We start from the raw sequence: 60,368 nt of genomic DNA on the forward strand, positions 1-60,368 counted from the left end.
ACCTGTGTACTATACTCCACTGTACACTATACTGTGTGTATCTGGTCCCATTTCTGTTTGCAGAGGTCCGTCTTGGTTCTTGGTTTTACATCTGATCCGGCCACAGTTTCATCGGCCTTTGGTGGCTCTGCTCACAATTCAATTCAATTGTTTGCACTTGATATCACCTGTTGTTAGAGGTCCGTATTGACTGTGCCCATATTTTATATTAATTGCAACTGATACCTCCTCTGTTTCCAGAGGTTGATATTTGCTCTGCAAGCAATTTTTATGGTAGCACTTGATTCTACCTTTTCTTTAACTAACGACTCATTTACAATTATATTGTTTAAATTGACTTTTTGTTTACTTCCCATCTCATTAAAATAATTTCTTAAAGCATAACAAGGAATGAATGTCAAAAAGAAAATCGTCAAATGTCTATGCGAGACTATAAAAGTTAAAGTTTTTCTCTCTCTAAAAATATCACCGTTCACGGTAGCTCAGTCGGTAAAGCGCTCACTCCGTGATCGGGAGGTCGTGAGTTCGAATCTCGGCCGCGACTGACCTAAGTCGATAAAAAATGGGTAGCAACTGTTCCTTCTCCATGCGCTCGGCACTTTGAAGTGAAATTGCGGGTCCTTCGGATGAGACCTTAAAAACCGAGGTCCCGTGTCACGGTAGGCGTTGGCACGATAAAGATCCCTCACTGCTTAATGGCCTGAGTGCCGAGTAAAGGTCAAAATTTGAAGCCCTTCACCGGTGTATGGTGACGTCTCTATATGAGTGAAAAATTCTCGAATGGGACATACAACAACATACAATCAATCAATCAATCTAAAAAAAAAAAACATTACTTTAATATCAAAAAAATATTTTCTTTTCGGTTCCAGGTGTAAGACAAAAAAAAAAAAAAAAAAAAAAAAAAAAAAAAAAAAAAAAAAAAAAAAAAAAAAAAACAATGATATCTTAAATAGTTGCTTTCCAGTATCTTTTGTACATGCTTAAAAAAGTAACATTGGTTTTTCTTTATATAAATGTCACCATATTAAAGTGAAATACAACAGGGAGTGGGAGTTATTTACCAGAGAATATCAGCCATTTTTCTGTTTATTTACAAAGATGGTTGTTTGTTTGTTTTTTAACGTCCCTCTCCAGAATTTTTCACTCATATCGAGACACCGCCACTTGCCGGTCAGGGCTACAAATTTTGACCTATACTCGGCACTTAGGGCCATTGAGAAGTGAGGGATCTTTACTGTGCCAGCACCTACTACACCTAATTGAAATTATATAGTAAATCAGCGGCGTTGTACCATTTTTGCACACAATTATCATAAGAGGGGTTCATATAGAGTATATAGAAACTCTATATAAGAAAAAATATAACCCAACTTGGGTTTTTTAACATTTGATATGCTCCCAGTAAATTTAAATTCTTTTGAGGACTAGGCAAACAATATTTTAATTCTTTTAAGCTTTCAGCAAACAATTTACACTGCTGGTAACTAAGAACATGTAAACCCATCATATTACATGCTCTTTTTTTATTATTATTTTAAAAAAAAACCCAGATATCTCAATACTTCCTTTAAAACATAGAATTGAATAAGAACCAATCATTGAATTTTGGCAAAAAATTAACTATACGGACCATTTTGGGGGATTTGTTTCTATCTTACAGATATATTTAATCCAATATTTTTCAAATTAAAAATTGGTATGATCATCTGAATTCAGAAAATTCTCCTTCCTTTTACTAAATGTTGGCTCTCAATTGGCTCTGAAAAAGTAACTTGTTTCAGAATGCAGCGTGTTGTTTTTCCCGAGGATAGTTGTGGCAATATCAGTGGATATTGTAAAACGTCAAAGGAATGTCATTCTATTTGTTTGTTTATTGTTTAACGTCCCACTTGAGAATTTTTAACTCATATTGAGACGAGAATGTCATTTTGTAAATAGAATACATTTGAACTTTTGTGAGGGGTACATAAGAATCAGTTCTGCATTAGTTTAACATAATTAAAAAGCACGTTACTATATACCCAACACCTTCTTTAGAAGGGTATATTCATTTGATATTTTATAACGAAATGCTCTGGTACAAATGCACTTCTTAATTCAAAAAATAGTTCCTGGTACAACTGAACTTTTGTATCCAATTTGATATTTTTAACACATACCCATGTATGTTGTTTATTTTGCCTTCCAGCTCCTATTTCCTGCACCTGGGGACAAATTAATTTAACATTTAATTATTTCTTTCTTAAGCGTGCAATGCTAAAAGTTTTTTTTTTTTTTTTTTTTTTTTTTTTTTTTTTTTTTTTTTTTGTAAGATGATTAATGTCATTTGACAATTTAAAAGTAAAATTTATCTTTTGTGTTTTATTTTCGCTAAATAAAATTCTTACTGATATTTTTTCATTTTCATCAGAATCAACACTAACATCGATCTTATTATTATGATTATCATTATATATATTTTATTACGAAACTTAAAAAAAATTGCATGTTCACATTTAAACTTCCGTAGATTGCTGAAATTAAAGAAAATTTCCTGGTTAATTTTAATCTTGCAATGCCTTGTTGACATCATTATTATATCATGTGGTCAATGCTTGTTCTTCTCTTTGGTGTTCTTATGTCTTCTAAAGCATATGGCAAGCAAATACCTTCATATTTATTGTAAATCACGCTTTATATTTTCTCGAGATGGATTAAGTTTTGTAAGAAACAAAAACTATGTATTTTCTCTCCTTGATTTAAGAAATTAAATTAAAATGATTTATAAACTGCTATGAGAAAATAATATTTGTCCTTTTACTAAGCTTGAAAAGGCAGATTTCTATGTCTTTTCGTCTTCTTAATTGTTGACTTTCAAAAGATGTGAGGATTTCCAGGAAGCGAGAGCTGGAGTAGAAGAAGTAACAGATAAAAATATATTATGATTTATTTCCCACTTTTTTTTCAACATCACCTGCAAATTACTGTTGTAAACATCACTTAAAACCATAGTTTAGGCCTCTTTTTAAAAAAAAAATATATCAATTTTTGAATATAAGATCAATGATACAATAATGTTTCTCTGGAATGTAGTAAATTTGTACTATTGTATTTACTCTATGAAAGTAATTTAATATCTTCTGAAATAAGCCTTGTAGAACTTTATCCTATTTTTGTCTTTGGTAATTAACAGTCCAATGTTATCAATTATAATGAACATTCCCATTAATAAAATAGTTCTTTCATATTTAGTTTTATTCAATCAATTCCAAAGAAATTAACAAGCAACATTTATTTTTTAATTCACCGAAAATTCATATAAAATTTTCCTTTAAAAGAGGTATTTTGCAAAGAACAAACCATTTTATTTTTACTGAATACCGCAGGACATTTAGTGGACATCGTTTTACCAAAGAATTTTAATACTGCATATTAGATATTCAAAAAATAAAGATAAAGCAGTTGATGGAAAGAAAACAAATTTGTCTTATAATGGACACCAGTGCAGTATATCTCAAAATTAACAGAGCACCGCTAAATGGTGGGTATATCTGAATGACATTCGAAGCATAAGCAACGTTATCATTTACTACAGGGCGGATGGTCTGAAGTGGGGTACGTCTCATGCATGCTACATATATTTGTTATTCAGGTACATTGTAGGTTAAGAGAGAATATATATTATAAGAGATACTGAAAACAAATATTCTTTGGACGAAACTACAACGGGTGATGTCATTTGCATTAGATTGCAGTGCTCTATTTGGAACAATTACTGGAACTATAATTCAATTAGATTTGATGACTTTGCTAAGATTTATTCTCGGAGAGGCTTATCAAAGAGTCTCTATGTTATTATATTTTAGCCAGTCTGTTCAAGAAAATGTTATGTTAAAACATTTTGTTTTATTTTATTATACTCCTAATTTTCATGTTTTACATAATACTTATTACAAATATAAACATATAATAAGAAAAAAATATTTTTTTTTGCAAAATGTGCAACATTACAGATACGCACAATATCTACACAGACCGGTTCTTGGGCTTTTCTCTCTATGTATCAAACTCCACAAGTAGACAAAATGGACATTTATGTTTTCATGACAAAAACTACACCAGGGAAACCATACCTGCCATAGTTAATATAGCCTGCCCTGTACGTGGACAATATGTTATTTACTACAATGAAAGACAACAGAGTGTTATTTATCCTGTATTCTGAATACGCTTTCAGTGAACTGTGTGAAGTCGAGGTGTATGGTGATGTATAATCTACACATTTGTTCAATTTCATGAGAAATATTTTTCATTTTGTTAAGAATTAATTAAAAAGTTACAAGTGTATCTCTGTATGTTTTTTGAAGAATCGGAATATATTGTGTGTCGATGTGTATGTTTTATACCTTCGTGTGTTTTTTTTTTATCTCTCAAAGGATCTAATGACCATACTAAATATGGTTCAAATTGTTCTAACTCCCGTCCTACAAACTTTAAACAATACTACCATATAGAGTCCGGAAATTGTTTTCAGTGTAATTTGGGCTTCAAAGGAAAGCGTTGTGAACAAGGTAATATTTATCATTAAATCTTTGTTAAACCCATTTAAATCACAATTTCATTTCTCAAGGAAAATTGAGCAATGATTTTTACAGTGTTTTTTTTTTACTATCTCGAATTCCTTATATGGAAGAGGACATTGAAAGAGGAAAAAATAAATAAATAAATAATCAGTTATATTAAGGTAAAGAAAATCTGATTTGATTTGATATTTGTGTGTCCCTAAGCAAAATTATACAAAACTTTCTTACATAATATTGTTGAATGACATGAGTCATGTTTTTACCATTGGTGTACTTATATTTTCAATGAATATTTTAAACTATTTTCGTTTTTTTTTCATAGCGATATGAAACAGACCAACTGGATCATTATTAGTATGCTAACCCCTGTATTCTGATAATTTAAATTGTGATTTAAGAACTCTGCATTTAAGAAAAATATATTAAGCTGTTATTTATCAAAGAAATGATTTGAGAGAAATAAATATATATTTTTTTTTTAATTGAAGCAATGTTAATGATATTAAAATATCACTTTTATACAATTTTATTCTCTTTTATACGTATTTATTCTATTTTATAAATTCTTTCGTATTTTGTTAAATCACTTTTTCCGGTTGATCAAATATTTGTGGTTTAAGAAAAAAACGTGCTTTTGAGGGGAATGAATTTCGTCGGCGAAGACAGCTTGAGAAATTTTATGTACCGGTAACTTTACACTTCATAGTGGACTTGAAAACGTTGTCCTCCTCATTCCTGGAAAACAAAGGAAGCCCCATCGAAAACTTATGATTCCAAAGTTTTATGTCTTGCATTTTACTCCTTATATATTGTCATCTTATTTAGTTTCCTTCTGTCTTGTTTGATAACAAAATATTTTAGAATGTGGCGACGGATCTTTCGGGGATGGTTGTAGCAATGTTTGTGGACATTGTAAATTACTAAATGAATGTCACCAAGTAGCTGGAGTGGGTTCGAATGGATGTGCGGTAGGATACAAAGAACAGTACTGCAATAAAAGTAATAAAATAAGTGTACAAAAAATCATCGAGCCGTTATTTTTAATTTCAGTTAAGAACGTAAAAAATAAATGAAGCTTTTTTTTTCTGATTGTTTTATCTGTAATTGTCAACATGCTATATTTTCTTTGAATTCTATCATACTTTTAGCCTGCCCAGATGGACATTATAGAGAAAACTGCATAGGCAAGTGTAGTGATGCATGTAAAGAATGTAATAGTAGGAGTGGCATCTGCGAGGATGGATGCTATCCAGGATGGAAAGGAGATTTCTGCTTTGAGGGTAGCAAGCATATTTTAAATATCAACTTTTCTTACAGGCAGTCTTGTATCTTTTTTTCCCATCCAAAATCAGTCATGTATTTATCCAGTAAATACTGAAATACAGTCTGTGTTATGCTAGAAACAAATCTTGCAAAAAAGATCAATATTCCATATCTTCACATTTATTTCTTATTGAAATCCAGAATGCATTGATGGGTTAAAATGAATTTTAAATAATGAAATACGTGTATATGTTTTTTTTTTTTTTTTTTTTTTTTTTTTTTTTTTTTTTTTTTTTTTTTTTTTTTGTAAACCCTATGTTATGTAAATCTATTATTGCTGTGTTGAAAATGGTTCAACTAAAAAGAATTTCAGAACATGATTAAAATATACACTAAATATATATTTGGTGTATAATAAAATAATATTTTTATTATTATAATAATAAATTATATTTTTATGTATACATGTAAATAAAATGATTATTAGAATAATTATTCTAATAATAATTACAAATAAAATAATTATTAGAATAATATTAACGTTGCTTCCAAAGTGTATTTTTACCCTGGAGTGATCATCTATTTTTTTTTAGAATGTAATAATGGGTTTTACGGCGATAACTGCTCCATGCGTTGTGGAAATTGTTTAAACTTAGAACAATGTCATCCATTGAACGGAACATGCACAGATGAGTGCAATGATGGATATTAAGGGATATTTTGCAATGAAAGTAAGATTCTAAGATTTGTTTCTATTGTAAGACAGCATTCAATAATAATATTTAATATATTTACCAGAAATACACATTAGAAAAAAAAATAGTATAAAGAATGATAATCAATTACAGGCTGTAAACACGGTACATTTGAACGAAACTGCATGTGGAATTGTAACAGCACGTGTTACGGGTGTAACAAGGCTAATGGTGTATGTGAAACTGGATGTCTTCCAGGATGGAAGGGTGGTTATTGTCATGAAGGTACATAATAAGTTTGAGATTGCGAGGTAATCAATTTTTATATTTATAGACCTGACTATGTTTAGCGACCTTATTTTTCTGATTTGTTATTTTATTGAATAATGTGTCAATTTCAAATTAAGTTTACACACCTATGATGCGTTTTATATCTCCTTGGCAAGACATTTCATAACAAACTTTACTGTATCTTTCTTTTTCAAAACTATAGAGTGTGATGAAAATAGGTACGGGGAAGGTTGTAATGAGCTATGCGGACATTGTCGAAATAAGGAGCAGTGTCATGTCATAAATGGTTCCTGTGCTAATGGATGTGAATCTGGGTATCTTGGGCATAAATGTGACAGAGGTAAACATTTCAGTGAAATAAAAGCAATCATAAGGGAAAAATGTTATTCTGAAGATTTGAAAATTTGCAGGCATGTCTTAAGGACCCTATCTACACTGCATCCTAATTTCGGGGTACTTTTGGATAGTAAAACTGACCTACCATTTCAGACAAAATAGAATAAATTCTAATCTGTACTATATGATGTGATTTGAAATAAATTTAAGCATTCTAACATTATATTAGTGATAGATAGAGTAAATGAAAACTTCATTTGCATGTATTTTCTCCATTCGAGTAAGCAAAACGATTTTTCTTTATCATTACTTCATTGTCTTTGAAAATTTTCCCTGGATAAAAAAGGCACGCTTCCTGTATTGAAAATGAATTAGTTAATTTTCAAATATCCTTCTTTACACTATATAATTTTTCTAAAGTCCAAAAAAAAAAAAACAACAACAAAAACAAACAAGCAAACATACAAAAAAAAAAAAAAAAAAAAAAAAATGATCAGTGTATAGAAGGCCATTAATTTGTAATTGTCTATGAAACTTATTTGCAGTCTGAATTTGGTTTATATGGTCCTTATCTTGCAGTGTGTGAATTTGGTTTATATGGTCCTGATTGTAAACGTGAATGCAGTTTGTATTGTAAAACATCACGTAACTGTAATCATGTACAATTTTCTAACACATACAATTGTTTCTCTCAAGGGAGTCGACTGTGGTTTTATTGTGAGCAAACTACTATAGAATTTTTTTTTTTTTTTTCATATATCATACTTAATTTTCATTTACGTCATTAGGGACCGTCTAAAATTCAGGTACATTAACATATACTAGTGAATTCTAGGGGGGGGGGGGGGGGCTAGTTTTTCGCATTTGAAAGCAGATTAAAGAATACTACAGGAGACGTTTTGCATATATAATGACTGATAAGAAATTGTACTTAATTTATGTAAGATACCTAAGATTCTATCGACTATTTTTCAGAGCGGGCATCTTAAAATGTAAATCACAAAATTTCTTGCATTCATGGAGTGCTAGAAATATGATATATACAGGGGGTACTTTTATATATAAAAAAAATGTCAAGAATTAATTTTAAGATGTTCAAATTCTTTTGCTTAAAATATTAACAGAATATATGCATTTTGTATTTATTCACATATAACATTTTTATGAGCACTCTTAATGAACTGTATTTTATTATAGCGTCAAAAACAGTCTTTAATAGCGCCCATCTACCTTTCGGTAGAAAAAAAATCGTTAAAGAATCATTCCTATCTATATTCAATAAGAAAGAGTTTTTTTATTTTTTTTTTTTTTAATTTTTAATCTATGATTTTTTTTTTCATTTTGTTTTTCATTTGATAAACTCAGTGAAAAGAAAAATTAATGCTTGAAAAGTTACCATAAGCTTGATTTTACATAGCTGAGCAAAATATTGAACAAGGAAAATCCCGATCGCCTCTTTAAATTATTTGTTTGCTTTACAATCCAAGAAATAGATGCTGACAATGGCTATCAGTCAAAATTTCATGGAGTTCTCGGAGTCCTTTGCTTCTTTATTTTCTTCAGCGGAATGTATCTTCTCTACAAAATCAGAAAGAGGTAAGTATTGCCTTCTAAAGTTTTGATTTGCCAAAGAAATATTATTATGTATTTTTTTTCTGATTTAAATTTTTAAATTACATAACCTTTACCAGGATTAAGTATCATGGAAAACAGGAAAAGAAGAATCAATTTATGAACGACTCCATCTTTCCACAAAAGGAAGCTATCTCTCAAGTTGCAGAAGATGTCTATGAAAATCCTGAATATCAAGATGTGTACGAATTTGAAGTTGCTCAAAACTATGATAAGATACAATAAAAGTGAAAAACTGTTTTAGATTCATTTTCAGTGTAAAATATTAAAAAAAAAAAAAAACACCTTTTTTCTATAATATTAAATGAATATAATTTAACAAAAAGATGTAAACACTTGTTTGGTAGATTTTAAAAAAAATATGTAAGAAGTAACTCGTTATTTTTACCTCTCTTCCATTCTGTTATTGTAATAAAAAAGAAACTGAAACTAAAAGTCATCTCAAGGTGGAAGATAACCAGTGTCAATTTTCAAGCATAAATTTAAAGTACAGACTTCGTATTTTCTTTTCTTTAAAGAGTTTCCTTTGGGAGTCCAGATATTCAAACACAGTCTTTGTGAAATATAAATATTCCCACATTTTGAAGACAATTGACGTATTTGAGTAGTTCAGCAAATAATTATTATATGAGACCATCCCTCGGTCCAAAAAGTTAAAAAGGAATTGTAATCTTCTGAAACATTTCTCCTTTCATGCAATTTAACATTTTGGATCAGAGGTTGGAGTCAATGCAACGATTGAAAGCAGCTTAAAATTTTGGCCATTTATGAAAGAAGTCTTCAGGATTTGAAAATAATTACGAAATACATGACTTCATTTTACATGTAGATGGACAATTGGGAGGATCAAATCTATTTTAAAAGATATGCAATCACTAAGGATCTAAGTAAAAACTATGATATATTTAACACGAACTGAGCAGTTTTGATTTTTCAGAATCTCACAGGGTTAAAAATGGGTGCTAAGTGAACAGTGGCCCTTTCGTGTTGTCAATTTTTGATTTATTTTTCTTGAAATTTAAAAGAATTGGAAAAACTGTCACGTGGTCAAGCTGGCTATCTCAAAAATCACACAAATTCAACTAAGTTTTAACAAATTTATTTACAAAAAAATAATAATAATAATAATCATAATAATAACAAAAAAGATTTCAAACAAACAACCACACTATGATCCACACACTCTTCCACACTATGATCCACACACTCTTCCACACTATGATCCACACACTCTCCCACACTATGATCCACACACTCTTCCACACTATTAAACAAAAAAAGTAATAATAATAGCAATTGATAACCAATAATCAGACAATTAACCTATTAATCAATTAACCCCGGGTATAGATTTCACTCAAAGTATCACCAAACATATCCCACTGGAGTGGTCATCTCCATATCAATGATTATCATTGTCATCATCACCATCATCAGCATCATCGTATGAACGAAACCATGTCAGGTTTGCCAATACGTCAGTGTTCCTATATCGAGCTACACAATGTTACGTGGATTGACTTATCTGTATCTGTCCACCATCACTGAATCTTGACCCACACACAGCATCCTTCCTGGCTTAGTCCTGGAACCTTTCGCTGTGTCTCGACGATCCCCTCAGCTTAGTGCATGTATCCAGCATATGTCATACCAGTGTCCTTGACGCTACAATGACGAATATTTTTTAAGTCACATGTTTCACTAAAGAATGTTTGGCAACACTACTATGTTTGGCGATTCATTCTCATAAATAAGTAAATCAATACGTATAAAGTATAATGGTTACCAGTTAACATAAGTCAAAACAAATTATTGCCAACATTGCGCACCTTACTTTCGACTTCCGGTCATTCACTTCCGCCAGACATTTAAACCAAAATTTAAATGGACAAAAAATTTCACATAATGTAACAACTCTGAATACAAGAAAAATTGCGTACAATAACACCTTTAAACTCTATCGATATAATACAAAAGCCATTCGAACACTCTCGCTAACCGTCACACCTGACTGAACAACAGGTTAAATGGTGAGAGCTGGCCAAGTTCAGAAATAAGAACGAATACGTATTCAATAATAAATTTACCTAAAAAAAAACATATACATAACGAACATTAATAATATTATAAGTAAGTACTTACCACGGACCTGTCTTCATGCCAAAGTCAAGATACTGATTGTATGGCAGCTATTTGCATGTGTACTAGCTGCTTCAATTGTAGAAACATATCTGGAGCTACGCTTCTCTGCCGAGAATGACCAGGCCTCAATTGTTCTGGTCGGCCAAGCTATTTTGCAAGGGCTTATGGGTAGATAGGGCATAGGGACAAAACACGGGAAATACAAATAACATCTACAAGTATAATAGTGATTGTTACAAATACGTCCTTGAATATATCTAACAATCTTCACTTCTCCCACCCTGAAATCCTTCTTCTTTCATCATGTTAAACTGAAATTCACAATACATTTGATCTTCGAAACAGTGACAACAAAATACTACTTGATACCTTTATTTAGAATTGAGGTAAATATATAAATATATCAATTACATGCACATAATATAGAGAATTGTAATATTACGATCACACATATATGTATAGGCAACACCCAGTTAACCAGTAGGAAAAATCTTACATTTTTTTAGCTAAATATATAACTTATATGTCAGAAAAGCCACTAATATTATGCTCTTATTTTCATTGAAAAAAAGGTCAACGAGTATTAGACCACAAAAAAAAAAAAAAAAAAAAAAAGAAAAAAAAAAAAAGGAAAAAAAGAAAAGAAAAAGAAAACAGCGCTCATCTATGAAGTTATTTTGACTGTGACGTATACACATTTAAAATATTCCTTTCTGAAAAGGGGTTATTCGTTTAACTTTGTTTAAAAAAAACCCCATAAAAACATCAGCAAGAATACAACTCTTCTCTCAAGGAAAAAGATATCACATATTCGAGTGGCATTTTACAATATTTTTTATTTATTTTTACTCTTTATTCATAACCTGATATACATTTTATCAATTCATGTCAACAACACGATTCTAGCAGCAGGATCAAAGTACAATGAGTTACAAGCTCTTGAGATCGACAAAAAAATTGCGTTTCAAAGTATGCACCGTAGTGTGCATACCTTTGCATCCTTGTTGGCAGAAACGACAGAGAAAATACTGATCTGGATTACTGTCTTCGTTATAAGAAAAGAAAAATCATGAAAATAATCCAGCATACTTATTTGTAAGCTTTAATTCCTTATGGATCACATGTTATATTCACTTTATATGTTTTTTTTTAAACTCCCATTTCATATGTTTGTGCTGATGGACTCTCATTCCATTTCGATTTCACTCGGCAAATATTTGATCATTGTAAGACCATGGGTCAAATATTTAACCCCCATGACGAATACTTCGCTATTTATTGCCTTTTATAGATTAAAATGTCGATTTTGTTTACATTGTGGCTTGCATCATTTCATTTTTATTTCTAGGTCTTGAAAATAATATTTACATAAAGAGAGAGATCGCTGTCGCTAAAATTCAAGTCATATAGCTTACTAAGATGTTATATTCTAAGGGCATGTTAGAATATCTTACATTACTATAATTATATTGTTTTAATATACCCGCTTACGTATTGAATATTTTTTTTTTCATTTTTTGTTTATTTGTTTTTTTGTTTGTTTGTTTGTCTTTTTTTTTTTTTACTTTTCGAGGTAAAAAACACATACATGTATTTTCAATAATATAAAAGTACAATGTAAGCTACTAAGGGGCCAACTCTCCAAAACACTGTCTGAATACTTCGACAATCACAGTGAAGAGGTTGCTTCAGAAGTTTTAGTAGTGTAAAACTGGAGATTAACAATTTGTTTGCACACTACGGCATGAGACGTTAGAGGAGAATCAAAACAAAATGTGAAATCCTTTATCATCTAAAATACCAATTATTTTATTTTTGCCTTTTACTTAATTATACATGTATAAGAAATGCATGATTAAAATGTAAATGAAACTCTTAGATTTTTTTTTTAAATAATTACTTTTTTTTCATTTTATTTTTTGACTCCTGTTAGGTTTCTACATTTTTAACAATTTTACGATAAAAAATATTATTAATCGTGTTTCGTTTGTTTGTATGTTGTTTAACGTCCCTCTCGAGAATTTTTCACTCATATGGAGACGCCACCACTGGCCGGTGCAGAGCTGCAAATTTTGTCCTATACTCGGCACTTACGGCCATTGAGCAGTGAGGGATCTTTTTCGAGCCAGCACCTACTGCGACACGGGACCTCGGTTTATACGGTCTCATCCGACGGACCGGTCTCCACGTCCCACGGCAGGATTCGAACCCGCGACGTAAGGATCAACTGCTTACGCCACGACTCTAGAGCAGACGCTCTAACCACTGCGCCACGCGGGCGACAATCGTGTTTCGTAAACACGGGTAGTAAAGTATAGTGTGGAAAGTTATCAAGTTCATCCTTTAAATCATTTGATCTTTATTATGCATTGTAAAGAACTCTTTATCTCCTTAAAAAACTGATCTCATTTTCTCTATAAAATTGATTTATTGATTATATGTTGTTTTACGTCCCATTCGATGATGTTTCACTCTTATGAAGACGTAACAATATATGTAAAAGTAAATGGCTTTTACTCTGCACTCAGGGTGAATGAGCAGTGGTGGATGTTTAACCGGCCAACGCCTGCCGTGACAAGGGCCTCAAACTCAAAGTAAAGGAGAAAGGCGATCTTAGTACGTTCTTAATGTGTATTATGTTTAATTTTTTTGTAACACTGTAACGTTATACATGTAGGAAAAACAATATAGATATCCATAATAGATAGGTTTGCGCAGTACTCAGTTATAAATTTAATATCGCATATTTCAGCTGTGTGTCACGGATTTGTATTAAAAATAGAATAATTAAGATGAATGAACGTATTGACACGGGTGCGAAGGAATACAAATGTTTTTGTTTTTGTTTTTGTTTTTTTTTTTTTGTTTTTGTTTTTTTTATTTGTTTGTTTTTTTTTTGGTTTTTGTTTTTTTTTTTGTTTTGTTTTTTTTTTTTTAAGAAAAAAAAAATAAAAAAGTAAAAAGAAAAATGCATCGTTTAAAAGAAAAGTGCTGGGAAGCAGTTTCAACTGGTTCCGAAGTACTCCTTATTTTGAGGAAAATGTGTTATGGAGTTAAAAATTCCCACCAAGCTTAAATTCTGTTATGAATAAAAAATATATTAAGCAGACCAAAATCAGTTCCAAGCATTTTATACAATATACATGTTATAAACAATTAATACTCTATATTACAGCTCCAAGAATCAAGTCTATGTCCTTGTACTATATTAATCAGATTAATTAGGAATACGCTTATCGCCTATACATTCTCGTGCCGCTATGGTAAACTGATAATCTGTTTAATAATTGTTTTTCAATAAATTATTTTCTTGAGGTTTACTGAAAAGATTTAAAAATTGGCAATGGTTATAAATTTATTCAAGCATTTTCATTTTATAATTATTAAACTAATGGATTTAACCCTCTGGATGAGTTGTACTGCGTCAAGTCAAAGATATCTAACGTTATTCCTGACACAAGATGTGCTTCTAATTACTCGGCAGGATTCTTTTCAAATATTGTGATTTAATATGCTTTTTCAAATAATAAAATGATAAATCAATATAATAATAAAAAAAAAACAAAAGCTAGTTGTTATTTTTCATAAGCCTGTGGATAAATAAGTTTCTGTCTTTCGAAAAATTATAAATAACTTTACACTGAAACTTCCCATCACAAATGTTCGTTATCTTCACCATTTTCATTAGGTAATTTTAATGTCTACATCTTCATAGAACACCTTGACACCTGATTAATTCAAAGTCCATACAATAAATAGGAAATAATTTGTATACCTTGAGTCTACTATCTCTCCCAGCTTGAGTCCTGCATTCCATGTCCGTTCAACGAGCGTACATAATTTTGCAAACCATAACATTTCTTTTTTCATTCATTAAGGAATTTTGATTGATTCATTGCATCTATTCTACGTCTCACTCGAGAATTTCTCTCTAGCTCATAGGTGAAGGGCCACAAGCTTTGACCTATGTGTGGCGCTTATGACTAAATGTCAATGCGCCAATATCGACTGTTTTACGGGGCGTCTAATCATATGTCGTTCACTTTTGATTACAGAATAATAAATTTCTTTGTTTAATTTATGAGATTTTGTGTAGCACCAGGAAAGTGTCAGAAACAGAATCTTCTGATTAAAAAAAAAAGACCCCCCCCCTAAAAAAAACCCGGCAACCTTGCAATTTTATAAAGATATATAAAGGATACGCGGATTATTGAATTCTTTTTTTTTTACATGGTGTTTCGTATCATAGTGGTTTAAGTTTTGAAGTCATAGTTGAACGGTTAGATCGTCAAAGCTTAGCGATTGAGAGATTGAAATTATTGCTGATCTCACTTTCAACAACATAAGTGGAGAACCTTTGGCAGGTTAAGTCTGTACTTTGATTGAATCAAAAGAAAATACAGTATGTAACTGTTGAAAATTCAATATATATTCCCCCATTATTTGTAATTTATAATGAATACGTATAAAGTGTTTCAGGTTCACCTTCTTAACAAACTCCGGGAAATGTCCTTGTAAGTAAATGAACTTTATGAAAATAAATATACACAGTATGTATCAAAATCATAATTGGATCCACTTACCCTTTGAACTGAGTATTAAATTCGGATATTTAATAGTATTTAAGTAAGGACATAATCTTCTTCTGTCTAAGTTTTTCTTCCTTGTTTACACTATACTACAGCCAGGGGTTAAGACAGCCATGTATGTATTGTATGTCCTTGTATGTGTTCTGATGTATTCTCAGGCATACGGTAAGAATAATATCATTTTTGTATTTATTTTTTTTTTATTTTTATTTGTTTATTGATTTTGTAAAAAGGTTTTCATGGAGGTGTGTTGAATGGAGATATGCTGATTTCTTACACTATCTCGTATCTTATTCTATTAAAGATGAGGCCTTTTTCTCATTGTAACATATATTTTGTATGCTATTATATATTTTCTATGACAAAACAGCTTACACGAGAAACAAAGGCCCGGTGCCACAGCGCTCATATAAATAACTATAACTTTGCTATTTTCCCTCATCAAATTGTTTCTATACATTTCACCGTAAAATATAATGTACCTGAGAATACTTCCATATAAATATCAGTAATAATAGCTTTCCTGTTCTTGAGAAGAATATCTCTAAAGTCATTTCCTGTATATATTCAGTTGTAAAAGCGATCTCCAAAGGTAATCCAGCCCTCATTCAGGCGTCTTATCTCTCTCTCTTTTTTTTCTTTCCTTTTTTTTCCCCTTTTTTTAGCATATTTGATTATACACTGCCTCAGAATGCTTCCATATATATTTAAAAATCTTGAAAATAATTAACAATGATCGATCTAAAAAAAAAGCATCCCCATGTTGATCCGTCACATCCGCCGCTATTCCTAAATTGATAGGTAGACCGAACATTCCTTAAACTAATTCAGTATGAAAACAAAGGCCTAACAGTAGGCATGAAATACGTCAGCCAATTTACATGGCATGTTTTTCTTTATCATCGAATTTATGGCATCGGCATATATTTGCCCGAGGCTATAGCTATATTTATAATTTCATCACCTTGCGACAAAGTGTATTGATACACGGCAATTACTGCAGCGATCATAGGTACACATTGTCTTGGCGGTCAATATGTATGTATATAATAAAGCCTAAAAGACCTCTGTATGATTTAAGCAGCAAGTATTTTCACAAAACTATCAGAATATTCTCAAACAACTATAACTGTGGGGCAGGTGAAATTAGGCACTTTATGCCGCCAGTGTCAATTTTCACATGGAACATTTTACAGCATTCGACAATATGTGTCGATTTGAGGCCATATTTGAGTGATATGTGCATATTGTCGCAGAGGATAATATTTACAAAACGACAAAATATACCGTAACAAGTATGGTACATGTGCATGTATTATTTCAAATGATCAAAATTTATGTATGTATTATGAAATGTGTGGAGATAACGAACATTATTCGAGCTCAAAAGTTCATTAAACATTACAAAATAAGAGCAGAGCAAAAACGGACCTCTAAGACATCAGAGTCGGGATCTGGTGCCATGGAGGAGTAAGCATCCCCTGCCAACCGGTCACACCCGCCGTATGCTCCTTGTCATGATCGGGAAATAACGAGAAAATCCGTCGACAATTCAGTGTGTAAATAATGGCCTAACAATTAGTGTGAAAAAAGTCAATCAGCATTTGACTTAATGATAAATTGTATTTGATGAAAGGGTCATTGTATCGACCATAGAACTTACTAAATGATGACTTTAAACGAGACTGCTGATATATTTTTTTTCCCATCAACTTGTTTGTCAATAAATGATCCAAATTTAAAGCAATAATATTTCCATTTCTATTTGTTTTCACTGGGATAACTCTTTGAAAGTTAGTTGAGTTGATTTCTTGATCATTCTACCGGAATGTAAATTTCGCCGAGCGATAGGTCAGGAGCTAAGAAGGCCTTCTATGGCATGTAATTCTTGTGCGGCTGTCTACGTGTTTGACGTCAGTGGGCGGGGTCTATTGAAATTGACATGTGAGGCCTGGTGTAATTTAAATCTATTAGTCTACACTTTTAAAATCTAAATTTACAATTTTATTTCACAATGAAATGAAAATATAAGGAATCACTGTCTAGTTAGTAGAGTATGCCAGGGACATCAACGATAGTTGGAAACGTGGGATAATTTATACATAACGGGCTTCGCCCGTTATGCAAATTATCCCACTTTTCCAACTATCGTTGATGCCCTGGCATACTCTACTAACTAAACAGTGATTCCTTAAATATAAACACTTTAATGGTGGTGAGCATTATCTTACCCAGTGTAGTTTTGACACTATGTAACTGGTCAACTAATACATATAAATGCCATTAACGATAAGGAGTTGTGTTATAAAAGTGGTTGTGATAAGAACATACGTGGATTAAAGCGTCGTCATGTAAAAATTTTAGAAACGAAACCCACTTAAATCAGCTGGGGGATATAGAAATATGTTAAAGAAAAGATTGCACAAAAAAGTTTCTGAAAGAGATTTTTTACAATTCACAGATCGTTTAAAACGATTTTCTTTCGGTGTATCCTGCGCTGAAATATGTGTGCTATCATATAGTGTCTTAAAATTATATGAGATTCTTCAATATTGAACAAGCATTCTGAGAGCATTGCATTAGCAATACTAGTCCCCTACCGGCAAGTGTAATCTGGTTCCCGTTAAGAATTGAAAATGCCATAATTCCGTCAAAAAATAATGAAGCGGGACGAAATGCAAACTTGATCTATAACTAATCAAGGTAAAGCCACATACCAAAAATCAGCTCAATATCTACAAGCGTTTAGAAGAAAATTGCGGAAAACCCGTAAAAATTGAAAAGGCCGTAATTCCGTCAAAAATCAATGACGCGGAACGAAATGCAAACTTGATCTGTAACTCATCAAGATACACTCACATACCAAAAACCAGCTCAATATCTGCAAGCGTTTAGGAAAAAAGTGCGGAAAACCAAGTGGGACAGACTGACAGACAGACGGACAGAGGGACAACAAGACAGATAGACAGACAGACGGACGGACAGACTCAGAGGAAACTTATAGTCCCCTCCGGTTTCACCGATAGGGGACTAATAAAATTAGGTGCAGATACCGTAGAATCAAACAGTCACACTCAAGATTTTATTTAAATAGAGAATAGGGTCAAATGTTCGAAAACTCTAGAGATAAGAGACTTGAAACTTGAGCTCTCATCAACAAGAACAGAATAAGAATCATACAATTTAAAAAAAAAAGATCGAATTGGAACTTTCTCTTTCGTTTCTAATGAAATAACTTCCTCGTCATGTTTTAGCTTTTTTTTTTGTTCAGAACAACTAGATGATTTGAACTGTTTCCTCATTTTAATACACGCGTTTATGCTCAGCTAAAAGAACGGGGAAGAAATATACACAACCATTTAATTATAATTACTGTCATTTCTTTATTTTCGTATATTGCGACTTAAAAATCATATAAGTAAGATCTTTCCACCAAATTTGAATACAATAGTAATCATGCACAATATTTCAGTCAAACATTTCAAACGGGAGAAAGCTTAATATGCATTATTTAAAAATCCTTTTTCTGCATTTTATTTACTACATGCTTTTCATTTAGTCATTTTTTTATATATCTATAAATCCTTTTTTCAGAAAACTTAGCATACCTCAAACCCACATGGCAAAGCTCAACTCATGACTCTGCATATAGCGGTTCATCAAGAGCTGTTGATGGTCGGAAATCAGATCTTTCTTATTTTGGAAAACAATGCAGCGTATCAAGTAATGAACAATATACTGCCACGTGGTGGGTGAACCTAGAAGAAATCCGTGGCATAAACTTCATAGTCATTTTTTACAGAACTGACAATGCATATTGGGGTACGTCAATCTCCTTTGCAGAGTAGTTGTTGCTTCCTCACTCAGGTACCTCTGCAAGAATCTTGTGTCACGATTTTTGACATGAAGTTAAAAAACAAATATTTCACAAATTATTTCAAATTAAACTATAATTTCTAGATCTGCTTAGTATATCGCAACCTTAAAGGGAAAAAAAAAACATAATGAGTTAAAACAAACGCCCCATTTTCCTCTCTGTACTAACAACATTGAGATATTCATTTGAAACAAAAAATGGTTAGATATCTATAAAATTATGTTTTAAGGAATCACATTTGAGATTGCTGAGCATACTAGGGTATTAACGAAAGTTTACGACGGTACCGTATGTGGAAAATCAAATTTTCCCATTTAAACTGTCGTTAAGTATTTATGACAAATCAAACAAACTCTACATTGATTCCTATTATATTGACATTTATACATTTATGTAAAAATATGAATATACATGTATATATATTTTTAAAATTGGTCTGATAAAGAAAAATGCAGAAATCATTCATTTTTATTCACCTAGCCCCGTCCACTTATCATGACGTCAGACACAATGAAATCTACATGTATTAAAACGCTGACATAGATATAAAGCCCTTTGATTTCAATTGGCGATATTGACATTTAATATATATCAAAAACAAATCTACATACTAAACTTTAAATAAATTTTCAATGAGAAAAAATATACATTGCTAAAAGTATTTGCTTCATAGTCAACAAACTATTGTTTAAATTGAAAAAAAAAGCTCCCTGAAAGGTCTTGAAATTCAATTCTGGGAAAATTTCAGATAACTTTCAATTAATTGAATGACATAGCATTTCATGATAATATACATGTATATATATTTTAACGGAATATGAAAAAAAAAAAATCAAATGGAAAACTAAAGATAAAGGTGTTGGCGTACAAGTATGTACAACATGCATTATTAGACAATTTTATAATTTTATCAATTTTCTAGTTTTTAGGTGACTAAAACCATCAATGTTCAATGAAAAAAAAAAAAATGAAAATTTCAGATTCCGGAAATGGTTACACAACAAGATTTCTTGGATTTTATGTGTATATTTCAAATACAACAAACAGATTGGATGGCACTTTGTGTTTTCACGATACAAGCTACACCAGGTCCACGATACCCGCCGTTGCCAACATAAGCTGTCCTGTATATGGACAATACGTCATCTACTATAACGAAAGGCTTCAGGGTGTCAGCTATCCATCTGGATATTCGCAATATGCATTCACCGAGCTTTGCGAGGTGGAGGTTTTTGGTAAGTGCCAAATAAAAATCATATATATATATATTTTTTTCTAAAAATAAAAGTTGATTTGCATTACTATTTTCGATATAAAAAAGAAAAGTTGACCATTTTATAATACATTTTTTATGGGAATTACACATATATTAAGTGTAAGAGAACGCAAAAAATCTTTTAATATACTTCAAGATCTGCTTTAACATTGAAAAAACATCTTGAAGATTGCATGTACATTATATTACACCTGAGTGATTGTTGGGTGATATAGCACTCATAAAATAAACATTTTGATAGAAAAAATGAACCATCACCATTTGTTGCTGAAAAAGATAAGTGTTAATATATATATTATTTAAAGGTTGCTCTGATCCTACACGTTATGGTTCAGATTGTTCACATCAATGTTCTTCAAACTGCCTACAATATTGTCAGATAGACTCAGGAAAATGTCCACAATGTGCGCCTGGGTACAAGGGTAATTGGTGCGAGCAAGGTACGTTTTTTACATTACTTAAAAAACTCATTACATTTTTATTATATTGTAGATGTGGAGTTCCTTAAGATCCGTTTACCATTAAATGTATGATGGACATCAAATGATCTTTAAACCAAGCAAGCAAATTATGTTAATTATGTTCCCCAAACGAAGTTTGGGAACATATTGTTTTTACTCTGTTTCTTATTATTATTATTATTAAGGTCTTCCGTTTTCACGGAAGACCTTATAGTGATTCTACTGTTTCTTATTATTATTATTATTATTATTATTATTTTGACCAAATTTTGTGCAGGCGTTTTCTCGAAAACTATTCAGTGGTTTTTCGTGAAACTTTCAGGAAAAATTAGTCATTGTATGAACTTGTTTCATCACAAGGAAAATTTGGAAAATTCCATTTTGGTTCCAAGTTACGGGCAATTTCCTGATTTTAAAATGAAATTTTGTCCTCGAATGTTCTCAAGAATGACTAAAGATATGAACTGGAGACTTATTGGAGAGCATAGAACGTGACTTCTAAATTTGTGGAATCACATTTTCGTTCGTCGTCGGCACTTCCGGTCGTTTACGGAAGTGATCAAAGAAATCATAAAATTTCAACTTTCTTTTTTTAAATCAATACTTACATCACATTATTGCATCTCTTTTGTAGTTTCGAAATATGTTGGTCCCACCGGAAACAAAAACGACAACTTCCGGTTATAAGAGAAAAACTACATAATTTTAGTATTTTTCTTTCCCATTAACATCCTTTGTAGATAAAGTTTTTGAAATGAATTTTAAATATGTTATTCAAACTGCAGATATCTAGAGTAACATCAAATATCTTTGTAAAATTCACTTCCGGTCGCGTGTTTTCCTGTCCTCAAAATGAGAAGTTGTCTGAGCAAGATCTCGGAAACGGTGAGAGATTAAGACACCAAACTTATATGAGCAACAGACCTTAAGATGTAGGCAAAACCATTTGGGTTCCGAGCGTCAGCCGTCACTTCCGGTCGTCACAGGAAGTGATCAAAGAAATCGAAAATTTCAACTTTTCTTTTTTTAATTAAAAATTGCATCACTTTATTGCATCTTTTTCGCAGATTCGAAAGATCTTGGTCTCACCGGAAACAAAAGCGACAACTTCCGGTTATAAGAGAAAAACTACATAATTTGAGTATTTTACTTTTCCATCAATATTTTTTTCTAGAAAAAGTATCTGAAATGAATTTTAAATATGTTATTCAGACTGCAAATGTCTAGAGTAATCGTAAATATCTTTCAAAAATTCACTTCCGGTCGCATGTTTTCCTGTCCTCAAAATGTGAAGTTGTCTGAGCGAGATCTCAAAACTAGGTAAAAGATTAAAACACCAAACTTTTATAAGTAATAGACCTTGAGGAGTAGGCAAAACCATTTGGGTTAAACGCGTCAGTCGTCACTTCCGCTTGTCACAGTAAGTGATCAAAGAAATCTAAAAAAAAATTAACTTTTCTTTTTTAAATTAATCCTTGCATCACTTTATTGCATCTCTTTCGCTGTTTAGAAATATGTTAGATTCCACCGGAAACAAAAACGTCAACTTCCGGTTTTAGGAGATAAACTACTTTACTTTGATATTTAACTTTCTCATAAATATTGCTCATCGATAAAGTACTTGAAATGACTTTATGTATGTTGTATATATTGCAAATGTCTAAAGAAAAGTCAAAGATTTTTATAAAATTCACTTCCGGTCTCTTGTTTACCTGTCCTCAAAATTAGAATTTGATCTCACAATATTGCTCGGCAACAGTAAACGACTGAAGTCTAAAACTTTCAAGACTGATGGTCAGTCATCAGTTATATGAATCGTGAGAAAATCTTGTATAGCCGTTACTTCTGGTACTTCCGGTCGTGACCGGAAGTGATGTAAAAAATGAATGGTTAACGTTAGCAAGTTGGATTTTCACGCTGACGACAAGGGTTAAATTTACAGAGTGTCTGAATTTCTTTTATCTCTTTTTCAGCTTGAATTTTCGTTTTTATTTTCAGAATCGGACGGAAGACCTCTCATTGCTCGCAATGAGTTTCTAGTTAAGGTCTTCCGTTCCAGACGGAAGACCTTATAGTGATTGTACTGTTTATTATTATTATTATTATTATTATTATTATTATTTTTTTCCCCTTTTTTTGTCGGCAGGATTTCTCAGAGATGACTGGATGGATTTTCCTGAAATTTTCAGGGTTGATAGAGAATGAAAATACCCCGAGGCGTTTTTTTCATTTTGTCAAAATTCACTTCCGGTCGTCAGATATGTCCGATTTCCGTTTTTTTCAAAAATATTTTTTCCGAGTGAGATCTCAGAAACGGTAAGAGATTAAGACACCAAACTTATACGAGTAATAGATCATGAGGAGTAGGCGAGCCCATTTGGGTTAAGCGTGTCAGCCGTCACTTCCGGTCGTCACAGGAAGTGATCAAAGAAATCGAAAATTTCAACTTTTCTTTTTTGAATTTTTTTTTGCATCACATTATTGCATCTTATGTGTAGTTTCGAAATATGTCAGTCCCACCGGAAACAAAAACGACAACTTCCGGTTAGAAGAGGAAAACTACATAATTTGAGTAATTTACTTTCCCTTAAATATCTTTTGTAGATAAAGTATTTGAAAAGAATTTTAGATATGTTATTCAGACTGCAGATGTCTAGAGTAACGTCAAAAATCTTAGTAAAATTCACTTCCGGTCGCGTGTTTTTCCTGTCCTCAAAATGAAAAGTTATCTGAGCGAGATCTCGGAAACGGCATGAGATTAAGACACCAAACTTAAATAAGTAATAGACCTTGAAGAGTAGGCAAAACACATAGGGTTAGACGCGTCAGTCGTCACTTCCGGTCGTCACAGGAAGTGATCAAAAAATCGAAAATTTCAACTTTTCTTTATAAAATTAAAACTTGCATCACTTTGTTGCATCTCTTTCGTGTTTTGAAATATGTTAGATTCCACCGGAAACAAAAACTGCAAACTTCCGGTTTAAAGAGATAAACTACGTTATTTCGATGTTTAGCTTTCTCATAAATATCACTTAAAGATAAGTATTTGAAATGTTTTTTTTATACATATGCTGTAGATACTACAAATGTCATGAGAAAATTCAGAAATTTTTATTCAATTCACTTCCGGTCGTGTGTTTTCCTGTCCCAAAATTAGAATGTGTTCTCACAATTGCTCGGTAAGAGTAAAAGACTGAAGTCTAAAACTTTCAGGACTTATAGTCAGTCATCAGTTCATTTGCATCGTGTAAAAATCGTCTGTCGTCATTACTTCCGGTCGTGACAGGAAATGAAGAAAAAAGTAATTTTTTAAGTTATTTTGTTTCTACATCAGTTTTAGGCTTATACCGACGTTGGAAAAGACATGTTTATGCAAACAGGAAGTAGTATAACGGAAGACCTTCTCATTACTAGTAATGAGTTTCTAGTTATTATTATTATTCTTTTTTTCTACTTTCTTCTCCGGTACTTTTTTGTCCGGGAGTGTTCTCATAGAACCACTCATCCGATTGACATGAAACCTTTTTAGGGTTAATAGGCATGTTGTGTAGGTGTTCGGAACGAAGGTCATTTTGCGTGCACATGCATGCACGTGCGCGCGCGTGCAATGAGTGAAATGACTGATATACTTGATGAAGCCGTAACTTTTATATTTCTTGATGAATTGCTTTGAAACTCAAAATATAAAGATATATTAGTAGTCTAGACAAGATAATACGGTCAAATTAGCGTGAACTCACGCGCATGCACGTGCGCTCTTCTCTGATTGGCTGATACAAAAATTTCAATAATTTCCTTGTTTTTTGACAAAATACTTTGAAATTTAGAATGTAAGTATATATTGTAAGGTGCTACAACATGTTATATAGAAAATTTCTTGAAAACACGCGCATGCAGGTGTGCTGCAATCTGATTGGTTGAAACTTTAAATGTCTATAACTCCTTTGGTTTTCAACAAAACAGGATGAAATTTACGACATGGATAGGCACATAGGGCTCCTACATTATGATACTATCAAAATTGAATGCAAGGCCATGCATGCGCGTATGCTGAATTCTGATTGGCTAATACTTAAAGGGTTACATCTCTCTTATTTTTCAATGAGATTCTTTAATATTTAACACAAATGTATGTATTGTGAGACACTATAAGAAAATTGATGTGAAAAATGTAGAAAACATGTGCAAGCACAGGCGCTGAAATTTGATTGGCTAATACCCATATGGCTACATAGGAGTAGTTTTCCAATGAAATACCCTTAAAAATAAAGTGTCCATCTATATTACAAAAGTATTGTCTAATTTATTGAAGCTTGTAGGGAATTGGGCATCATAAGGGATTGAGGAGCTGTTTGGGGAACATCTGTAACGGTTCCCGTTACAATTAGCACTAGTTTAGAGTCATTTTAAGATATTCTGATGAATGCGCAATAGGATCACATACTCTTTCCTTTGGAGTATTTTTGAATATACATTAACTAATATTTCGTATCTAATTTCAAATAAAACTTGTTAAGGTTCTGTTTCTTTTTAATTTATGTGTCTGTTTATTCAATTGGTCACAGAATGTGATGATGGATTCTTTGGAAAGCAATGTAGTTTTTCTTGTGGACATTGCAAACAATCGAATGAATGTCATCCAATCAATGGAACTTGTATGCATGGATGTTCCGGGGGATATAAAGGACAGTTCTGCAATAAAAGTATATAAGAATTAACAACACATATTGCTACAAGAAATTGTCATCTAAATTCACATCATATCTTAAAAAAATTGGTGCATCTATAAAATAGCCAGCGTTAAAACATATCATATTCATCTTTAAGCTTGTGCAGACGGATATTATGGAGAAGATTGTGTTCACATGTGTAATTATACATGTAAAGGATGTAATAAAACAAACGGTGTTTGTGAAAATGGATGCCATGCGGGTTGGAAAGGGGAATACTGTCATAAAAGTAAGATCTTGGAATCTATTCACATTTTCTTTCTGTGGTCGTTTTGCATTAGTTTTTTATGTAATCATAGTTTGAATGATGTATAATAAGGCATTTTCTCTGACAAGGTAAACTAAAATGCTTAATTCCATTTTATGAATTTCAATCAATAATTACTAAAAAGAAAGATTAGATAGATTTGCACAAAATTCTACTTTTTCTTTTCTTTTTCCTATTCTCAAACAAAATGCACTCCAGTGGATAAACACGACTAATCCATTGTACAATCTCAGGGAAAGATACTTAATAAATAGATATGAAGGCAAAAACTAGCTTTTTGGTAATGTTATTTTCCAGAATGTGACGGGGGAATGTATGGGAATAATTGCAGCATGATTTGTGGAAATTGTTTAAACAAAGAGCAATGTCAGCCAATGAACGGGACATGTATAAATGGTTGCACAGAGGGATATAGAGGGGTGTTCTGCAATGAAAGTAAGACATGTAGAAAACTCTTATCTTCATTTTTCTCCTAAAGATTGTTATAATTCCGTTCGTGGCATGTCCCCAAATACGTAAATGAATCCCATTTGGTAACAAATATGAATGGTTTGCAGCCTGTCAGAGCGGGACATTTGGAAGAAACTGCCTGGATGTTTGTAACAGCACATGTTATGGATGTAACAGAACAAATGGTAAATGTAACAGTGGATGTCATCCAGGATGGAAGGGAGATTACTGTCACCAAGGTAAGCGAGTTTTATGTTACCATTAGGATGTTACCATTATTACATGTAAACCAATAAATCAAAGTTTACATTAGTTAGAATTGAGCTTTTATATTCTAAACTTAAGAACTATATTCCTTTTCACAAAAAATTGAAGTTTTTGTGTAAGATTTTAACTTAAAAATCTCTTACGACAAATCTTAAGTGTTTTTCACGAATGCATTCGTAGCAGATTGAACTTCAGATTTTACTTACGACAGACTTCATCCCTAGCAACGACTTCAATACACTGTATGTGGGTGAAAATAAAAATAAAACTTAGTTTTCAACATTTGTCAGCATAACAAGCATTATTGACTACAAATATCGAATACAATCGTTTGTGAAGGAAGGAAGTTTAAAATCTGACGTTTCAATAACAAGTCTGACGTAAAAGTAGGTCATACAAAAATCTTAAGTGAAACTTACATCATAAATATTTTGTAATGTATTTCATTTAATTTTTCGACAATTAGTGTGAAAAAAAAATAAAGTATTATTGGAAGTTGCTTTAAACAGTTCAATGTAACATGTATTTTGGTTTTTGCGGATATATTTTTACAATAAAATCGTTTTTAAAATACTTAAGAGTGGGTTGGGGCTCTCGTAAAGTTACGACACATTTTGCACTTACTACTTTCTTTTTTCTTTTTTTTTTTCTTTTGTGAAAAAGATTTTTATCATAACCTTTCACTTAAGATAAAAATATGTGGTAAGAATTTTTGTGAAAATGTCCACTGATCTTTGCGTCGCCGGTTTAAATCATATTGAATCGCAATTTAAATCGTCTCGTTGAGAGTGATTTTCAATTTTCCAAATACGACTGCATAAACTGTTGTCCAATGTCTTAATTGTGAAGGATTTGTGAAGAGGAACTCGAGCACAAAGCTTGACACTGTAATGAAGAATATCAATCACCGAAGGCTTTTCCTCTTATAAACTTAAAAAAAAAAAAGACTTTGAAAAAAGTTTCTTCTTTTATATTTTTTCTTCTTTTTTCATACCATATTTCAGAATGTGACAGCGGATTTTACGGAAATAATTGTAGCATGCTTTGTGGACACTGTATGGTCTTAGAACAATGCCACGCTATCAACGGGACATGTATAAATGGTTGTGAGGAAGGATATAAGGGGAACTTTTGTAATGAAAGTAAGTCATACTGGAATTTGAAATATTATTTCTTTTCCGTAATTTTGTTTATATCTTAGCATTTTCTCCAAATTGTATGAAAAATATCTCTAGAGCGTTCGTATGGCTTACAGCCTGTAAAAACGGAACATTTGGAAGAAACTGTCTGGAGACCTGTAACAGTACATGTTATGGATGTAACGCAACAAATGGAATTTGTGAAAGTGGATGTTATCCAGGATGGACGGGTGATTACTGTCATGAAGGTATTTGTATAAATTGATTTATTTAAATATATCTGAGAGTCATAAGTGTGCTTATACAATCAGAACAGTGTATTGGCTGAAATGGTATTATTGACGTGTTACACACTAATCACACGATTAATCATGATTAAATCAACATGCCCTATGATTTTTTTTTTTTTTTTTTTTTTTTTTTTTTTTTTTTTTTTTTGCAATTCAAACAATGTGCATGAGCATATATTTCTTTTTTCACTTTATTTGACAATTAAGAATTTTAATAATTCCAGAATGTGAACATGGATTTTTTGGCGAACAATGTAACGCCTCTTGTGGACAGTGCAGAAAACCAGATGAATGTCATCCAATAAATGGATCGTGCTTAAATGGTTGTTCTGAAGGATTTGAAGGACGATTATGCAACGAAAGTAAATATGAAAGAAAATGAGAAAAATCATATAAAGTTAAAGTTGTATAATTTCGTCACCACGGTTTTAAAAGAAATTAATCGGAAAAAACATCATTCCATAAGACATAACATCCGAATAAGATAAGTTTCACTGTCTAACGCAGCTATGTTAAGGCTTCCCGAAGCTTTAAAATGCGCTCAAAACATAATATGTCATTGCGAGGTCGGTTTTGGTTTTAATTTATAAGTATTGAACTTTAGTACTTCCAATTTATATGAAGGGTTTCCTCGGCTATATATTAGCATATTTGTTATGATATCACATGACTTTTTTGATCACGTGACGGTCATTTATAATTTTTGAAGTGTTTCATATAAATCGCTTCGGCGCAGCTGATTAACACAATAATTATTAACATTTTGTTATATAAATAAACTCATCGTATCCTTGTGTATCCGAAATGTGTTTGGGAAAAGTCGTAGTATTACTTGGGTACAAAATATTTCCTGAGAAATTCAACTAACCTACAAATTTGAGGGTATTTTCCACACAATATCGTAATCTATATTTAAACAAAGCCAACACACATTTTTCCCAAGCAAGATTCAGTTAGAGAAGAACCTCTTCTTACAGATTTCCACAAAAATTCTTAGATTAATCCTCATTAATCACCTGCGCCAGACTCTTTTATACACACAAAATAAATTCTACCTCCAACCACGGGTATAAAACAGAGTACATTTCAAAAGTATATTTTTCATAAGCATTTTGAACATGATGAATTTCAATCAAGGGTAGGTAAGCGGTGTGTTTTTAAAATATTCGGACATATAAGACTTAAAAAACCTTTCACGACCCGTGAATTTTGCAATAGCTATCTAGCATTTTACATGCAGTTTGAAATAAAGTGTAAAGTTCATGACACTCTCCCCGTCATAACACCTCAAGTTTGTAGTGACCTGACGTCATTTTCCATTATGACGTCATATTTTGGTAGTTAAGAGATGTGAAGGCACAGAGTACACTGTCATATTCTACGGGAAGCCTTAACCTACCTGCGTACGTCCAAAAGTTATGAATGTTAAAATTTAGCAATTAACCTAAAAATGTAATACATTTTTTCTCTCTATTCCCCTAGCATGTACTTATGGATTCTTTGGAGAAAATTGTGTCAACAGCTGTAATGATACATGTTTCGGCTGTAATAGGGAAACTGGTATATGTGATAATGGATGTTATCCTGGTTGGAGAGGAGAATTCTGTCATGAAGGTAAAAATAAAATAATAATAATAATAATAATAATAATAATAATAATAATAATAACTAGAAACTCATTACTAGTAATGAGAAGGTCTTCCGTTATACTACTTCCTGTCTGCATGAACATGTCTTTTCCAACGTCGGTATTAGCCTAAAACTTATGTAGAAGCAAAATAACTTAAAAAAATACTTTTTGATTCATTTCCTGTCACGACCGGAAGTAATGACGACAGACGATTTTTACACGATGCAAATGAACTGATGACTGACTATAAGTCCTGAAAGTTTTAGACTTCAATCTTTTACTCTTGCCGAGCAATTGTGAGAACACATTCTAATTTTGGGGACAGAAAAACACACTACCGGAAGTGAATTGAATAAAAATCTCTGAGTTTTCTCATGACATTTGTAGTATCTACAGGATATGTAAAAAAAAAAAAAAAAAACATTTCAAATACTTATCTGTAAATGATATTTATGAGAAAGCTAAACATCGAAATAACGTAGTTTATCTCTTTAAACCGGAAGTTTACAGTTTTTGTTTCCGGTGGAATCTAACATATTTCAAAACACGAAAGAGATGCAACAAAGTGATGCAAGTTTTAATTTTATAAAGAAAAGTTGAAATTTTCGATTTTTTGATCACTTCCTGTGACGACCGGAAGTGACGGCTGCCGCGTCTAACCCTATGTGTTTTGCCTACTCCTCAAGGTCTATTACTCTTTTAAGTTTGGTGTCTTAATCTCATGCCGTTTCCGAGATCTCGCTGAGATAACTTTTCATTTTGAGGACAGGAAAAACACGCGACCGGAAGTGAATTTTACTAAGATTTTTGAAGTTACTCTAGACATTTGCAGTCTGAATAACATATCTAAAAATCTTTTCAAATACTTTATCTATAAAAGATATTTAAGGGAAAGTAAAATACTCAAATTATGTAGTTTTCCTCTTCTAACCGGAAGTTGTCGTTTTTGTTTCCGGTGGGACTGACATATTTCGAAACTACACATAAGATGCAATAATGTGATGCAAAAAAAAATTCAAAAAAGAAAAGTTGAAATTTTCGATTTCTTTGATCACTTCCTGTGACGACCGGAAGTGACGGCTGACACGCTTAACCCAAATGGGCTCGCCTACTCCTCATGATCTATTACTCGTATAAGTTTGGTGTCTTAATCTCTTACCGTTTCTGAGATCTCACTCGGAAAAAATATTTTTGAAAAAAACGGAAATCGGACATATCTGACGACCGGAAGTGAATTTTGACAAAATGAAAAAAACTCCTCGGGGTATTTTCATTCTCTATCAACCCTGAAAATTTCAGGAAAATCCATCCAGTCATCTCTGAGAAATCCTGCCTACAAAAAAAGGGGAAAATAATAATAATAATAATAATAATAACTAGAAACTCATTACTAGTAATGAGAAGGTCTTCCGTTATACTACTTCCTGTTTGCATGAACATGTCTTTTCCAACGTCGGTATAAGCCTCAAACTGATGTAGAAACAAAATAACTTTAAAAAAAATACTTTTTTTGCTTCATTTCCTGTCACAACCGGAAGTAATGACGACACACGATTTTTACACGATGCATATGAACTGATGACTGACTATAAGTCCTGAAAGTTTTAGACTTCAGTCCTTTACTCTTACCAAGCAATTCTGAGAACACATTCTAATTTTTGGGACAGGAAAACACACGACCGGAAGTAAATTGAATAAAAATCTCTTAATTTTTCTCATGACATTTGTAGTATCTACAGGATATGTAAAAATAAAAAAAACATTTCAAATCTGTAAGTGATATTTATGAGAAAGCTTAACATCGAAATAACGTAGTTTATCTCTTTAAACCGGAAGTTTACAGTTTTTGTTTCCGGTGGAATCTAACATATTTCAAAACACGATAGAGATGCAACAAAGTGATGCAAGTTTTAATTTTATAACGAAAAGTTGAAATTTTCGATTTTTTGATCACTTCCTGTGACGACCGGAAGTGACGGCTGACGCGTCTAACCCTATGTGTTTTGCCAACTCCTCGAGGTCTATTACTCTTTTAAGTTTGGTGTCTTAATCTCATGCCGTTTCCGAGATCTCGCTGAGATAACTTTTCATTTTGAGGACAGGAAAAACACGCGACCGGAAGTGAATTTTACTAAAATTTTTGAAGTTACTCTAGACATTTGCAGTCTGAATAACATATCTAAAAATCTTCTCAAATACTTTTTCTATAAAAGATATTTAAGGGAAAGTAAATTACTCAAATTATGTAGTTTTCCTCTTCTAACCGGAAGTTGTCGTTTTTGTTTCCGGTGGGACTGACATATTTCGAAACTACACATGAGATGCAATAATGTGTTGCCAAAATTAATTCAAAAAAGAAAAGTTAAAATTTTCAATTTCTTTCATCACTTCCTGTGACGACCGGAAGTGACGGCTGACACGCTTAACCCAAATGGGCTCGCCTACTCCTCATGATCTATTACTCGTATAAGTTTGGTGTTTTAATCTCTTACCGTTTCTGAGATCTCACTCGGAAAAAATAATTTTGAAAAAAACGGAAATCGGAAATATCTGACGACCGGAAGTGAATTTTGAAAAAAATGAAAAAAACGCCTCGGGGTATTTTCATTCTCTATCAACCTTGAAAATTTCTGAAAATCCATCCAGACATCTCTGAGAAATCCTGCCGAAAAAAAAGGGGGAAAAAATAATAATAATAATAAACAGTACAATCGCTATATGGTCTTCCGTCTGGAACGGAAGACCTTAATAAACAGTACAATCACTATAAGGTCTTCCGTCTGGAACGGAAGACCTTAATAAAAAACATACTCACAAAATCTCCGACTGTATCATGTTTCTGTCTATGTTTCTTCTATACTACAATTTAGTGTTCGATGATTATTAGATATTTTCCCCCTTTTTTTCTCTATTTGTTTATTTATTGATTTAGGCATTCATTTATCTTTATTTTTTTTAAGTTCCTAACGTGGCTTAAGTAGAAAACAAATGACTGATAAAATAAATCGACATTTCATGATAAAAGAACATTCAAGCTTTTGTATGATTATTTTTACCAGAACAGTTTTCCTCGACATTTTTTTTTAATGGAATTTTCTTAGAGAATAAATTAAGCTATTGCCCTGACTTCTCTGAAAAGACTATGAGGTATTCAGAAGACAAAAGTGGTATTGATTGTGAATTTTAATTGTTATAGAATGCAAAGGTGGATTATATGGAATTAACTGCAGCATGCCTTGTGGGAAATGCGTAAGCTCAGAGCAATGTCATCCAATTAACGGAACATGTATGAACGGTTGTGATGAAGGATATCAAGGGACTCTCTGCAATGAAAGTAAGACGTAAAAGACAGATTTACAGTTTCTTGATAAAATTGTTAGTATTTAAAAAATGTGTCAACAGATATAGAGTTAATGTTTGCTACAAAATGTTATACTTTCAGCATGCGAAATTGGAAGATTTGGGAGAAACTGTATGAAGATATGTAACAAAACATGTTATGGTTCTACATGTAACAGAACAAATGGTAAATGTGACAGCGGATGCCATCCAGGATGGAAGGGAGATTATTGTCATGAAGGTAAGCAATTTACCAAAAATAAATAAATAAATAAATAAAAATATTTAAAAAATCCTAGAGTTTATCGGTATTGCTGCATTGATTTTTATTCAGTTCACTTTGCCCAAAGGTTCTTCAGAATTATCAGATAATACAGATGCAGTTTGCCCAAAATCGCCAACTTTTGGAGAAAATGGGGCAACGGTACATTTAGAAGAAGCAGATTTAAATGTGAATGTAATGGGTAAAAAAAAAAAAAAAATCAAAATTAAAAGCTCTGATTACAAATTTAAAAATATAAGCATCCTTTAAAAGCTTATGTATGGAAAGAAAAATTCTTCGAACTGTTACTTCTTGGACCAAGGGTTATATGAAGATAAACATTTTTTTTTTAAATATATCTTTCAACGTCATAAGGATATGATAAATGATATCATGATGTAAATATTTTTGGTAGTACTCTTTGGAATCATAGCCCATTACGTAAGAGTTTGACCATAATAAGGAATCAATAGTTTGAAAAGAAATATTGAGAACTGATCCAGCTAGTGCAAATAAAGATATAAATATGCGAGCATCGTCAGGTAAGGGAAATTCTATTTGGATCATCGGTTGCCCTTGGAGATAGGATGAAACCACAATCGTGGATAAATATTTTATATGGGATTGTGCAAAGCAAAAGTAAACATCTTTGTAATCTTTTAAGAAACAAAGTCATGTTTATCTTATCAATATGCGAGCAAACTTATATTGTCAATACATTTGTAAATTTGTTTAAATGATTAGGGCAGAAGTATGATGGAGGCAAAATAGAGAATTGATATTTTACTTTATGCCAAACACAGGGATATATTTTTACATTGCGTATGTACAGGTATATAGGGTAAAATCATTTGGGAACAGGAAGGGTAATCTTACTCGGTTAATAATTCATACCCAGGGTACATGCATGTAAATTCAAACTTAAATATATCATGACCTCCTGGAACTACATTTGTTCAACAATATGGGAGCATTGTTTTTCATGTGAAGAGGAGTAGGGGATTTATAAGTTTCTTGAACAGCAAGACAAAAATGACCAAGGTGTCCAAATGGATCATTTGATCATGGAATTTTGTCTGGTTAATAGCGAGTTTCAATATGCTCTTTGATAATATCTGTCATTTTTTTATCACTGAAGACTGTGATGATGGGTTCTTTGGCGAAAACTGTAACATGACTTGTGGATATTGCAAGGAGTCAGAAGATTGTAACCCAATAAATGGCTCGTGTTTATATGGATGTTCTAGGGGATATGAAGGAGAGTTTTGCAACAAAGGTATATCAAGCATAAAGTAATGGAATAAATGCATTTCAAAAAGATATTATTAAATTAACAAAGCAGAATAAGCTTATTCAAAAACTTTCTTATCCTTTAAGCATGCAGTCAAGGATATTTCGGAGAAAATTGTGCCAGTACATGTAACGATACATGTAAGGGATGTAACCGAACGAATGGCATTTGTGAAAATGGATGTCACCCTGGTTGGAAAGGAACGTACTGCCATGAAGGTAAATATTCCACAATTTTTACAAAGTCACAATCTCAGAGTTTACTTTCCTCGGGTGCTTTCAAGAAAAAAATCGTTATTATAAAAAAAAAAAAAAAAAAAAAAAAAAAACACAAGTAAAATTTAAAGTCAATACATTTGCACAGCTGATAATATTCTTTTTAAATCTTAGTATGTAACAATGGATTTTATGGAGATAATTGCAGCAGGGTTTGTGGAATTTGCTTGAGGTCCGAGCAATGTCAACCAAATAATGGGACGTGTCAAAATGGTTGTGATGAGGGTTTTAGAGGGATATTGTGCAATGAAAGTAAGATATGCTGGAATAATTTAAATTCGTATTTTGAAACATTATAAGTATTTATTTCAGTTTTTCGCCTTTATTGCAAATACACGTGAAAATACCATTTAGTCAAATAATAAGATGTTTTACAGCATGCAGGATAGGAACATTTGGACGAAACTGTCTAGAAACCTGTAACAGTACATGTAAAGGATGTAATAGAACAAATGGTATCTGTGACAATGGATGTCATCCTGGTTGGCAAGGAGAATTCTGCAATGAAGGTGAGGGCCTGTAAGCAAATCCCAATTATTTTTTTTTTAAATAATTCTGCTACATGAAATTGCTGAAGCAGAAGAAGCTGTATGCAATCCACATCAATGTGTTTAATTCAATGATAACGTACATTTCAATACAGTACTTCACAGTCATTATAGCGCAAACATATAGAATATTTACATTAATGTCATCACCTTTACGTTAGATATCATTGTGCATGCACATAATGAGGGTGACCAAGAAAATGATTTATGTTTATGACACACAGCGCAGGAGATCCTGAAAAAAAAAAATCTTTTCAAAGCCCTATTTCATTCGGCGTTTGTGAAATAGTTTGATCGATATGAACAATCCATACATTAAGCTAATTTTCAAGGGGGGGGGGGGGGGGATGACGACATATCTTGCAATATAAATACTTAAGAGGCTGATTGTCGAATGTTCCAAATCTTGTAAAGTCCAACATAAATATTAAATATTTGTACAAGTCTTGCATATATAAAAGGGAAAAAACTTTAATTTGAAAGAAATTAACATGGGACAAGGAGATTTTTAAATCCTGTTATTTTCTTCGAAATCGGGTTCAACCTTTCATCTTCCATGCACTTTTTTTTCTATTTAAGGAGGGGTTCTTCTCATAAGAACACTTTTTTCTTATTTTAAAAATCAATGAAATTTTCAAGAATCAAGGAGACAATATCAGTAAGTAATGATATTAGTTAGATTAAATTTGACGGTTTTATATTAGAGGCAAGGTCAGGTCAAGTTCAGTACCTTTTCCCTGGACATAAAGAATAAAAAAATTACTGTTGCCAATCATGTGATGCCTACTTCTATTTCAATAAATTAAATGTTTTTCTTTTTGCATAAAGAGCTATTACCATATAGGGTCAATAAGATGATTTACCAAATTGACATAAATAATTTAACTAAAATGGATATTGGCTAATCCGAATTTTCTCTATTTTTCTTAAAATTTTAAGATATTTTAGTTGTTTTTATATGCTTCCTATATTTATTTTTTCTTCTTCTTATTTTCACATATGGTAAAGTTGTCACATAAAGATACAAAATGATTTAAAAACAAAAAGTTTACTAAGAGAGAAAAAACACTTTTTACGGATTTTTGGCTCAAATCTGAACTTGGATTGGAAGCTTTTAAAGGCTAACATAATTGTAGTTTGTTTGGAAAATCATATTTATTTGATATATTTTAAAACTGTAGTCCCTTATTATTAATTTAACTTACATTTAAAAATTTTCTCCAAGTCTTTGATTGTGTAAAAATCATAACTAAGTTCATTGTTCTATAATTATTTTGAGAGGCAGAAAAGAAGATATTTTCATACGCCGCCTTTCCGCCAAAAATATAGTCCCTGCTAGATTTCAAACTCAGTTTACCACTTCTATTTTAAGTTGTACAATTGTGATGAGGAAAGAAAAATATGATCTTTTAAGTTTCTTACATCTAAATATATAAAACATATAAGCAAATATACTTTGAATATTTCATCTAGTCAGAAACCAGACGAGAATCCCTCCTTAATATAAAGTCTATATAAAAAAATACTAAATGAATATACTGGTCAGAGCTTGCTCTTAGTATGACAACATTTAAAAGCAAGGCATGCCACTCACTGATAAATTGATGTTACAGGGATTTCAATATGATCGTTTGAAGTCAGAATTTGGTAATTTTTTGGGGCTTTATAATGATTTTCTAAGCAAATATTCGACTACGCTCTTTATTCTTGATCAATTCATTGGTGTCACGGCGGATGTAACCAGAAAACAGGGGATGTTAACTCCTCCTGGAAACTTGATCGCACCTGTGGAATATCCAGGGGTTCGGGTTATAAGCCCTCTTTTCATATTTGTATTGTTTATAGATTTTTTTAGATTGATCACCGTTCATTATTTTCACCTATTAAATTTACTTTAAAATTTCAAATGATTAATTTCCAGAATGTGATGATGGCTTCTTTGGAGAGCAATGTAGTATGACTTGCGGGCATTGCAAAGATTCTGAGGAATGTCTTCCTATAAATGGGACGTGTTTAAATGGTTGTTCCGAGGGATTTGAAGGACAGTTTTGCAATGGAAGTAAATAAATGAAATGATTTTTTTTTTGCAAATGTATACATATATAAAATAACAATTTAAACAAATATGGTACACTACTAAAAAACGTAATTTCACTTGCAATCTTAAGAAAAAGGTGTATTTCATTTTTCTTTTCTAATTTTTGTCATGAAGCTTGCACTGAAGGATATTTTGGAGAAGATTGTGTTCAGGAGTGTAACAATACATGCAGAGGATGTAATGGAACAAACGGAGTTTGTGAGAATGGATGTTTTCCTGGTTGGAAAGGCAATTATTGTCATAAAGGTAAGAGTATTATAGGTTTTGCTCTAAGAATCGGTTCTTTAATTAAAGTGATGAACTATCTTTTTAACCCTTTAACCCCCAGAGACGCATTTGGACGCATTTTCAGCATTACAGATATTTAACTGTCGGCGTTTTCTTAATATTCGGATTACAACAAAACAATTGATATTTTCTGAAACTAGAGAAGAAACTTAACATTTTTTTTTTACTTAAAGTTTTTCTGTGCGATGTTGAGATATTATCATAAACTTGAATTGAATATTGCATATCATTGCAGGAAGTTGATTAAACTACGCATAAATGACTGATTTTGTGCTATCTTCTGTTGGCTTTATCTTAATTACAAACAAAATAAAATAAAAAATGAATGCCATAACCTGAAAGCTGGGAATTTTCCCTAGATTATTTTTTTCCGGACATTATAGGGTACATGAATCAGTTACAGAGATATATGTCGTTGGATATTGGAACTTTTACGAGTAAAACAAACAAAATGCACTATGACGTCATTTTACGTTTTACATACACAATGAAATCCTTCATGAGCTCAGTGTAAAACAAACTGATTCTTTTGATATATGAAACAGATTCATTTTTTTCAAAAATGAATCATTTGCAAAGAAAAGTTAATGTACGACACGTTTTGAGCCATAAACATGTAATAAAAGGATTTTTCCATAGCTTTGAAAGATATATACATGTATTAATAGTCTTTGGCCCAACGCCCCGATTGCGTGCACCCATTGTATCAGAAATCCCTGTCAAATTTTGTGTCAGTCCTACATGTAGTAGGAATAAATAATCAAATAATTAAATATTATCCTTATCTCTTTTCTAATGTTCAGATTTATTATTAAAAGTGAAAAAATAATATAATTTTTTTTCTAGTACTTGGTGTACTTTGAAAGGAAAAGACGAGTGCATTTTTATTAAAGCGACAGGATAGATAACGCAGTTAGCCTTTATTCTATGATTAAAAGATGAAAAAAAAAAACCTGTCACAATGAAAAAAAAAATATATCAAAAGTACAATGTAGTACGTCGTAAACGTAGCGAAACAAACAGCCGATTTTTATCAGATTGCTATATTTATAGAAATAACTTCTTAATAAACACACTGGAAACTCGGGTTTCTTTGTTCGTGTTAAATTCATGTTTTAAGTCATCACAGAGCTAAGAACAAATCTATATCAAACTGGATAAAGTGGAAAACTTGGGATAAACTAACAAATTCTCCCTCATAACTTATCCTTTACAGATTAGCCGGGATTACAAGTATGTGTATTGAGGAAGCTGAAAAGTTAAATCCACTGCTACAACAAAAATAAAACGGGGCAAGTATGTAAAATATTTGCCAGAACATCTCGCAAAAATAGCAAAATGCGCTATTGGATGAATATAAAAACCACCATTTAACTATTTTTTAAAAGCTGTGGAAAAATGTTAATGAAAGTACAATCAAAAGTATTCGGAAACTATGCCTAAGCTCTATAATATTGGTAAACCTTTTTTTTTCACTATAGAAATGAACGGAAAATATTTTTAAAACACCCCCTTTCCTTTCTTCAGCGATTATGAATTATTATTTAACAAATGTATACCAAAGCTCTTGTTGTTTCACGGGGGGGGGGGGGGGGAGGGGGGGTATGTTTAAAGATAAATTTACATGAGTTAAACGTATGGAACAAATGAAGGATTATTTATCCATGTCCATGAGTATTTTAAAATCTGAGTACTATTTTAAAATTTGGTGATGTTTTAAAGCCTGATTTCAATAGATATATCTTTAGACCCCTTATAAAAGAATTGAGTTAAGAACAATTAACAATTTCACACTGGTGTTAATACTGTTATATTGTAATTTTTGAATTTACCGGGTGGTAGTTAACAACAAGAGGCCCATGGGCCACATCGCTCACCTGAGCTCATCGGCTAGGAAGAAGTAGAAATCAGCTCAGTATTGAACGGGGAAAGGGGGGCAAACTTTAATTTAAATTACCTCAGGATGCTTCCATATCAATATTACTAATCATGGCTTTGCTGTTCTTAAACAGAAGAATTTGAAAGATTTTTTTCCTAAGTTTTCCACCCTCACGGAAAATATTCTTTAGAGCTCTTGCTCCGTGATTGGAAGGTAAGGGGTTCGAGCTTCGGCCGCGACTGACCTAAGTCGATGAAAAATAGGTAGCGACTGTACCTTCGCCAAGCGCTCAACACTTTGAAGTGAAAGTTGCGGGTCATTCAGATGAGACCTTTATAACCGAGGCCCTGTGTTACGGCAGGCGTAGGCACGATGAAGATCCCTCACTGCTCAATGGCCCTCGGCACTCAGCCGAGGAAAGGTCTAAATTTGAAGCCCTTCACCGGTATATGGTGACGTCTCTTATGAGTGAAAAATTCTTGAACGGGACGTAAAACAAAATACATTCAATCAATCCTATGTTTTCCTATGCAAAACTCTGATTTCTCTTTGTGGTCCCACACTACCCACCATAAATTTAACAAATTTGAATCAACACTTCCTGAGGATGTTTCTACAATAATATGACTAATCATGGCTTTGCTGTTATTGAGCAAAAGATTTTTTCAAGATGATTCCTATATTTTTTTTCTTATGCAAAACCTAACTGAACCCCTGTTGTGCCCCCATGATTTGAACAAATTTGATTCTACAATACCTAAGGTTACTTCTGTATAAATATGACTAATAATGGCTAAATTGTTCTTGAGAAGATTTTAAAGATATTTCCAATGTAAAAGCATTTCACAATAGAAAAGGATTTATCAAGAGATAGTTTCAAAAATTTAATTAACTAAGCAGTAATTAATTAACAAAAATTGTATTGAAATCTATGGGACAGGCGATTTCTTTTAAAAATAAATATTCAAATAATATGAATATTTATAAATACTGTGGTGGAAAGATGCATTAAAACATCAGAAATAGAACGACAATTGAAAAGGATTTTTTTTTACCTGATAAGTTTTTTTTTTATAATAGATTTTTTCCATTGATTAAAAACAGAGGGAGATAACCCTTACCAAAAGTCAAGGTCAAAAATTAGACACATTTCACCCTTACATGTAATAGAAAAAATGGATATTATGTCAAAATCTAGTGAATATTAAACACCTACACCTCTGTTGTGTTTTCAATTTCATTGAATCTGTTGCTATTAGGGATGGAATACCTTAACTTCTTTATTGCTGATTCAGCATCAAACTTCTTCTGCTAGCTTCTGAATGCCTGACTTTCTCAAAGCTTTGCCTTATATACCCTTTGGTTAGGCTAGTCCATTCCAAGGCTTGTCAGGTCATTCCATTATTTGAGGTCTTCATTGCGTTTTACTCGAATATGCCCCTTAACCATTACACCTATATATTCCTATGTAAGACTTCGACCCCCTCTTGTGGCCCTGCCCTACCCCCAGGGGTCATGATATAAAAAACTTGAATCTACAGTATGTAATGAAGCTTTCACATAAGTTTCATTTTTCCTTGTCCAGTGGTTCTTGAGAAGAAGATTTTTAAATGATGCCACCAGATTTTCATAAATTCTTAATTATCTCCCTTTGAAAGACGACGTGGTACTTCCTGTGAACAAACTTAAATTCCCTTCACCCAAGGATGCTTTGTAGCAAGTTTGGTTGAAATTGGTCCGATGGTTCTTGAGAAGAGGTCGAAAATGTGAAAAGTTTACGGGCTACAGACGACAGACGGACGCCGGACACTCTTTGATCAGAAAAGCTCACTTGATGATTGATAGATTGATTGTATGTTGTTTTACGTCCCATTCGAGAATTTTTCACTCATATAGAGACGTCGCCATATACCGGAGAAGAGCTTCAAATTTTGACTCAGGGCCATTGAGCAGTGAGGGATCTTTATCATGGCAACGCCTACCTTGACACGGGGCCTCGGTTTTTAAGGGCTAATCCGAAGGACCCGCAACTTTCTCTTCAAAGTTCCGAGAGCCCGGCGAAGGAAGAGTTGCTACCCATTTTTTTTATCGACTTAGTTCAGTCAGGGCCGAGATTCGAACTCACAACCTCCGTATCACGGAGCGAACGCTCTACCGACTGAGCTACCGTGAACGGTAAATGCACACTTCGGTTAGCTAAAAATTACAATATAACAAGTTGTCATAGTGTAATTTGTTGTATTTACTTCCACCCGGTAAATTCAAAAATTTCAATATGACAATACATTTATAACATAATTCAATCACTAGTGAACTCTTGTTTGCAAAAAAAAAAAAGAGTCAATTTTATTGAATTAAGGCGTGTAAAATTAAGTTGGAATCGAGAGTTAGTGTGCGTAGTTCTTTACCATACTGTCCCCATGGCTGTCTTTTAAAACTTAATGATGAACTAGTGATATTGTATGTTTGAGTACATATCAGGGTGTTGTGAATTCTCAAATGCAGGTCGCTGGAACCAGGCAAGTAATTTTATTCAATGATAAAACTCTACTGAAGTAAATGGGGGCCCATTTGATATAAAAAACGACTGGGCATTGTTTCTTCTGAAACAAGTGGGTTTTCCAAAAAGAAGAGAAAAACGGTATTCAAGGTTAAATATTTTCTCGCATGATTCCAAGGACATCAAAGCAACATTTAACAAACGAATAAGAGACAAAGTTCAGCAAAATCTCTCCTCCTCTCACTTCGACGAACGTTTTATAGATGTCCATTTTTGTAACGTTGATATTTGTAATTTTAATGTATACCATGACGTTGAATATAGTATACCCATGTTTGTTAGAAAGTTCCCTTCTCAAAATTGCTATTTTTGTAACCATGGCAACACTCTTGAAAAAAAAAAAAACTAAAATAAAGAATTCTGTATCTTACTGTACTTTACATGTGTACCAAATTTTATTGAAGTCAGGCAAAAACTGTAGGAGGGAAAGCGATTTGGAAATTACTGAATATAGTATACCCGTGTCTATTAGGAAGCCCCATTCTCAAAATTACTATTTTTGTTACAATGGCAACACTGTTCATTGAAATAAAAATACTAGAATAAATAGTTTTGTGTTTTAGTATACTCTACACGTGTACCACATTTTATTGAAGTCAGGCAAAAACTGTAGGAGGGAAAGCGATTTGAAAATTGCTTATAATTACGACAATCAGACAGCTGTAAAGCCAAAGTCTTAAGGATGACAGACATTGTGTGATTGTATAAACTCTTCCTATATCAAATTAAGTTGACCAGTATAACTAAAAACTAATTGACTGCATGCTTTGTTTTAATAGTATCACTAAATCCTCTGTTATGGAAACATTATATGTAAATTTGTTTGTATTTCTGGGATGAAAAAGGGGAAAAACACATATTTTGGCAATTATGGGCCTCATTCGTTGCCATGGCAACCACGACGTCATTTTACTCTGCATAATTAAAGACTTTAAGATTTTATTTTTCAGAAAATGTATAGGTTGCTCTATGCAAAAGTGACCAGAAAATGTTAAAATTTCAATTTGAAATTTTTATGCAGTTTTTCAGAAAAAATGCAAAATCTCTGGTAGTTAAAGGGTTAAGACATTTTTGATATTTTCAATACATATTTAGTATTTAGTGGATGAAACTTTCTCATTCATTTATCTAAGAGGTGACTGAAAGATTGCTGATATGAGACGGATTGGAAGAGTTTTGCCTTTCAGTCACCTTTCGAAACCTTAAGGTGATCATTTTGTTGACTGAAAGTTGCAGTTTCATCATCTGATTACCGAAAAAAATATCGATATCGTTTCATACATTCCTTGCAGACAAAAAAGGAACATAATAACCAGAATACAAATTGAACACTTTGAAATGAATCGTTTTGTTGTATTTCTTTTGTTGGTTTTTTTTTCAGCATGCAGCGGCGGATTCTACGGCAGTAACTGTAGCATAACTTGCGGACACTGTGTAAACTTGGAACAATGCCAAGCTATTAACGGGACATGCATGAACGGTTGTGATGAAGGATATGAAGGGACATTTTGCAACAAAAGTAAACAGTCAGCAATGTAAAATATATATATTAAAAAAAACAGTCATTTTTTGTTTCCGATTTTTTTTTTCATATTGTAAGTTCAAGAGATATATTTAGTTATTAATATTGACGTACTTGACAGCCTGCGAAATCGGAACATTTGGGCAAAACTGTCTGGAGAAGTGCAACACTGCATGTTTTGGATGTAACACAACAAATGGTAAATGTGAAACTGGGTGTCATCCAGGATGGAAAGGAGACTACTGCCATGAAGGTACGCAATGTAATAGCTATCATTTCACACATGTTGTATTTCATCATCCATGATACAGCTCACTTCTTTCTAATATGCATGCAGTTTAGATGTTTTAACAGAAAAAAAAAATACTATAACTCAAATAGAATTAAATTTTTGCTCAAAAGCTTACTACAATCATATAAAATACACATATTAAACTGGACAATTTTCAAAGCTAACACTTCTTCACCCTCAACTTTGAGTCATATTAATTGATTTCAATTTACTGCTAAATATGTGAATAAATTGTTGCAAATTCTTACTTAAATGATCATTTTAATACCACTATGTAGACTCATAATTTAAATTTGGTTTACGATATCTATGTTTTCTTCTTTCCTTTATAAAACAGATTGATATCTAATCTTCCAAGCCTTAAGTGAATACGACTAAACCTTTTACAGACCTCCTCCATTTAAGGAAAATATATTGTTCCATTATTATGGACTTTATTGTGTTATAATATTCGTCAAATACCAACAAATTCTATTAATTTTTCAGAATGTGATTATGGATTTTTTGGGGACAATTGCGACCAGGATTGTGGATTTTGCAAACAATTAAAGGAATGTCACCAAATAAATGGAACGTGTTTGAGTGGTTGTTCTGTGGGATATGAAGGGGACTTTTGCAATAAAAGTATTTGATTTACATTTTAAACGCGTACTTACATATACATAATTGTTGTATAAAATGTATTGAAATATTAAAAGAAAGCGTTGTAATCACAAGCTAATTACTGTTCTTTTTCTCTTACCATACAGCATGCGTAGATGGATTCTTTGGAGAAAACTGTGTAAAAACATGTAACAACACATGTAAAGGATGTAACAGAACAAACGGTATTTGTGAGAATGGTTGTCATGCTGGCTGGATAGGAGATTTCTGTCATGAAGGTTAAGCAATTAAGTATTTTCACAAAAAAAAAAACATGTTTATTTAGATATCAACCTTTACTTATTTCAACATCTTTTAGAGCAATTGCCTTCAACTAATTTAACCATCATTTATAATGTAAAATTAAAATATTTCTATTTATTCAGGGTTTCAAAGAATAAGATAAAACCAAAAACTCGCTTCCCTTCCCGAGTTATAGGAATCATTTGCCATATCAAAATCTTTTAATAACTATAGAATCAAGGGCCAACAAACAATTAAATTGCATGGCAAACGAGACGACCTCAGCATTTGCTTCTTCAACTTTTCTTATTTATGTTGCAATATCTCGCCTTCACCTGCATATGGTGTGTATACCTCCCAAATTGTTCGATACTCAAGAGAATGCTCCTAGTACAATCAGTTTTAAAACCGAGACAGGCCACTGACAGATAAGTTAATGTTGTATGGATTTTATCAACTTCGTTTAAATCAGTGTTCCGTAAATTCTAAAGTCATAAGGATGACCTTGTCAGCAAGTACAACCTTAGGTGGTATGAGTCGGATTTTCTCTAATTTGTTTTATACCAAATATTGGATCTTTGACTTTATCCAGAATTTGAATTCTGAATGTTTCGTTTACCTCATTAATTTAGGGCTGACGGTGGGTGGTTCCAGTCAACAGGGCGTTCTAACTCCTCCAAGTCATCTGATTCCCTTTTGAATTTCTTGGGGTCCGTCTTTTATTCCCTCCATACAGATTTCTGTTGTTATGAATATTTTTTTTAATTGATCACAGTCTGCTGACTTCGCCTTTTTATACCTATATTCCATTTTTTCAACATTTCTATCTGGCCATTTCCTAAAGTATTTAATAACATAAATATGTGTGTCTAGATTGCCTTTATTAAATTTCCAATGAAACGTTTTAAAACTTATAATTCAAAATGTGTAGTTGCGTTTTATGACAATTGCATGCAAAAATATATATGCTGTAAAAATAGTAAAATCACATTTTTATTCTTATTTTGATTTTGTTTTTTATTTGTAACGAACATTTGGGAAACATACGTATTTTGTTAATTCGTGCTCTTGTTACTGTTTAAAAAAGGTGGAAAAATAAGAATAACAATGAATAAATTGAAATCCATGGAAATTGATTTAAAAAAAAAAAATGAAAATGTGGCTTATACTTGCTCTTTCAGATTTTCATTCCTTAAATTGCTAAAATGGTCTCTGCCATAATGAAATTAAATTAAATTAATCTATTAGAAATACATGTTGTATTTTGTGTGAAACGGTAATACAAACTACAGAATGTGAGGATGGGTTCTTTGGTGAGAACTGTAGCATGACTTGTGGATATTGCAAGCAATCAGAAGAATGTAACCCAATAAATGGGACGTGTTTGAATGGATGTGCTAGGGGATATGAAGGACAACTCTGCAACACAAGTAATCAAAAATAAATCACAGAACAGAAGGTTTATTTACGATTTATATTATAAAATAATAAATTTGAAACTGATAATCTCGCTTAACTGACATTTTCATGAAAATATAAACAATAATTATGATCTCAAAAATTATCTCGTTGTAAGCAGAACATCTGTATATGTGAGTTTGCAGAGGCCACTACATTTACCCTTTTACTAAACTGTATATGAAATGGATATATATATATATATTCTTAAGCATGCAAAGATGGATACTTTGGAGAAAACTGTGCATACAAGTGTAATGAGACATGCCAAGAATGTAACAGAATAAATGGTTCCTGTGGAAATATATGTCATCCTGGTTGGAAAGGAGAATTCTGTCATGAGGGTAAACATTTTTTTTTTCTTAAAATCGTTTGCTTAAAAGTGGTTACTTACAAAGTAAAAAGTGTTAACTTAGAAACTTGATTTATTTATTATACTGATTCTGTTTTATTTTACTTTGGCCAAAGTTACAAGTCCCGTAGTATTGGAGGTGAAAAAAAATATAATGTCGAAAAATAATGGCAAAGCCACTATTATTGCATAACTTTGTAAATAATACCTTAGTGTGTGAAATGAATTGGTATGGAGCTGGCTGTAGTAAGATCTGTGGTAAATGTGTGGACAGCGAGCCTTGTCATCACGTCAATGGTACCTGTGCTGATGGTTGTGAATCAGGATATCAAGGAAATAAGTGTGATAAAGGTAAAAAAAAGGCAATTATATTGTTAAGACTCGCTATGCTGCTGCACAGTTCCATGGTATATTTCTGAGAAGCATGTCTTAAAAAAAATATCCTTGTTTTGAAATAGTCAACGTGTGAATTCTATTTCTTGTAGTTTGTGAATTTGGGTTTTATGGACCTGACTGTAAAAGCGCATGTAGTACGTTTTGTAAAGTATCACGTGACTGCCATCACGTGACTGGTGCCTGTAATTCGGGCTGTAAGGCTGGAGTGAAGGGGGATGAATGTATAATGGGTAAGTGTATAATATTTATATATACTCCTAACATATAAAGTTACTTCTAACATACAAACATATTTGATAACAAAATATATATTTTTCTTACAGTCCAAGACGATAAAAATGTCTCCCAAATAAAATTTTATGGTATTTTGAGCGCTTTTTGTGTCACTCTCCTTGTTATTGGCATTTATGTGCTTTTCAAAATTATAAAGAGGTAAGAAATCACGTTCATTTATCTTTAAAATAATAACTTCTCTAAGATTTAAAGTGCATTATTTTTATCATAAACTTAGAAAAAAAAAACAAATACAAAAACGTGTTTTTTCCCCTACAGAATGAGACATTCAAGAACAATGATTGACACGCCTTATTTTGTCGACGACTCTTCCATTCCTCAAAACGACGATGTGTCTTTGATCAAAAATGACGATCATCCAATAGAATTGAATCACGAAAATCAGGATAATTTGAAATTAGAATCATCTCTTAACTACGACACAAAGCTTTAAAAGAAATTACCTAAATGAGAAATTATTCGTCAAAGATTAATTATCTGATTTTAATTATAATGCCTTATCAATCGTCTAGCAAAGTAAACATCACGGGGAAATCGGGGATATGCAGTTTTGTTTCCTATTTTCTTTCTTCCAATTTTCGTTGTTACTAATATTTTATAAATCTATATTAGTTAAGGTTTTATGATTAGATTTAACAGATATTACATAACCAAGTAAACATTTAAAGCATTTATGTTTTTTTCTTGTAATTAAAATCTTTCAACTAATGGAAGGCAAATTAAACGTTATATACATATATTAAAAACAGTCGCCCGCGTGGCGCACTGATTAGAGCGTCTGCTCTAGAGTCGCGGAGTAAGGAGTTGATCCTTACGTCGCGGGTTCGAATCCCACTGTGGGACGTGGAGACCGGTCCTTCGGATGAGACCGTATAAACCGAGCTCCCGTGTCGCAGTAGGTGCTGGCACGAAAAAGATCCCTCACTGCTCAATGGCCGTAAATGCCGAGTATAGGACAAAATTTGCAGGTCTCCACCGGCAAGTGGTTGCCTTTCCATATGAGTGAAAAATTCTCGAGATGGACGTTAAAACAACATACAAAAAACATATATTAAAAACAACAAAATAGTATATATGTTTCTGTTCTTTTCGAGACGTATTTAATATATATATATATATATATATATATATATATATATATATATATATATATATATATATATATATATATATATATATATATATATATATGATTGCGCCCATGACAAAAGGGCCTTATGGCAATTTTGTTAAAACAGAGAAATAACGTCATAAAGATATGACGTTGCAGACGGTGAGCGTCGACGCAGATTTTTTTATCCACGTGTTTTACGTTTTGACACGTCTAGCTCACTTTTGTCGTTGTTCTCAACATTGAAATAATTATTTATTTTTATTTATATCTTTAATTCACGTCTTGATCTTCTAGTCCACTGATATTAATTAAAATATTTAGATTTTTATTCGAGACCCGTTTCTTTACTACATGTTATATTGTAGCTTTATACGTCTCTGATATCTGGGCTGTACATGTATAGAAGCTTCAGACAAGGTGATTTTCTGGATAATTGAATGTGGATGAACGAATGCGATTTTGATATATAGACAAATTGAAGTTATTTGTTAGACACGTGTATATTATCAAAATATTGCAGAGGAAATCGTTTTCCTGTATAAGATCCGCCCCACCATTCTCAACACATCGATCATGTAAACATTGAAGCATTGGTACATCGTGCATAAATTTTTGACGTAAAATGTTTTAATTGCCAAAAAATTGAAACTGATCACACTTCCTCCAACAGAAAAGAAAAGTATTCTTTTAAGTTTTCACAAATCTAGCAACCAATGACAGACGTGATATTATTTTTAAGAACTATAAATAAAAACAAGAGAGGTAACTCTGACAAGCGAGATACTAGAGAGGTACCAGAGAGGGACTTTTTTTTTTTTTTTTTTTTTTTTTAACACCATTCAAAATCAACATACTCATACAAATTTGCTCCCGTAGTATAAAAAATATTTTTAAAAATCTTACTTATCATCAGTTAAAAAACGTTTTAATTGTAAGTATTATATTTATATTTTCTTTAAAAGTATTTTTGAAAGTTCATGGAACTAGCTGCTGTCAAAGTGAAAGAGGAAAAAAAATATAGAATAAGAAAAGATGCTACATTGAACAGACTTTCATTTATTTTTTAAATTTGTTACATGTGCATCTATTTCAACATGAAATTATTTTTAAAAATAACTTGAATTTTATTTTATTTTTTTTCAGTAATAATGATCATGAATTTAAATAAAATAAATTGAAATTTAAAAAAAATTGTTTCGTCTTATTTTTGTTGTTGCCACTTCCGATATAAGTACTTGAAAACAAACAAAAACTACCGAATGAAATAAAATTGTTCTAATTGTTCTAGCTTAAAAAAAAGTTTACATGTATGTATACCTGATGTGTGTGTGAGAGAGGGAGAGAGAAAGAGAGAGAGAGAGAGAGAGATGTTACATTAAATCCAGTTTATTAATACAATGTGAAATGTGAAACTTTAATGAAAGGGCGAATTTTCAAAACACAACAATATCGTATTATGAAAAGAAATCTCTATCCCTTGGTACTCGTACGTGTTGTGCATAAAAAAGTTCAAAGGTTTTAGCTTTATCTGCAGTTTTAAGTCACTTACAAGTCAAATATATATAATGCTTATCATTCATAGAATCTCAGCATTGTATGTCATTACAGTTCTATTATCTATCTAAAACTCGTTTTCTTATTGAAATAATAATCTCAGTTATCGGTTTAGTATGATATTGCTTAACTTGCCGTTGAATTATGTAAACGGGCTGATTTTTGTTATTTGGATTTATTGAAATAAATCTTTTTAAGATCAAATTGTATTTAAACATGCATTGTACAAATTAAATTAAATGCTAAAAATATACTGCACAAAAGACTAAGAATATGTTTGCAAGTTTTTATTTTTGTGGCAGTGCAGGAAACCGGGGAAGAGGGCCAGGGTCATTTTATATTACCGGGACCTAACTACTTTACAGTTTATCTGTAAAGCTTTACAAGGATAAGCATATCCAAGTCTCTGGCATGGGGCCAGAATGGAATTTTTATATTGTAAAACTTCATATACAGTAACATTTGAAAACAATAACATTAGAATTTCATACGATAAAGAAGCCACGAGAAATGGGGGGGGGGGGGGGGTCTACACACACCATCACATAACAATATTTACATGTACCTAAATGTGTGCCACATCGTAAAAATTTGTCATTTAAAAAACTCAGCCAGTCAACGAATATTATGAACCAGTCGCATTTAACTGACTGTATATATAAAACTTTCAATTAATTTTTACACCCCCCCCCCCAGCCGAAAAAATCTATTAATTAATCTGCATGTCATTGATTCATAACGACAACATATATATAATTATTTATGATTTATTTCTTAGAAAAATCTATTTAATATTAATTTTAAAAAATGACATATTGATTTCATTCAAAGTTCAGATAAAATTTGTTGAAATGACAATAAAATACCCGATATCTATTAATACGCAGTGTATACATGTACTTCTAAAACCATTTAATTTTACAAAATCAAACGAAAATCGTTATTCTAGGACGCAATTTTTCTCATGATTAACTAGATTTGATAACAGTTAAGTTTCCATTTCCAGGCATGTGGAGCTCATGATCGCTGTTTGTTTTGCAATTGACCCTGCTCATACATGAATACATGTACGTAAGGAGAAGTTCAAGGTGAAAAAATAAATTGAGGAATTATTTCAATAATATTTCAAACCTAACCAAATGATGTATTTGGAGGTTATGGGGTTGGTGGTGGGAAGGCATCCCCACTGCACACCTAAAATGTAGGAAGATTTTAAAAATAGACAACCCTCGTATGTTATTAAACTCATGTTAACTACAAGTATTGCATGTTTCTGTCATTTAACTTTTAACCCCCCCCCCCCCCCACACACACACACACACACAATCCAACCACTGGATCTGTTCCTTTCATTTTAAATGCATGTGAATTATAATTCATCCATTTGTTTATAATTTATCAACCTGCTTACTTAAATTAATTATTTAAAAATTTTCCTTGCTGTGACTGAAAAAAATGTGTATCATTTCAATTTAAAAAAAAAAGAAGTTTTGTTACCACATGCGGGCAGAAGTCCTGAGTTTTTGTTTGAAATTTTTTTTTATCGAATATTGCTTAACAAGCAGTGTATCAACTTAATGTCCTTAAATTGTTGTACAGCGTATACAGTAACTCACTACATTTCACAAATTTTCTGTCTAATTATATTTAGAAGAAAAAAAAAAAAAAAAAAAAAAAAAAACACAACAACAAATTTTCACCACCCAGCAGCATCTATTTTATTGTTGTTCCCGAGAATTTTTTTGAAATATTTATTAACTTCACATTTTGAAAGAGATATCGTTTATACTGGATTCAACCCCCCCCCCCCCCCCAAAAAAAAAAAAAAAAAAAAAAAAATGACATCTTGTCCTATCGAGAGCCATGCTTAAAATGAGATGATTTTTTAATAAATTCTACAGGTTTCTCAAACGATTATAACACGATATAATACTTTGGTTTTGAGAGAATAAATTGATATTGAACAGAAGCCGCTTGCTTCTCGGGTTTTCCTGACATTCCAGCATAGTGAAATGTAAAACAAACAAACGAACAAACTCTCATAATTCTATACACCACTGCATGATGGATAATAGTTAATACAACTATTTATTATCATATTATATAATTATTAAAAGAGACAATGACTCAAAAATGTTTCATGAAATACTCAATAACATACGTTTATTACCGTAGTAACATTACAATGCAAAGTGAAAGTCAAGTTCACTCTGAAAACTTTTGACGTTGGTGCGAAAGTAACATGACGTCATTGTTTACCTGTTAAAGTATCATTGATATAAATGAAGAAAAAACCTACTTAGAGTTGACGTAGGGCCATAAAAATTCAGATTTGGCAACTTCTAACCTTGCTCTATTAATATCCATGAAAACCTTAAAATGTGTAAAAACTGCCATAAGGGCCCTTTTCCCATGGGCGCAATCATATATATATATATATATATATATATATATATATATATATATATATATATATATATATATATATATATATATATATATATATATATATATATATATATATATATATATTAAACGATACACATTCGTAGAAGAACAGAAAAAAAATTATTATACTATACATTCAATCGTCGGGCAGCATTTCTTTCTAAATTAAATTTGGTATTAATAATATAATAATGATATTTGGTAAAACTAGAGCAGAGCTTGTTGCAAAGCAACGAGTAGGTTCTCCATTATAGCTGTGGACAGGAAGTAAAGGAGTGTACAGTGGTGACCCTGAACTTGTCAAAATAATTTTGCATCAAGCCATGACACGCTCTGGTTATTAGCAAACCCTATCTAGTGTTACAGACTTGACAAATTCACACATGGTCTTTCAGATCATACATCAGTTAAAAATCTAATCCTTAGTGACCTTGAACTTGAATCAAGGCCACGACACACTATGCATAATATCAGCAATACCGTTTTTTTGTATTTCCGACCAGACAAGTTTGCAATTCTTTTTTTTTTTTTTTTTTTTTTTTTTTTTTTAAAAAAAACACACAAAAAAAAAAAAAAAAAAAAAAAAAAAAAAAAGCATATATCGAATTAAAATATCATCTAAAGTTGTTTTTTCCATGTACAAGGTTCAACTAACTGATTTAACGGTTCAATGTAAATGTTTATGTTCAATAAGGACGCTGAAAAATGGCGGCATCTTTAGGTTTCTGTACAGGCCTTAAAACTGTAAATCCTATTGAACAAAGGAGTACAAGGTGCCTAACGATACGCAATCACATTATGTTCCTTAAGGCAGGCCATACTCTCTGCGTTACAACAAGATAAAGAAAAATTTCATTCAGTATATAATTTTCTATACCGATTTCACACGAAAATAGGCAAAAAATAATATTCATATTAGTTATATTTTTCGATGAACACAGAAATGTTTTAGAATTTTAATTCCTATCTCAATACACATTTTGAAAAAAAAGTGTGTGTTGGTTGTGGGGGGTGAGGGGTTGAGGGTAGGTCTTTCTCTAACATTTCAGTATATCTTTGTTGGAATTTGCCTATGTAGGACTGTATAACAGAAAGCGGAGAGAGGCAAGTAGCATCCAAATCAAATCTCACATATTAAAATTACAGCAAAAGACTAATCTCAGAAAAAGTCTAGGTAACCCCTCCACCCCTCCTCCTCGTACTACAGATCTACAGAAAAAAATGCTGACCCCTATCCAGAGTCCTAAGTACATGTTTGAGGAAAGAGTGACAAGAAAGAGGACTAATATCGATTTCTTTTTTTTAAAAATTCGTCTATAAGTCGAGTCAAAATATCTATTCCTCAATATTTTTTATCTTTGAGTTCATCCCTGTGAGTGTGTGATTAATGTTTTTTTCTGTACTGAACCTAAAAATATTTGGGTTTATGTGCTAGCTTTTAAGCCCGCAGCGAAGATTGTATACTAGTTTAAATACGACAAATTCAAATAATAATTTGAAGTTATATCTAATTCAATATTAATTTTGTGTTGTTTTTTTATGTTGATCTCATCAGTATATACGCAATTTGATTTTTTTTAAACAGTATTATTTTCCAACGAACTGATTATCTTAAAAGTTTAAAGTCCTATCTCAATACTTTCTATTTTCGACATGAAAGAGTTATAGGTCTAAGTGCGCTCTTTTGTGAAAAAGTCGGAAAATGTACAAATCTTGCAGGGTTTCTGAGGCACTCAGCGTGTTAAACAATATGGTGAATGTTGATGAAAAAACGCCTAACAAACATACAAATGAGACACTGTATTGTTCCTGAATTTACATGCATCAGAAATAGAAAGGACGGCGATATCAATTTATATCTACATGTGTATTTACAGGAAGTTATTGATAAGTGTTGACGGTCCATCTCCAAATATGTGTGTTGCTAGAACGCAAAAGGGAAAACGGAACTGAACGGAAAATATGATACAGTTAAAAGCCCTTGAAAATACATAAATTGTATCCAAAAACAGGAAGCCCAAGGGCCTTAACGGTCACCTGAGTATAATACAACAATTTAGAAATTAAATACACTGATAGATGAAGCTTTGTTGCCCTAAAGCAAGAGAAGTTGGAAGATCAGGATCAACAAAATAATTAGTGTAGTATTCAGAATCAACTCATAAATTAAGTTCTAATCTGTCCCCCACTTAACACTATCACCATGCAGACTATTAACAAAGTATTATGCTTCTGTACTATTTTTAAACCCATATTAAGACCTCTAGCATTGACCTTTCTCATGGTCTTTGAAGAACTTTTAATAATATAAGTTACTTTTGTCTCATTTTTATTTATCTATTACTTACAGGTCTACCTGATTATTAAAACTAAGAGAGTACTTTTTGAATTATACGAAAAACATTCTTGCATAATTATCTTATTCTATTAACCTTTCAAATACATTATTTACAGTGATTAATTATCAAAGGTGAATGGAAAAGGGGAATAACTTCTCTCAGAAGAATACAAATTAATAGAGCCCTGCCCAGGACCAGAATGCTTAGACAAATGGTCCAGATGTTCAAAAATCTGGTAGAAATACGGTTACTTTTACTCAGTTTGCTTCCGATATGCCCAGAAGCAGAGAAGAATTTCACAGGGACAATGCATTTTCACTACAGATTCAACAAAGCCTTACCCTAACACCAGAACCCAAGACCAAGGGTCAAGAAATTTACAAATTTCGGAGAGTTACCCTCATCATCATAACTATTGACTTCAAAGAATTAACACTTTTCCACTATATTACCAAAAGCCCCCCATCCCTCGTTATGCTGGAACCCCTGACCCTACGACCACAAGATTTAAAAATTCTGTTCGAAGCTCCCATTTTCATCATAGCTAAGCAATTTATTTATCAGCTCAACACTAAGGAGCAGACAGGATTAATTAATGATTAATTAATAGAATAAATGCTTTTTCACTATATAATCAATAGAGCCCCCCCCCCCTCAAGAACCCCCAAAACTGAGGCCATATATTTAAAAATTTCGGAAGAGGCATCCTTGCCTCTCATAATCATGCACTTAGTTTGTTGAAATAATCTCCAGTAGCAGAGAAGAAGATTTTCAAAGAATTAATGCATTTTCACTATATAATCAATAGAGCCCCGCCCTAACACCAGAAACTCTGACCCTGGGGCCATGAAATTCACAATTTTTGAAAAGGCATCCTTATGCATCATAACCATGCACTTAGTTTGTTTAAATAATCTCCAGTAGCAGAGAAGAAGATTTTCAAAGAAATAATGCATTTTCACTATATAATCAATAGAGCCCCGCCTTTACACCAGAACACCTGACCCTGGGGCCATGAATTTCACAATTTTGGAAGAGGCTCTCTTGCTCATCATAAATATGTACTTAGTTACTTTATTTAATACCCAGGGGCAGAGAAGAAGATTTTCAAAGAAATAATGCATTTTCACTATATAATCATTAGATCCCCGCCCTAACACCAGAACACCTGACCCTGGGGCCATGAATTTCACAATTTTTGAAGAAGCACTCTTGCTCTTCATAACTATGTACCTAGTTACTTTATTTAATACCCAGGTGCAGAGAAGAAGATTTTCAAAGAATTAATGCATTTTCACTATATAATCAATAGAGCCCCGCCCGTTACACCAGAACCCTTGACCCTGGGGCCATGAATTTCACAATTTTGGAAGAGGTTCTCTTGCTCATCATAAATATGTACCTAGTTACTTTATTTAATACCCAGGGGCAGAGAAGAAGATTTTCAAAGAAATAATGCATTTTCACTATATAATCAATAGAGCCCCGCCCTTACACCAGAACCCCTGACCCTGGGGCCATGAATTTCACAATTTTGGAAGAGGCTCTCTTGCTCATCATCAATATGTACTTAGTTACTTTATTTAATACCCAGGGGCAGAGAAGAAGATTTTCAAAGAAATAATGCATTTTCACTATATAATCAATAGAGCCCCGCCCTAACACCAGAACCCCTGACCCTGGGGCCATGAATTTCACAATTTTGGAAGAGGCACTCTTGCTCATCATAACTATGTACTTATTTACTTTATTTGATACCCAGGAGCAGAGAAGAAGATTTTCATAGAAATAATGCACTTTCACTATATGATCTATATAGCCCTACCCTGTGGCCAGAACCCCTGACCCTGGGGCCATGAACTTCAAGATTTTGGTAGAAGACTCAATGCTTATTACAATGATGCCAACAGTTTGACTGCTTGATGTTCAGGAGTAAAGAAGAAGATTTTTTAAAGAATGCATTATTTTTGGTGATTTTAGCCCCAACCCTCAGGCCCCAGGGGGGTAGTGACCATGAAATTCACAATTTTTGTTCCCCTTCACCCATAGATGCTATATGCAAAATTTGGTTGAAATTGGTTAAGCGGTTTCAGAGAAGATGCTAAAAATGTTCAAATGTTAACACACGACGCACGCCGACGGACGAGAACGGATAGCAATAGGACACCTTAGTGACTCAGGTGACCTAAAAAAACAAAACAAAACAAAACAAAACAACCCCCCCCCCCCCAAAAAAAAAAAAAAAAAAAAAAAAGATTTACATTATATGTGTTATTCATATTTAACCTGAAATGTCAAGAACGAGTTGTTCTATTCATGTATATATTCTGAATCTCATATGAAGTTTCTTGTACAAAAGCAAAGCAGAGGGTACGGAAAACATTAAATATTATGCCGTTCACATGGGATATATTAAACGTTGTTGTAAAATATGAATAATTACCTTTATAAAGCACCGCTTTGATCAAACATGAATATTAATAGCCAGTATTCGACATCTATATGAACGAACACAACATAATTTTCGATGCACAGGCACCTAGAGCGTGGATAACCTTGATATCGTACAATTTTCGACTCCCCCCCCCCCCCCCCCAAATTTGACCAAGTTGTAAAACTGGAAAAACACCACAGATGGATTGCACAAAATTACATTAAAATTGCTATGATGGTGAAATCACACATTTTCCAGACGGTGGATGGCGCAGAATCCAGGATATTTTTCAAGGGTGGGGGGGGGGGGGTTACACCCCAGTCAAAAAAGTTTGTTTGTTTATTGTTTAACCTCCCTCTCGAGAATTTTTCACTCATATGGAGACGCCACCATTTGCCGGTGGAGAGCTACAAATTTTGACCTATACTCTGTATACTCTGCACTCAAGGCAATTGAGTAGTGAGGAATTTTTTTTTTTTTTTTTTTTTTTTTTTTTTTTTTTTTTTTTTTGTGCCAATAGCTACTGCGACACGGGACCTCGGTTTATACGATCTCATCCAAAGGACCGGTCTCCACGTCCCACAGTGGGATTCCAACCCGCAACGTAAGGATCGACTCCTCACTCTGCGACTCTAGAGCAAACATTCTAACTACTGCGCCACGCGGGCGACAGTCAAAAAAAGCGTCCAATGTGTACTTTTCCCATCAACTTCACAGGGGTCCGTGTTTTCAGGGGAGGGAGGGGGCAAGGTCGTTTTTCTTTTATTTACTAAACACTATGTAGACGTAATAACTATGAAATTTTCAGGGGGTCCGAACTCCATCCCGAACCCCCTTTATATCCGCACATGCCTGTAGTTGTAATAAGCGTGTCATCTATTCTTTCCTTAACGCCAGTGATCGTTGTTTATATAGAACACAAATGTGTACATAATTATTTTCTTTCTCTGCCCCCCCCCCCCCACTCCCCCTATTTTAAAACACCATTGCCTGTTTCATAATAAATGATCAAAGAAAGAGAGTTTTGTCTTTAGTGAATAAACTTTAAAAATTAGATTTGGACGAGTGATAAATGAGATGTTTGGATAGATACTTGGGCTGTGTATCTAATATGTATTTCATTGAGCACCGCCTGTAGTTTTAAGAGGGGAGGTGATTCATGAATAAATTCATTGTTATGTTATTTTTTTTTAATGATATAAACTGTCTGATAAAGAATACTGGTACCTGTCTGATTTATATATGCGTGAAGTAAATAATTTGATGCAAGATTTTCCATTTTCCGTTCCGCTTTCCGTTTCGTTTTCCATTCCACGTTTCAGCAACACCCTCCAAATACAATGCACTTGCTATTGGAAAAGTCGTAATTTTTACAATGAATGATAAATACAAAGCTTTCCCACTCTCACATAATTATTCATATTAGTTTTTCTTTTCTTTAATGGGAATAACAAATACATTCATCATAGGGTTGAGAATTCTCCCATACATCATGGTTGTCCCAGTCAGACGACCAAGCGCGTTTCTAATTTGAAGTGTTCCAGTAATGGAACATGAAAGTATTCACATTGAAAATATAAATGAATGAAAATACATTTTTTCCTCAACAAATTAATTCAAAAAAGTAGTTTATATTTCCAATACCGAAACGTAGGGGTAGAAACTATCATTGTGAAAGTTATGTTCTAATTCAAATCTGTAGAAAGCAATTTCATTTTTTTTTCGGGGCGGGGATGCATAAACAAACAGAAATTTATTGATATATAAGCCAAAACAAAGAATGCATCAGACATAATTGGGGGGGGGGGGGGGGACGACTGTTATTTAAATCTATATAATGACTAGGAAGGAATAATTTGTCATTTGTCAAGATCTTTAACCTAACGTCTTCACTTTTATCGAAAATCTCGCTTTAAAGTATACACTGCGACCGAAATAGCGTTGCGTTGAGTGATTACACTATTGGATTTTACAATTGAACAATTGGAATCACGGGTTACATTCTATAAAATAAGCGTTTTAATTGGTTGATTATGACCCGCCCACTCTCGTGTGGTATCCTTTGCCTATATAGAGTTGGAAAGCATTCAACGGCCTAGGAAATAGCCATGTTTGATGATCGAAGAGTGATGTTGACTTTTTTTAGCTAAAAAGAAACAAACCATAAATCATATTTCAGCATGTGATATTCCTTTCACAGACGGTACATGTATATTCTTCAATGACACACACATTTATCCTACATGTATATTTGCCGATTTCCTCTACAATAAATTGACTGTCGGCGGCATTTTCCATTTTCAGTGTTCGTTAAATTGGATAGTCTGTGCGACTTTCAGCGCACTAAAAATCACTCTCTGTTTTAGTCCCTAGGGATTGAAAACAAGTGAAGTATTACATCGGTTAGGCAAAGCCAAGCAAATTAAAAACTCGGGTATTATTGTAAAACATACCCAGCTGATACCGGAGCGCTTGTTATTGAAAAAAAATATATGTATTCATAGCTGGTAAAACACAACGTGAAACTCCGGAATTATTCTAAAGTTTACTGCCACAACTGTCCAAAATTCCATGTTTCAAGTGTTTGTGTGCTACTGCATACCCATTTTAACGGCCGACATTTCAATAAACAAGCGACCAGAAAAATCAAAATCCTTTTTTTTTTCAGTGAAATTTTTACTGTAACGGCGAATATTATTTATATATTCATTATATAATAAAATAATGAATATCTGTTGCCGTTGGACAACAGCTTCAGCTTTAATTCCAACTTTGTTCCAAATTATTATTTTCAAAAGCATAAAATTAAAATTTACCAAAAGAATAAAAGAATATTTTA

At 32.5% G+C, this 60,368-nt stretch overlaps 1 protein-coding gene across 1 annotated transcript; it reads left to right on the forward strand.

The window, feature by feature from the left end:
• The first annotated feature begins 15,626 nt into the window (after positions 1–15,626).
• LOC133197902 (multiple epidermal growth factor-like domains protein 10) lies at positions 15,627–48,073 on the forward strand. Its single transcript, XM_061334083.1, has 21 exons — positions 15,627–15,678; positions 19,108–19,335; positions 20,371–20,625; positions 25,693–25,830; positions 26,423–26,560; positions 26,683–26,814; positions 28,098–28,229; positions 28,496–28,633; positions 29,754–29,885; positions 33,098–33,235; positions 33,344–33,481; positions 34,641–34,778; positions 34,880–35,011; positions 35,183–35,320; positions 35,446–35,577; positions 46,433–46,570; positions 46,811–46,942; positions 47,164–47,301; positions 47,436–47,576; positions 47,670–47,778; positions 47,899–48,073. The coding sequence occupies exons 1-21, from the start codon at positions 15,627–15,629 to the stop codon at positions 48,071–48,073; spliced, it is 2,994 nt and encodes a 997-aa protein (XP_061190067.1).
• The last annotated feature ends 12,295 nt before the right edge of the window (positions 48,074–60,368 follow it).

This window comes from Saccostrea echinata, unplaced genomic scaffold (assembly GCF_033153115.1).
Source record: "Saccostrea echinata isolate AGI-Se365-2 ecotype Australia unplaced genomic scaffold, CSIRO_AGI_Sech_v1 ptg000032l, whole genome shotgun sequence".
Lineage (NCBI taxonomy): Eukaryota > Metazoa > Mollusca > Bivalvia > Ostreida > Ostreidae > Saccostrea > Saccostrea echinata.

What these genes read in the sequence shown, in the direction of transcription:
- LOC133197902 (XM_061334083.1), top strand. Translation starts at nt 15,627, where the DNA reads ATGTATGTATTGTATGTCCTTGTATGTGTTCTGATGTATTCTCAGGCA. An exon ending in AGGAGAGTTTTGCAACAAAG is followed by an intron (nt 34,779 to 34,879) that starts GTATATCAAGCA and finishes TTATCCTTTAAG; the next exon opens with CATGCAGTCAAGGATATTTC. An exon ending in AGGACAACTCTGCAACACAA is followed by an intron (nt 46,571 to 46,810) that starts GTAATCAAAAAT and finishes TATATTCTTAAG; the next exon opens with CATGCAAAGATGGATACTTT.